Below are 72,089 nucleotides of genomic sequence, written 5' to 3'. Positions count from 1 at the left end.
TAGCCTTGACTAGATATACCTTTGTTGGCAAAGTAATGTCTCTGCTTTTTAATACACTGTCTAAGTTTGTCATAACTATTCTTCCAAGGAGTAAGGCTCTTTTAATTTCATGGCTGCAGTCACCATCTGCACTGATTTTGGAGCCCAAAAAAATTAACTCTGCCACTGTTTCCACTGTTTTCCCATCTATTTGCCATGAAGTGATGGGAACAGATGCCATGATCTTAGTTTCCTGAAGGTTGGGCTTTAAGCCAAATTTTGACTCTACTCTTTTACTTTCATCAAGAGGCTTTTTAGTTCTTCTTCTCTTTCTGCCATAAGGGTGGTGTCATCTGCATAGCTGAGGTTATTTTATTTCTCCCAGCGATCTTGATTCCAGCTTATACTTCTTCCATCCCAGCATTTCTCAGTATGTACTCTGCATATAAGTTCAATAAGTAGGGTGACAATATACAGCCCTGAGGTACTCCTTTCCCTATTTGGAACCAGTCTGTTGTTCCATGGCCAGTTCTAACTGTTGCTTCCTGACCTGCATACAGATTTCTCAAGAGGCAGATCAGGTAATCTGGTATTCCCATTTTTCTAAGAATTTTCCACAGTTTCTGGTGAAGGTTACTGTTGGTTGTGGGTTAACACTTCATTCATTACAACCAACTAAAACACTAAAAACCATTCACTTCTACTAATGGTCTTGTATGAATTTCATACATAGTTGAAATAAAACCTTAATAATCCATGGGATGATGCATGATTAAATACATTTCAAAAGTACAGAGTAAGATATCATTTTTCTGATTTTTATGGTGTGTAAAACAAAGCCTAGGAAACAATTAGTAAACATGATATATACTAATTGCCTGCCTTTCCCAGAAGGGTTTCCAATACATTTCTAGGTTATCACAGAAGCTGTCTCTTTCAGCACTGTCAAGTAACATTCATGACGTGCTGAAATTATAAAGGTACATCAGTATTGTAGTGAACTGTGATGGTGTTCCTCTTTCAAATCAACTCATATAACTTTTTTTTTTTTTTTTTTTTTTTTTTTTGATAGTGGAGTGCAGTTTATTACACCGGCGGGCCCAAGGCAGAGTCTCCTCTTAACCAAGGACCCCGACCAGCTCATATAACTATTGAAAATTTATAACCAACTCTGTCTTACTTTAATACATGAAAACATTCCATGATCACTTACATCATGGCAACCTCCCGATATTTCACATCAACACCAAACACCTGCATTTAGATGTTCATTGTCCATTTTACATTATGGTATCCTTCATCTTCTAATGGATAATAGATAGAAATGGTTGCAACACCATATGAAAAGGCTAATCTTTCAAGCATAAACCATCCAAAACCTATGTTTGCATACACACTATAGAAGTGAAGCATAGTATGGATTATTTGAGCATTGAATTACATTCACTTCTAATAATCTCAAATCACGTCATTATAAACAAACATACATTGCTAATAATTCTAACTTTCTAAACGTCAATCTTCATCGCATGATCCATGCTAATATATCCATTTTCTGTGAGTTTTAACTATGGAATACTCCCTATAGTAATTTTCCTTCAGAGGAACTTTGGAAAAGAGGATTGATGAAATACTTTTTAATATGCAGTCTCTTATGTTTCTTTATATCTGACTTTTGATTAAATACTTTTCTTCATATTTATTACATTATTTCTATAGGTTTTGTGTATAAACTCTCAAGTTTTCTGATGCATGTTTATGACAAACCTTTCATCACTTGTTCCATTACTACTGTTTTTCCCTGGTGTGTGTTCTCAGCTGTTTAGTGAGATGACCACGATGACTAAAACCTTTGCCACACTGTTCATGTTTTTAAGGTTTCTCTTCAGTATGAACTCGCAGATGTGTAGTAAGAATTGATTTCTGATTAAAGGCTTTGTCACATTCTGTACATTTATAAGGTTTCTGTCCAGAATGAACTCACAGATGTGTAGTGAGAATTGATTTCTGATTAAAGGCTTTGCCACATTCTGTACATTTATAAGGTTTCTCTCCAGTATGCACTCGCAGATGTGCAGTAAGATTGATCTTCTGATTAAAGCCTTTGCCACATTCTATACACTTGTACGGTCTCTCCCCAGTATGAATTCGCTGATGTTTAGTAAGTGCAGAACTGTTTATGAAGGTCTTCCCACATTCTGTACACTTATAACGCTTCTCCCCCATATGAATTCGGTGATGTTTACTAAGATTTGAACTCGCAATAAAGGCTTTGCCACATTCTGAACATTTATAACATTTCTCTCCAGTGTGAGTAAGCTGATGTTGAGTAAGAAGTGAGCGACGGACAAATGTTTTGCCACATTCTGTACATTTGAAAGATTTCCTTCCTGTATGAATTTTCCTACGTCTACTTAGATTGGGTGAGGTACTAAAGACTTTCCCATGTATCTTACATTGGTGTCCTTTCTGTGGATTTTGAATAGTTTGCTGTTGTACAAGTTCTGAAGACTGATTAGAAGCTTTACCATATTCACTACAATTATAAGTGTTCTCTCCAGTGGGAATACTCTTTACAGAACGAAATGACATCTTATAAAAGATATTTCTACATTTATTACTTTTAGAATCCCTGTATGATGATTCAGGTACCTGATGTTTCATAAGGTTTGAGTCTCCTTCAACCTTATACCCAGTTTCATTCCTTGAATACCTTCTCACTCCACCATAAATACTCTTGTAATTACTGGGGCTGGAACTCATAATGAAGGCCTGACTAATTTTATTACATGTGGAAAGCAGTTCCGTATTAGCAATATCATGATGTGTATTGAACAATGACAGTTGGACTATGTCTCTTCCATTATCATCAACATTATACATTGTGGAAAGGAGAGGAAATATCTTTTGCTGGAAGAATAATGACTTCCTGCTCACAGATCCCTGAAATTGAGTATAATGTGAGTTTTGCCCCTCATTTTTAAATTTCAGGTGTTCAGACATGCTTGAATGTATGCTTAAATGAAGGCTACATTCAGAATTGTTTGCATGAGTATTTGCAGTAGAGACTAAATCACCTTCCAAATATATCACATTTCCTTTCAGAGAACGTGTATGTTTCAAAAGGTGATGTAACTCTTTTTTTAGAAAACTTACACCTCTCAGCAGATGTTGAAGACTGAAATTCGTGTTTCTCCCAGTTTGGATCATGTTCCTCATTTCTTTTTGCAGTAAGGTTTGCCTTATGTGTAACTGTCTCAATTTCTTTATGTCCATATAAACATCTTCTCTGTCTTTCATATGCCCTCATATATTCTAAGTGTTTTCTTAAATTGAAATTTCTGAGGTGTAGTCTTTGATATATGCCTAGGTTTGCTTTTGGAAACAAATCTTTTATCCTTGGTTTTTGTGGCATCAAATCCCAGGTGTCTTGTGGAGACATAGCTGAAAGATAACAAATAATAAGTAATTTTGCCTGCTATTCTCAGTCAATATCCTTAAAGATTTAGAGAAAACTGATGAACCCTTTACTAGCTCAAAAATAAAATAGAGAAGGGAGGATCAAGGTGCCAGAGTATTAGGAGGACACAGACTTTTCTTTCCACAAAATCATCAAGAATACATCAGAAATGGAACTCTTCTCACAGAGCCAAGCTGGACACTAGCAGAGGCCCTTGGAAATCTAAAAGGACAGTTACATTCCTGCTGAGCCAGGTAGGACAAGAGAAAGAAGAAGGCAAAGGAAGAGGAGAGAAGTGGGATGGGGCCTGCAGCCCTGGGGGGACATGAAAGTGAGGAGCGGTCTGCACATCTGGGGAAGCCCCTCATGGGGAGCTCAGTTTGGACAGGAGGAGAGCCTCATTCTCTGTGGGAGAGAACATGGCAACCCGCGTGTGGCAGCAGGACAGAGTTAGACCTGCACACGGGGGCCTGACCCCGGCCCTGCCCACCCAGCCTGAGAGGCACGCCCACCACTGCAGACAAGGGCTGGGTGCAGAATTGTGGGGTTCAGACAGCAGACCCAGGCAGAGGCCTGCGGTTGGCAGTGAGGAGACATCCTGAGGGGACGGGAGTGAGGGAGGGCTCTGTAAACGGGATGCTTGTGGAGGAAGCCTGAACCATCACAGAGCAGAGCACAAATCTCTGGACCAATCTCTGCACCAAGCTGCAGGCACCAGAGGGATGACTAACGAGGTGCCCGTAGCCTTCAAAACAGAGACTACAAGCAGAAAACTGGACAAAATGAGATGGCAAAGGAATGTGTGACAGAGGGAGAAGCAGGCTAAGAACCTACAGGAACCACTAAATGAAGAGGAGACAGGCAATCTAAGGATTACTTCTCGCTTTTAGTCATCTGAAGTGGGGACACCAAACATTTTCACAAATCCTAGCTGCCTAATAATTCTTTAGTCCACTTCTTGTCCAACATGTTTCGAAGAATGTTCTACTAGATGCTTCAACCTAAAAATAACACATGATATTGACAGAGAACTAATCATAAAGTGAAGACACATAGGAAAATATCTGAGGAAGCTCATTACACATAAGATAAATTAATAATTTCTTTTTTAAAAAATAATTTCTTAAGAAATTAAATGAAAGAGAGACTTTGAAAATATCCTTGGAACACTGGAAATTCTGCTCATTACTCTGTGGAGACCTAAATGGGAAGGAAATAGAATGGGAAAGACTAGAGATCTTTTCAAGAAAATTAAAGATACCAGGGGAACATTTCATGCAAAGATGGGCACAATAAAGGACATAAATGTTATGGGCTTAACAGAAGCAGAAGTTCTTAACAAAAGGTATCAGGAATAGGTGGAAGAGCTATACAAAAATATCTTAATGACCGTGATAACCAGGATGGTGTGATCACTCACCTAGAGACAGACATCCTGGACTCTGAAATCAAGTGGGTCTAAAGAAGCATCACTACCAGCAGAGCTAGTGGAGGTGATGGAATTCCAGCTGAGCTATCTCAAATCTAAAAGATGATGCTATGAACATGCTGCACTCAATATGCCAGCAAATTTGGAAAACTCAGTAGTGGCCACAGGGCTGGGAAACGTCAGTTTTCATTCGAAACTCAAAGAAAGGCAATGCACAAAAATGTTAAAATGACCACACAGTTGCACTAATTTCACACACTAGCAAAGGCAGGCTCAAAATTCTCCAAGTAAGGCTTCAACAGAATGTGAACTGAGAAATGCCAGATGTTCAAGCTGTATTTAGGAAAGGTAGAGGAGCCGGTGATCAAATTGGCAACATCCCTTGGATCATGGAAAAAGCAATAGAGTTCCAGAAAAACATCTGCTTTGGTTTTATTGACTATATCAATGCCTTTTACTGTGTGGATCACAACAAACTGGAAAATTCTGAAAGAGATGGCGATATAAGACCACCTTACCTGCCTCCTGACAAATCGCTATGCAGGTCAAGAAAAGACGGTTGGAACCAGACATGGAAAAACGGACTGGTTCCAAATTGGGAAAGGAGTATGGCACGACTGTATACTGTCACTCTGCTTATTTAACTTATATGCAGAGTACATGATGCATGAGCCCTGGGTGATCCCTGGGTTGGGAAGATTCCCTGGAGAAGGGAAAAGCTACCCACTCCAGGATTCTGGCCTAGAGAATTCCATGGACGGCATAGTCTGTGGAGTCGCAAAGAGTCGGACATGACTGAGCACCGTTCACTTTCACTTTTCATCATGTTAAATGGTGGACTGGAAGAAGCACAAGCTGGAATCAAGATACAGGGAAAATATCAACAACGTCAGATATGCAGATGACACCATGCTCATGGCAGAAAGCAACGAGAAACTGAGGAGTCTCCTGATGAAACTGAAAGAGGAGAGTGAAAAGCTGCTTTCAAACTCAACATTCAGAAAACCAAGATCATGGCATCCAGTCCCATCACTTCATGGAAAATAGTTGGGGAAACAATGGAAACACTGACAGACTTTATTTTTCGGGGCTCCAAAAATACTGCAGATGTTGACTTCAGCCATGAAATTAAAAGATACTTACTCCTTGTGTGAGAGCCATTTCCTAGGTAGGTTGATAAGAAATCTAGGGGTCCCCAAGGAGAGAGAGGTCTGGAATACTCAAGGAGGAAGAAAGGACAAACTTTTTACTTTTTTTCCTCTACATTCCTTAGGATTATATAACAATAATGTATGCTGCCTGAGGACAGTCTCTTGATTAAACCTTCTGGCTAGTCCTGTTATTTTACAATGTAAATTATGGGAGTAGGTCTAGTCTTTACAAGGTTTATATAACAATGTATCCTGTCTGAGGACAGTCTCCACATTAAACCTTGTGGCTAATTCTGATATTTTAAAATGTAAATTATGGGAATAGGTTTGGTGAGGCCTTTACAAGCTCCAGACATTCTTTGAATTCATTGAAGAGTATATAACTCCATTGCTAACAATACCAAGCATGTACTCTTGCTGCCCTCTTCTGATGTCTATGTCAGAAGCTTTCTCTATCTCCTTTATACTTTAACAAAATTTTATTACACAGAAGCTCTGAGCGATCAAGCCTCTCTCTGACCCCAGATTGAACTTTTCTCCTCCAGACGCCAAGAACCCCGGCGTCTTTGCATGATTCAGCAATAGCCTTTCACTTGGGAGGAAAAGTATGAGCAACCTAGACAGCATATTAAAAAGCAGAGACGTTACTTTGCTGAAAAAATGTCTGTCTAGTCAAAGCTATGGTTTTTCCACTAGTCATATATGGATGTGAGAGTTGGACCATAAAGAGAGCTGAGTCCCGAAAACCTGATGCTTTTAAACTGAGGTGTTGGGGAAGACTCTGAGTCCCTTGGAGTGCAAGGAGATCACATCACTACATCCCAAGGGAAATCAGTCCTGAATATTCATTGGAAAGACTGATGCTGGAGCTGAGGCTCCAATAATTTGGCCACCTCAGGCAAAGAACTGACTCACAAGAAAAGACCCTGATGCTGGGGGAAATTGAGGGCAGGAGAAGAAGGGGATAACACAGGATGAGATTGTTGTATGCATCACTGACTTGATGGACGTGAGTTTGACCAGGTTCCAGGTGTGGGTGATGGAGAGAGAAGCCTGGTGTGCTGCATTCAATGGGTTTGCAAAGAATGGGACACAACTGAGAGACTGAATGAACTGACTGATAGGTATAATTGATTCTTTTCGGTGTACAGTAGTACAAAATTATAAAACAGCTGTATTCCAATTAGAACTTTTTTAAAAGATTTCTTTTTACAATCTAGAAATTGTTATAGTTTCAATCAACCATTAAGAATATGGGTGGAAAATGTGCTAGGCTTTTTGTGTGTGTGTGTGCTAGGCTTTTATGCCAATTTATTCTTAAATTCTATGAGGTAAATAAATATATTAAAGTGATTTAAAAAAATAAAAATAAAGTAGTTTAGCATTTTAGAATCAGGCCTGAGACACTTCAGATATTTAATATGAAATCATAAAGGGAAAAGAGAAACTTTGAAGTAAACCTGAGGTGTGCATTCTTTGATTTTCAGAAGGTTTTACTTTCTGCAGTGAAAAAATTACTTGAATTTGAAATTTATTTAGAAGGTCCTATCTCTAGCTCCCAGTGGACAGGAAGTTATAAATCAGACAACAAGAACCTGTCCCCAGTATTCCTAGAAGTTTAGCAGTTTCTCTACCACTTTACTCACACATTTTTCTCTAGAGGTAGAAAGAAACTTTCAAAGAACAGTCATACAGTTACTCATAAATGGCACAATTTTCCTAGGATCCCCAAGAAACGGAAGAGCAATCAATAAATGCAGTTTGTGACAAGCTAAGAGAAGACTTTTAGTTTACACTGTGATGGAGAAAAGTAATCACCGGAGATGAATTCATGCATGATTTAAGAGAGAGAATGGGGCAGGTGATCCATTTCTGTCACAGTAGTAAAAATAAAGCCAGGTTTTCCAAAATCATTTCCACTGAGGCACATCTTCCAAAACCACGTGACAAAGGCTGACTTCCTCTCTGCTCCTTGGACCTCTCATCTGAGTCCACTCACACCTACCTGTGTGTATGGCTGCTGTGTCCATTCTCCTTATACTCCTGGGGTCGTTTAATTCCTCCAGAAAGGTGACCAGGTTCGGCTTAGAGGCCACAAGACCTGTTCATCAGAGAAAGGAATATTTGTGTTCTTAGAGATTCATCCGTGTCCAATCCTGTATGTATTCAAGTGAGACGGGAATGCATTGGAGAATGTTGATAAAGCCTAGAAAATTATTTCCCCAAATACTATTTTCAAAGCACCTCTACAACACTAATAAATACATAACAATCAAATCCTGAGATTTTGGTCACATGCTGCTAAGGCAAAAGTAAGTGTGTAAGTGTGAAATTAACAGAGCGTGCAACTGTTTAATACCACAGAACGTATACAATTACCACTCAGCTAGAATGAAGCAGGCAGAGTACATCAGGGAATAAAAAGCTTACCAGCATAGCAAACCATCATGAAGCCATCCTGTCTAAATTCACAGACACTCACTTCGCCCTAGAGAACAGAGATCTGAAACCACTGTGGGAAGCAGACAATTTCGGGAGACATTCTAGAAATGAAGGAACCAAAACCTCGTGGGTAGGTAAGCGATTCTGGAAGGAAGTTCTCCTCACCCAAGGAGGCCAGGTTCCTGTAGTTCTCTAACATCACGTCCGTGTACAAGTCCCGCTGACCGAGGTCCAGGCATTCCCACTCCTCTTGAGTGAAGTCTATGGCCACATCCCGGAACGTCAGCCGTCCCTGGAATACAAAGTACAGATGCCATGTGGCCGTGGTAAGACTTCCTTATGTGACCCAAGTTGGAAACAGCAAGTACAGAGAATTGGTTTTCCTTTAGGAGAGTGCCTGCTATTACACAAGAATATAGCATTTACACAGTGATATTTTCACCGTATTTTTAACCCCAAGAAAAGAGGATGAGATATGATCCACAAACTACTAAAGAAAGTAGCATGACTAGGAAGAGGAATTATAAAATAAATATTGGCATACTTATTTTTGACTGTTATACTCATGTGACACAGGATAAACTGTCTATCAAAAAAAAAAAAAAAAACCTTGGAAATATTTTTTTAAAAACACATTCCATTCCAAACATTCTGGAGTGGGACCAATGTGCCACATTTTTAACAAGCTTACTTGAGCTAGTAATGTTTAAAATTCTGCTCCATGAATGACCAATTTGAAGAGCTATTAGGTAGAATAGTAAGGAAAGAATTCATCCTTAACTTTGAACTTTAAGTTTTCTGCAGATTTTACAGGTCTCTTAGTAGTAACCTTGGTGGCAAGAATCATTTTAACTATTTAGCACCTACTATATATGCAGGTCAGGAAGCAACCGTTAGAACTGGACATGGAACAACAGACTGGTTCCAAATAGAAAAAAGGAGTACGTCTAGGCTGTATATTGTCACCCTGCTTATTTAACTTATATGCAGAGTACATCATGAGAAAGGCTGGGCTGGAGGAAGGACAAGCTGGAATCCAGACTGCCAGGGGAAATATCAATAACCTCAGATATGCAGATGACACTAACCTTATGGCAGAAAGTGAAGAGGAACTTAAAAGCCTCTTGATGAAAATGAAAGAGAGTGAAAAAGTGGGCTTAAAGCTCAACATTCAGAAAATTAAGATAATGCCATCTGCTAACATCACTTCATGGGAAATAGATGGGGAAACAGTGGAAACAGTGTCAGACTTTAATTTTTTGGGCTCCAAAATCACTGAAGATGGTGATTGCAGCCATGAAATTAAAAGACGCTTACTCCTTGGAAGGAAAGTTATGAGCAACCTAGATACCATATTAAAAAACAGAGACAATACTTTATCAACAAAGGTCCATCTAATCAAGGCTATGGTTTTTCCAGTGGTCATATATGGATGTGAGAGTTGGACTGTGAAGAAAGCTGAGCGCCGAAGCATTGATGCTTTTGAACTGTGGTGTTGGAGAAGACTCCTGAGTCCCTTGGACTGCAAGGAGATCCAGTCAGTCCATCCTAAGGGAGATCGGTCCTGGGTGTTCATTGGAAGGACTGATGCTGTAGCTGACTCTCCAATACTTAGGCCACCTCATGCGAAGAGTTGACTCATTGGAAAAGACCCTGAGGCTGGGAGGGATTGGGGGCAGGAGGAGAAGGGGACGACAGATGATGAGATGGCTGGATGGCATCACCAACTCCCGATGGACTTGAGTTTGAATAAACTCTGGGAGTTGGTGATGGACAGGGAGGCCTGGCGTGCTGCGATTCAAGGGGTCGCAAAGAGTCAGACTCGACTGAGAGACTGAACTGAACTATATTTCTGACAGTTTTTCAGAATCTTCAATGTGCAACAGAAATAATTTAAAATCAATAATGTTGCTCTTGCATCCTTTAGAAGATATTTTAACAAACATTTTTTAAAATGGCAGAGCTGAAATTTTACATCAGTTTATGGACTCTAGACAGTAATAAAACACAGACAAATATAGAGAGACAACTCTGCTGAAAGTTTACAGAAAATTCTGTATTCCTAAATAATAGTAAAAGCAAGAAACATGTTAGTCACTCAGTCCTTTCCTATTCTTTGCAACCTCGGAGACTGTAGCCTGCCAGGCTCCTCCCTCCATGGGATTCTCCAAGCAAGAATACTGGAATGGGTAGCCATTCCCTTCTCCAGGGACCTTTTCTGAAGAAAGAAAAGAAAAAAGAACTTCATAGCATGGGAATCTCACAGAAGCACAGGAACCAATGAACACCTGAGGTCATGGTGTAAGAAGTACATGGGAAAATGTATTATCACTGCCAGGTATTTTGGCAACATTATGAAAACCATTATCTCAATCTACTATGAAAAATAATAATTATGCTATTCCACTGCATATATTCCTCCCATGACCTGTAACCTAATAATACGTATCCAGGTTACTCCTCGACTAAGAGAACACATACACTAATCACCCCTTCCTCCAGACAGGCCATACATTTTTCTGTAACTGTCGAGTGTAAACTCATGCTTATTGATTATTGGCTAATTGTTTCACTGTCTGAGCACATGGCACATGAGTGATGGGGTTATTGAGATAATATTTACCCTTCCTTAGTTTATGTAAGTCTCAAGGAATTTGGGGCAGTGGGTTTGGACACGTACACATGGGGTATAAAAGATTTTCACAAATGCTGGTCGGGGTCTGTGACTAAGAGGAGACTCTGCCTTGGACCCACCTGTGTAATAAAGTGCACTCCACTATCTGCATTGTCCTTCTGAGTGAGTTTGTTTCCTGGAACGCGTGGCTAAAACATTTCCATTGGGAATCTCAGATACCAGTGACCCCCCCGTGTTCATTTCTCACAAAGGGAAGTCACTAATTCTTCTTGAGAATTCATCATGGTCTACAGAAAGCAAGGATAGGATGAAGAAAAGGCTGTGGGACACAAGGGAGAAGCAGCCTAAGAGCCGGTCTTCACCGTTATAAGAAATAAAGGAAAAAGAGACGTTGGCAACAACAAACCCCCCAGGAGAAAAATTAGAATCAGACAGTAAAGGTGTGCAGCTTCTCACTCCGGCCGTTTCAGGAGGAAAAGCAGACACAGCCCCCGACCCGGGACAGGACGTTTACCTGAGAAGCTGCCATTCCCTCCTCTTCTGCCTCCTGCTCTGCGTCTTCTTTGGGGATATTATGCCCCAAACTCGTATACATGCTAAGAAAATATCTTTAAAGGCATCCACACAGCTCTTTCACCTTCAACTGCTGCCGTGAAAAAGAAGAGAATGACTTCTTCTGTCTATCTCCCTTTTCTGAGCTCTTTTCTGGCTTAGTCTGTCTCAGAGCTATAGTGGCTAATCAAGATTAAGCTGATATGCTAATCACATCCTGGGTTTGGTGCTCATTTCCCCCACTCTCTTTGCAGACCACCCCGAGAGTTCTCTTTCTTTTCGCATTAGAGAGACCAAGCCCCAGAACAATTCACAAGAGACAAGGGACCCAACTTCTGGGCTACCTGACGCTGCCTCTGAGGGTCTTTGAAACAAGGCAGCAGGAAGACCCGCTTCCAGGAGCCCTGAGCTTGAGCCCTCAGCTCTGCCTGCCCCAGAGCTCTGGAGAGAGTTGAGGGCGGGATCTTCTAGAAACAAAGAACCTCAACCTGATTCCCTGGGGAGGGGCTCTTTCTCGGATGGGTGTGGCCCTGCAAGGTCTGTGCCTGTGTCCTTGGGGGAGGGGTGAGTGTTTGGTGGGAATCACCTGGGGACCCTGGGTTCCTGCAAGGCTTTGCTCTCAGAATTCTAGGAAAGATGGCCTGAGTCCTTAATTTTGGTTTATTTGTTAGTCCCCTCTGTAACCTGGGACACAGGTTTGCGCAAAATGATTTGCACTGTGACCACATCTCTGCAGGTGGGGGGTCTGCTACATACAGCAAGACCAGGATCCGGGAGGTGTTTCCATCACAGCTTTCTTTGAGAATAAACCAGGGGCAGCAGTGGATGTTGGGTTAACAGTGTGTATGTGCAGGGACAGATGCATTTGAAAATGATGCCCTAAAATCTATCCTGTGACCAACCAAGGAAAGAAGTCATAAGTGAACTTACCCATAAATTAACACATGAAACAGATTCTCTGGTGGCTCAGACAGGAGAGTCTGCCTGCATGTGGGAGACCCCAGTTTGATCCCTGGGTCAGAAAGATCCCCTGGAGAAGAAAATGGCAACCCTTTGCAGTATTCTTGCCTGGAAAATCGCATGGACAGAGGAACCTGGCGGGCTACAGTCCATGGAGTCCCAAGGAATCAGACATGGTCTGAGCGACTTCACCTTCACTTTCAACACAGAAAAATGTTGCTGCTCTACTTCTTGTTTGTATTTCCAGGCTTTATGAATCATCTGCTACAGTTTGTTCTCTGCTCTTTCTGGAGAGTTCTATTTTTCATATCTTTAAAGGATAATTGACTAAGGAAAAATTAAAGATAGCATATCAGTTTTTCTAGTGGTATATATTCTAAAAAATAATCACTGTGCATGCACCAGTACCACTATCTTAGATGATTTAGTTTCACAGCAGAGTTGAGAGTAAGGTACAGAGCTTTCCCATATACCTTTTGTTCCCTCACGAGGACAATCTCCCTACTATGTCCCCAACAGTGTGTACATTTGCTACCACTGATGAATATACATAGACATTAAACAAAGTTTCTAGTTTCGCCTTATGTTTCTCTTCTAGGGGTGTTCACTCTAAGGATCTGGGCAAATGTTTAATGACTTGTGTGCATTAAAACAGTTTTACACAATGATTTCATGGTCCTGAACTCAGGATATTGATAGCCCCTTCTTGCAACCCCTGGCAACCACTGACCATTTTAATCTCTTCTACATTTCCTGGTAGATTCTCATGTGGCTCCGTGGTAAAGAATGCACCTGGCAATGCAGGTGATCCGAGTGATGTGGGTTCAATCCTTGAGTAAGGAAGATACTTTGAAAGAAGAAATGGCCACCCACTCCAGTGTTCTTTCCTGGGAAATCTCAGGGACACAGGTACCTGGCAGGTACAATCCATTTGGTCCCAAAAACTCAGACACAATAGAGCACATAAGAATATTTACCTACATCAAAATGTCATGTTGTAAAAATCTTCCTTTTTGTAGCATTTTCAGATGGGCTTCTTTCACTTAATAAAATGCATGGAACGATCATCCATGTATTTTATACCTTGAAAGCTTAATATCTATGTCTGCAGCTCTAGTCCTGCTCATTAAATAGTATCATCAATAACATTTTCTAGATTCCATAAGTACATATGTCAAAACGTTTTTTTCACAAATATAGAGAATAGACCTGTGGACACAGCGGGAGAATGAGAGGGGGCCCAATTGAGAGAATAGCCTTGATATATATTCACCACAATGTGTAAAACAGGTAGCAGGTGGAAAGCTGCTCCATAGCACAGAGAGCTCAGCACGGGGCTCTGTGATGGCTAGAGGGGTGAGACGGAGATCATGGGAGGGAGGTTCAAGAGAGAGTGGGTGTACATATACCTATGGTGATTGATGAAGTTGTCCAGTGGAATCTAACACAACATTGTAAAGCAATTATATTCCAAAAAATATATATTCATATCAAAAGAAAAAAGAAAAACCAGACAGAACACAGTGCTTAGGAACCCCCCTGACACTGCAGGGCCCTCGGGCCTCATCCCTGGTCCAGGAATACTCCACGCACTCTGGGGAGACAAAGCCTGTGCGCCTCAGCTGGTGAGGCTGGGTGGCGGGGCAACTTGGTCCTTTAGATGGGCACAAGGCAAAAGAGAGATGCTCAGCATCGCTAAATAATAAGAAATGCAGAGCAAACCGACAGTGATACATCACCTCCTGACAGTCAGAGTAACAACTAGCAGAAAGCCCACTAATAATGTCATAAACGCGGAAGAGGCTTGGAGATCAGGGAACCTCCTGAATGGCTGGAGGGAGTGTAAGCAGGTGCAGTCACTTGGGAGGACAGTGTGGAAGTTCCTTAAAAACATAACCTCCTGACATTTAAGGAAATGAATTCCCAGAACAGTAGACAAAATAGATTAATTGAAAAATTTATAAGATTTGCAGTTTTTAGTAAATCATCTGCAATTCTGAAATGACTAGTTGTGAACTAGAATTTTTAAATTCTTTAAGAAAATATGTATGAATACACACACACTCACATGTCTCACTGCCTGTATATCTTCAGATATATATTTATTGTATTCAATGTGTGTTACATAAGTTATGTAACACATATTCTTTCAGATATTTATATAATGCATTCAATGTATGTCAAAGTCACGAGAAACATGACTTTGGCCAAACATGGCAAACATGATAGTTTCATTGAGTTAGACAAGGCTGTGGTCCATGTGATCAGATTGGCTAGTTTTCTGTGATTGTGGTTTTTATTCTGTCTGCCCTCTGATGGAGAAGGGTTAGAGGCTTATGGAATCTTCCTGATGGGAGAGCATATCTGAGGTTATTGATATTTCTCCCAGTAATCTTGATTCCAGCTTGTGCTTCACCCAGCCTAGCATTTCACATGACCTTCCATGCATTTCAGTTAATAAGCAATGTGAGAACATGCAGACTTGATGTACTCTGTTCCCAATTTGGAACTGGTCTGTAGTGCCATGTCCAGCTCTAACTGTTGCTTCTTGACCTGCATACAGATTTCTCAGGAGGCAGGTCAGGTGGTCAGGTATTCCCATCTCTTTAAGAATTTTCCACAGTTTCTTGTGATCCACACAAAGGCTTTAGCATAATTAATGGAACAGAAATAGATGTTTTCCTGGAATGGTCTTTCTTTTTCTATGATCCAAGGGATGTTGGCAATTTGATCTCTGGTTCCTCTACCTTTTCTAAATCCAGCTTGAATATCTGGAAGTCCTTGGTTCACATACTATTGAAGCCTGGCTTGGAGAATTTTGAGCATGACTTTCCTAGCATGTGAGATGAGTGCAAAACTGTGCCTCAGTTTGAGCATTCTTTGGCATAGCCTTTCTTTGGTATTCAAATGAAAACTGACCTTTTCCAGTCCTGCGGCCAGGGCTGTTTTCCAAGTTTGCTGCCATATTGAGTGCAACACTTTAACAGCATCATATTTTAGGGTTTGAAATAGCTCAGCTGGACTTCCGTCACCTCCACTAGGTTTGTTTGTAAGTGATCCTTCCTAAGGATCACTTGACTTTGCACTTCAGAATGTCTGGCTCTAGGTGCACGACCCATCGTGGTTATCAGGGTCATTACGATATTTTTGTATAGTTCTTCTGTGTATTCCTGACACCTCTTCTTAAAATCTTCTGCTTCTATTAGGTCCATATCATTTCTGTCCTTTATTGTGAACGTTACTTGATTTATAAAATAATTGTATTTAATAACGATGATATTAATGTATTTTACAAAAGTAGTTATGTTTTAAAATAAAACATATCATGCCTTGTCATTTAATTTTATGTTTGGTAGCATTTCCTAATGTATTATTTGGGTAGCAAGTTTCTCTTTATCTTGAAACTCTTACTATTAAGTCAATAGGGAGTAAGGATAAATTTTAGGCATCTAATCAAATGTAGGTATACTGAAAAAAGTAGAAAGTATTAGCCATTCAGCCGTGTTCAGTCATGTCCAGCTGTTTGTGGCCCCGTGGACTGTAATCCCCTGGGTTCCTCTGTTGATGGAATTCTTTAGCGAAGAATACTCGAGTGGGTTGCCATTTCTACTCCAGGGGCTCTTCCCGACCCAGGGGTTGAACGTGGGTCTCCTGGACCACGGTTAGATTGTTTACTGTCTGAACCGCCAGGGAAGCCCTCATTGTAGTCTGCTTTAGAGGCCTGCTCTATGACAGGGCTTCCAGATAGCTCAGTTGATAAAGAATCCACCTGCAATGCAGGAGATCCCGGTTCGATTTCTGGCTTGTGAAGATCCCCTAGAGCTGGGAAAGGCTACCCACTCCAGTATTCTGGCCTGGAGAGTTCCATGGACTGTATCGTCCATGGGATTGAAAAGTGCCTGAAATGACTGATTCACTTTTACATTTCTATGACAAATTTTATTTTTTATTAAAAGTTATACAATTATATAGCCTTAAATATAAATTATATAGGTACATATAATTTATATGCAAATGAAAAATATTATAAATTATACAGAGTGAAGTATGTCAGAAAGAGAAATATAAATATCATATACCAATGCATATATACGGAATCTAGAACAATGGTACCAAGGAATTTATTAGCAGGGCAGCGTTGAAGAAACAGACATAGAGAACAGATTCATGGACATGGGAAGTGGAGAGGAGAGCATGAGATCTATGCAGAGAGTAACTTGGAAACTTACATTACCACAGGTAAAATAGGTAGCCAGTGGGAATTTGTTGTATGTCTCAGGAAACTCAAATAGGGGCTCCTTTCGTGGCTCTGACGGTAAAGGGTCAGCCCGCAATGTGGGAGACCCAGGTTCGATCCCTGGGTTGGGAAGATCCCCTGGAGAAGGAAATGGCAACCCATTCCAGTACTCTTGCCTGGAAAATCCCATGGAAGGAGGAGCCTGGTGGGCTGCAGTCCATGGGGTCGCAAAGAGTCGGACACGACTGAGCGACTTCACTTTCACTTTTCACTTTATCAACTTAGAGGGGTGGGATGGGGGAAGGAGATGGGACTGTAATTCAGGAGGGAGGGGATATATGTATACCCATGGCTAATTCATGTTGAGGTTTGACAGTAAACAATAAAATTCTGTAAACCTATTCTCTTTCAATTAAATATAAACAATTTTTAAAAATTAAAAAATATTTTGTTTGACAAATTTTGTTTTTCAAAGGCACTCTAAGCTCTTTACTTGCTTGGCAACAGAAATACTAATTGGTTTTTTGAAAGATATTGAATAAGCCTTTATCAGGAATCATGGAAGACTATAACCTAAACTATGATACTGGAAATAACAGTGTGATAAACTGGTATGACATTGAAAATAAAAGTGACTAACTGTAAATCATAAAGTGATCTGTTAATTAATGTGACATGAGAAGTATTAAGTCACACTTTAAGTATAAAGAAAGATTATATCACATTTATAGAAAATGCCATTTTTAAAAAGTGATGTCTTTTTATTTTGTAAAATGAAGTTATACAACTATAAATTTTGAGAATATTTTCAAATCAGAGAATAGGACACATTATGCTTTTATGTCTGATAGCTGCTATCTGAAACCCATTTTTGAAGTTACTTTTGGAAAATGGTCTGACCCAAATCAGTCAACTATGGATGTTTTCAGTATGAAACAATGTCTTTTTTAAGCACTTTATAAATTCCAGCACTAGAGAAGGTATTTCTACTGCTTCCTGGAAGCCCAGATGGTAAAGACTATTCCTACAATGCAGGAGACCAGGATTCGATCCATGGGTCAAGAAGGTCCCCTGGAGAAGGAAATGGCTACCACTTCAGTATTCTTGCCTGGAGCCTTCCTTGGACAGAGGAGCCTGGTGGGCTACAGTCCGTGGCATTGCAAAGAGTCAGACATGACTGATGGACTAAGAACACAATTGTCAACTCTATACACTGTTTCTATAAAAGATCATTTCTATAGATTTAATATATTTTTATTTATCATGGAGGTGCTGTTGGCACACATATAGTAACCCTAAAAATGTATGATTTCTGTAAGGTATTCCATGATTTCAGATAGATCTCTGCAATTCCAGGCATTAGTTACATTATAAACCAGGTTTCATATCACTTGGATTCAACAATACCAGTCACTGTCACAAAAACTATACTGCAACTTCCTTGGTTGTCCAGTGATTAAGACGCCTCATTCCCAATGTGTGTTGAGGGTGGAAGAGGTTGGAGGCCTAGGTTTGAGCCCACATCAGGGAACTAGATCCCATATGCAACAACTAAGATTCAGGTACAGCCAAATTAGTATATATTTTTTCAAAAAGAGTTACAGTAAGATACATTAGGAGGCATTGGGAACTGATATCTGGTGTAGCACCTAATCTCTGTATCAACAGATTCTGGCAGGAGTATATCATTTCTGTGGTTAGGTTATAGATGGCACTGGATTCCAGTCTGCCTCTTTCTTTCTGGAATCATTTCCCAAGGGAAAAGCCAGCTGTCCTCTTATAAGCCCGGTCTCTGGTTACAGTTACTGAGGCTTCCTCCCAACGGATCATCTGAGTGAATACATTCTACTTTTCATCACTTACAAGACACCCATCTTCAAACACTCGCACCAAGAGGAATTTTGCCTTTTTTCAGCTAGCTGAAAGCATCTTGGCTTCCCACAGAGGCGGCTCTCAAAATTCTCTTTTGCCTTAAGTTGTGTGAAATACTAACTTAGAACAGGCAGGAACTGCTCTGCTCCAGAGGAAATCAAAGAGATTTAAAAGCATCAAAAAGCAGAGAAACGAAGCACAGTTGAACAGAAGGATCAGTTCAGTTCAGTTCAGTTCAGTCGTTCAGACTTGTCCGACTCCTTGCGATCCCATGAACTGCAGCATGCCCGGCCACCCTGTCCATCACCGACTCCCGGAGTATACTCAAACTCATGCCCATCGAGTCGGTGATGCCATCCAGCCATCTCATCCTCTGTCGTCCCCTTCTCCTCCTGCCCCCAATCGCTCCCAGCATCAGGGTCTTTTCCAATGAGTCAACTCTTCACATGAGGTGGCCAAAGTATTGGAGTTTCAGCTTCAACATCAGTCCTTCCAATGAACACCCAGGACTGATTTCCTTTAGGATGGACTGGTCGGATGTCCTTGCAGTCCAAGGGACTCTCAGGAGTCTTCTCCAACACCATAGTTCAAAAGCATGAATTTTTCGGTGCTCAGCTTTCTTCACAGTCCAACTCTGACATTCATACATGACCACTGGAAAAACCATAGCCTTGACCAGACGGACCTTTGTTTGTCAAAGTGATATCTCTGCTTTTTACCATGCTATCTAGGTTGTTCATAACTTTCCTTCCAAGGAGTAAGCGTCTTTTCATTTCATAGCTGCAGTCACCATGTGCAGTGATTTTGGAGCCCAAAAAATTTAATTCTGACACTGTTTCCACTGTCTCCCCATCTATTTCCCATGAAGTGATGGCACCAGATGCCATGATCTTAGTTTTCTGAATGCTGAGCTTTAAGCCAACTTTTTCACTCTCCTCTTTCACTTTCATCAAGAGTTCATCAAGTTTAGTTCATCTTCACTTCCTGCCATAAGGGTGGTGTCATCTGCATATCTGAGGTCATTGATATTTCTCAGGCATATTTCTCCCAACAGAAGGATCAACAGATCCCAAAACAGACAGGGGCCGGGCGAGGGGAGATAAGGCTCTGCCCCCTCTGGTCCTGCCCCTAAACAATTGCGCTTCACGCCTCGTCGCACCCACTGCCCTTATGTCACGTCTCTGTTGGCCCTGGCGTAGCCCAATCACCTCCCTCTGTACCGCTTCCTCCGCCTGCGCGGGCGCAGTAGCCTGCAGACCCGGAAGTGAATGTAGACTAGCGACGGAGGAGTTCCAGTGAGTCTGCTATGTTTGTTTGTTTAAAACCCGGATTTCGTAGTCACTCAGCCTGTTGTCCTCCACACGTGAGTTTCCGGGGTGTCTTTGGACGTTAAAGAAGACTCTTGAGATTCCCTTGGACTACAAGGAGATACAGCCAGTCAATCCTAAAGGAAATCAGTCCTAAATATTCATTGGAAGGACTGAAGCTGAAGCAGAAACTTCAATGCTTTGGCCACCTGACTCAAAAAACTGACTCATTTGAAGAGACCCTGATGCTGGGGAAGATTAAAGGGAGGAGGAGGAGGGAACGACCGAGGAGTAGATGGTTGGATGGTATCACCGACTGGATGGACATGAGTTTGAGTTAGCTCCCGGAGTTGGTGATGGACAGGGAAGCCTTAAGTGCTGCGGTCCATGGGTCGCGAAGTCTGGGACACGACTGAGTGGCTGAACTGAACTGGTGGAGGTTAAAACTACTGCCCCACCTTCCCGCCCCCGGTGTGTCCCAGCATTGCTCTGAGAGAAGTTCTAAAGTCCTTTATCTTAACTGCCGGATCCCTGGGGCCCACATCACATTTCTGGTACTATCGTTCTAGGATCCATATCCTTCTCTGGCAGTTCTACCTTCTAACTTGTAGACGCCGCTGCTTAAAGTCCTGCGTTGCTCAACCCCTCTGTCTCTGATCCATGAAGACTTGAACGAGGCTCTATTCTGTATGCAGGTTGGTCAGGGCCTCGCCTATAGTGTGAAGGGGAGGGTCAGCGTAGATTATGTGGTTTTCACATAAGGGGCCGCGAGTTCTGAAGAAAAGAATGAAACTAAAAACACCTCGTTTGATTCTGTGTTCCAGAATCCCTGCTGTGTCAGTGGCCATAGAGGATTGTGATTTGTACCTGTTGAGATCCTCCCTCTGTGTGGGGCTGTGTTACAGGGAGCTCGCTGTGTTTTTCTAAGCATTGAACGGCCTGTTTTCTGGGGTCACTTCACAAGACTGATCTTACCTTAGAAGGAAGCCCAGAGGAAGAGGAAAGCAAGGAGTCAGAAATGACTCGTTCCCAGGTAAGAGGCCTATATTTGTTTCTTTTGTCTCTCTTTCCTGAAATGCTGTTTCTTTGGACTTGATAAGCTTCTTAACTTCTGAATGGGTTTGTTTGGACTTAACCATAGTCATCATCCCAAGGGACCCATTGCCCTCCTGGCACATCAGTGTGACAGAAAACACTACTGTCAGCCAAAGAAGCTCACTCAAGCTTTTAAGTCCCGAGTTTTTATTGGGGTTTAGCCACATAGCCATGGTTGATAACATCTCCAGCATTCTCCCCTCCTTAGAGGTTGGACTAATAAGCCCACCTGGCTCAAAACCCCAAACCTCTAGTCACTTCGTTGGTCTTTGTGAAATGCCCAGCCTCACAACCTGAGTCATCCCATTATTATACTAGGGGCCCACCGTAAGTCATCTTGTTAGCATAAATTATCAGGGCCTATGGAGAGTAATAAAGCCACTTCAGTCACTAAGGAATTTACAAGAGTGAGAAAACTTAAATTCCAAGAGTAGTTTAAAAACTTCCAGAACCTGTGAACCAAAATCTCCGAGATTTTTTTTTTTTTTTTTTTTAACTTTTAGTATTTATTTAGTTTTGGCTATACTGGGATTTTGCTGATGGTCTTGGGCTTTCTCTGTTATGATTAGGAGGGGCCACTATCTTGTTGTGGAGCTCTGGCTCTAAGGCCAGTGGTTGTATTAATCCCTGGCAGGCTCTGGAGGATGTGGGCTTCAGCAGTTGTGGCACACTAGCTTAGTTGCTCTGAGGCTTGTGGAATCTCCCCTGACCAGGGATGGAACCTGTGTCCCCTGCACTGACAGGCAGATTTCTACCCACTGGAGCATCAGGCAAGTCCTTAAATTCTTTATTACACAACCTTGAAACCTTAATGTTTCCTTTCTGCCCTTTGATTTTTTTTCCCCTCTTAATTTTGATGTTACCTTGGAATACCTCACCTGTTGCATGATTACAAAGTATTATGTTGTGTTTAAGACTTCTATTTTATTGTTCAAAATAATGTCTAAGTCTCTCTTTAGGTGGGCTTCTTTCGCTACCTTCGAAGCTATTTTGCTTCATTTCTTTTGAAATTTCAACTAGTCTATACAGTGATAGCTTCATCTGTAATTTGGCAGGTTCCCTTTATTTAGGTGTTTTTTGGTTTTTAAATTCAAAATTATGTTGGCTCCCCTAGATACAGCTGAGATTTACATTTGAAATATCCATGTTTGTTTTGAGTTTGATTGTTCTGAATTTGCAGTCACTGAAGTCTTTATGTCACTACACCTTCCAAGTAAAACTTGTGATTTTCAGGCTTTATGTGCTTCAGTAAAGACTTACAGTTTCTTCACATAGGTCTGGAAATGTGTTCTAAATAGGTGTCATGGTATATTTGCTAATAAAATGTAGACTGTTTCTCATATTGTGTTTTTAATTACTGTTACTAAAGAGGAACAATTGTTTTCAGTAAAACCAGGTGGCTCAGTGGTAAAGAATCCGCCTACCAATGCAGGAGACCTGGGTTTGATCCCTGGGTTGGGAAGGTCCTCTGGAGAATGAATGGCAACCCACTCCAGTATTCTTGCCTGGGAAATCCCATGGACAGAGAAGTCTGGATGGCTACAGCCCATGGGGTCAAAAAGAGTTGGACATGATTGATGTGACTTAGCATGCATTCATGCACAATTTATATTTTTTTTACCATAAATGCTAAAATACATGTGAGTTTTTTTTTAAAGGTAGATTATAAATGTTTCTTCCAGAAGATCTGTTACTTATGGAAGATTGCTTTTCCCTTAAGTGTCTTTATGTGTGCATCTGTGTGTTCAGACAGAAACCTAGGGTAATATAAAAGACATCATCATTTCATGAATATTTTTATTTATTCCAACCTTTGAAAATTGTTCTTACATATTTTCCAGGTCCTTAGATTTTAGTGAAATGAATAAATAGTTCCGTTTTAGTATATGTATAGATGAAAATGTTCAAATGATTTGATCGATTCTTTTTCTTGTTTTTTGTATTCTTCACAATTAGAAAAACTTCTGTGAACTTTCTTTGGAGTTGTCCCTGTGCATTTGTCTGTGTATTATGAGTTAAAGTTTAGAGTACATGAAGTGAAATAAATTTAAGGTGTTTAAGGAATGTTTGCTATATATTTGCAGAAAGGTGGAACAACAACATAGTTGATTGTAAATTGTTTCCGTTGCACATCCAAGACTCTATAAAAGGTTTCAGAAAGATACACAGTATATAGTAAATAGTTAAAATGATTGTTGCTACTGAGCATGCTATCTTAATAGAACTGTAAAATTTGTAAAACACTTGAAATTCAAAAGTCAGTATGAATGCTTACATTACTTATTATTACAAGTACTTATTATAAGTACTTATCGTACTTCATTACTGTTCAAAACGGTCATTCATGGAGCAGAATTTTCAACATTACTACTTAAAAGAAGTTTGTTAAAAATACTAAGAAAAAATAAGCTTGTTAAAATAAACTTGGGAGGGAGTGAAAAGAGCTAAAGACTTGAGGTATCTTTGCAGAATTCTGAGACCAGAGCCTTCACAAAAACAAGGTCACCAGGTAATTCCCACCAAGCACTCACCTCCCACCTCCCCTCCTCCTAGGGCACCAGACCCTGGAGGACTGCACCCATACAAGAAAGAGCCCCTCCCCAGGGAGTCAGGCTGGCCTTCTGTGTGTCTAGAAGTTCCCACTGGAAAGACTCTTTTCATGGCCCCACCTCAGACTTGCGTATTCATAATCTTTCAGAGTGGGACCCTGACCTGGAGGGCTTTGTATTCACGGAAATGGTTCAGAAAGAATCTTTAACCAAGTGGTTTCCATCTGGTTTCCCATCAAGTTCAAGTGACCAGTGTTAAGCAGTAACTTCACCAGTGCCCTCCCCACGGAGTTCTTTATGGGTCCTGTGGAGCATCAGTGTGGTTCGTAAGATGTGCTCCAGGGGATTCTAAGGGGAGGCCCGGCTTAAGGATGTGGCTCCTGATCCATTTGAGAGAGCTGAGGCCAGGCTTCAGTCTGAGGAGAGGTTGGTCTAGCTGGATTTGGACCAGGGAAGTCAGTCACGACACATCGTCTGTGTGAGCAGAGGGTTAGGAGCTCTCTCTGAGGAGAGAACAATCAAGAAATTAGTTCACAGGCTGGTCTCCAGGTCGGAAATGATTGTTCCTGAATCTCTCCTGAGACAGAGGTCAGGAGAGGTCGGTCTTTTCAGGTTTTCAACGTCCTCTGTCTGTAGGTGCATTAGTTGCATGTTAAAGAGCTGTGTCGATGACTTTGAAGGTATCTTCTCAATACGCAGGTGTGAGTTTGCTGCATAACATCCCCAGACAAGATGCAGAGCAGGAAGAAGAAGACGAAATGGCAGCTTCTCAGGTAAATATCCTGTCCCAGGCCTGGGGCTGTGTCTGCTTTTGCTCAGGAAATGCCTGAGGTGAGAATCTGCAAACCTTTACTTCTCTACTTCAATTTTTCTGCCTTGGGTCTTTGCTATCAACTTGCTTTTTCCTTTTCTTCTTATAGTAGTGAAGACCAGCTCTTTAGAGTACTTCTCCCTTGTGTCCCAGAGCCTTTTCTCCGTTTCCTACATCCCAGCTTTCTATGGAGCAGGATGAATTCTCAGCATGAATTAGTGACTTTCTGCTGGTGAAAATACTCCCTTTGTGAGAGATCAGCATGGGGAGTCACTGGTATCTGAGATTCCCACTGGGATGTAGTTTGATGTTGGGATCTTCAGAGAAGTCGGAGAAATGCCCAGAGGAATTTACGTCTGGATGCAATTCAGCTCTTTAAAACAGGACTGAGAATATGCTCTTATAAATAGAATCGACTCAGTGGTCCAGAATTTTTCAGAGAAGTTTCAGAAATAAAAAGATAACTAGGAGATCCTGTCCTCTGTAATGCTAACACTTCCTAGTTAAGTGATAGTAGGATACTAAACAGGGGAACAGTATGAAAAGGCAAAATGATAGGATACTGAAAATGGAACTCCCCAGGTCGGTAGGTGCCCAATATGCTACTGGAGATCAGAGGAGAAATAACTCCAGAAAGACTGAAGGGATGGAGCCAAAGCACAAACAACACCCAGTTGTGGATGGGACTGGTGATAGAAGCGAGGTTCGATGCTGTCAAGAGCAATATTGCATAGGAACCTGGAATGTTAGGTCCATGAATCAAGGCAAATTGGTAGAGGTCAAACAGGAGATGGCAAGAGTGAACGTCGACATTCTAGGAATCAGCCAACTAAAATGGACTGTCATGGGTGAATTTATATCAGATGACCATTATATCTACTAGTGTGGGCAAGAATCCCTTAGAAGAAATGGAATAGCCATCATGGTCAACAAGAGTCTGAAATGCAGTACTTGGATGCAATCTCAAAAATGACCGAATGATCTCTGTTCATTCCCAAGGCAAACCATTCAATATCACAGTAATCCAAGTCTGTGCCCCAAACAGTAATGCTGAAGAAGATGAAGTTGTACGGTTCTATGAAGACCTGCAAGACCTTTTAGAACTAACACCCAAGAAATATGTCCTTTTCAGTATAGGGCACTGGAATGCAAAAGTAGGAAGTCAAGAAACACCTGGAGTAACAGGCAAGTTTGGACTTGTGGTAGGGAATGAAACAGGGCAAAGGCTAATAGAGTTTTTCCCAGAGAATGCAGTGGTTATAGCAAACACCCTCTTCCAACAAAACAAGGGAAGATTCTACACGTGGACATCATCAGATGGTCAACACCGATATCAGATTGATTATATTCTTTGCAGCCAATGATGGAGAAACTCTATACAGTCAGCAAAAATAAGACCAGGAGCTGACTGTAGCTCAGACCATGAACACGTTTTTGCCAAATTCAGACTTAAATTGAAGAAAGTAGGGAAAACCACTAGACCATTAAGGTATGATCTAAATCAAATCCCTTATGATTATACAGTGGAAGTGAGAAAGAGATTTAAGGGACTAGATCTGATAGACAGAGTGCCTGATGAACTATGGATGGAGGTTCGTGACACTGTACAGGAGACAGGGAGCAAGACCATCCCCATGGAAAAGAAATGCAAAAAAGCAAAATGGCTGTCTGAGGAGGTCTTACAAATAGCTGTGAAAAGAAGAGAAGTGAAAAACAAAGGAGGAAAGAAAAGATATAAGCATTTGAATGCAGTGTTCCAAAGAAGAGCAAGGAGAGATAAGAAAGCCTTCCTCAGCAATCAATGCAAAGAAATAGAAAGAAATAGAAATAGGAAGACAACAGAATGGGAAAGACTAGAGATCTCTTCAAGAAAATGAGAGATACCAAGGGAACATTTCATGCAAAGATGGGCTCGATAAAGGACAGAAATGGTGTGGACCTAACAAAAGCAGAAGATATGAAGAAGAGGTGGCAAGAATACACAGGAGAACTGTACAAAAAAGATCTTCATGAGCCAGATAATCACGATGGTGTGATCACTCACCTAGAGCCAGATATCCTGGAATGTGAAGTCAAGTGGGCCTTAGAAAGCATCACTACAAACAAAGCTAGTGGAACTGATGGCAATCTAGTTGAGCTATTTCAAATCCTGAAATATGATGCCGTGAAAGTGCTGCACTCAATATGCCAGCAAATTTGGAACACTCAGCAGTGGCCACAGGACTGGAAAAGGTCAGTTTTCATTCCAATTCCAAAGAAAGGCAATGCCAAAGAAGGCTCAAACTACCGCACAACTGCACTCACCTCACACAGTAGCAAAGTAACGCTCATAATTCTCCAAGCCAGGCTTCAGCAATACATAAACAGTGAACTTCCAGATGTTCAATCTTCTTTTAGAAAAGGCAGAGGAACCAGAGATCAAATTGCCAACACCCGCTGGATCATCAAAAAAGCAAGAGAGTTCCAGAAAAACATCTATTTCTGCATTAATGACTATGCCAAATCCTTTGACTGTGTGGATCACAATAAACTGTGGATAAATTTGAAAGAGATGGGAATACCAGACCACCTGACCTGCCTCTGGAGAAACCTATATGCAGGTCAGGAAGCAACAGTTAGGGCTGGACATGGAAGAACAGACTACTTCCAAATAGGAAAAGGAGTACGTCAAGGCTGCACATTGTCACCTTGCTTATTTAACGTATATGCAGAGTACATCATGAGAAATGCTGGGCAGGAGGAAGCACAAGCTGGATTCAAGATTGCCAGAAGAAATATCAATAACCTCAGATATGCAAATGACACCACCCTCATGGCAGCAAGTGAAGAGAAACTATAAAGCCTCTTGATGAAATTGAAAAAGTTGGCTTAAAGCTCAACATACAGAAGACTAAGATCATGGCATCTGGTCCCTTCACTTCATGGGAAATAGATGGGGAAACAGTGGAAACAGTGTCAGACTTTATTTATTTATTTATTTTCCCATGGACTGCAGCACGCCAATGTCACTCATTAGCATATGAAATTACCCAGCTTATAAAAACTAACCACGCCATATTTCGGGGCACACTCACCCTCTTTGATGGCCCACACTCTGTCTGTGGAGTGTGCCTCTCTCTGAATCTGAATAAATCCACTTCCTACCTATCACTTTGTCTCTCGCTGAAATCTTTCTGTGATGAGACATCAGAAACCTGAGCTTCATTAGGTCCTGAACCCAGGTACTGTGGGTTTTGGCTGGGTTTGAGTCCCAGCCTTGTGGGTTCAAGTCCCAATCTGAGGTAAACAGTTTCAAGTTTGTGGGAAATTTTGACTCTAAGGTTCACCTGGAAGAGAGAAACTGAAATGAAGGTGTTCTAATGATCATATCCTTTTGATTATTTTCCAAGTAGTTCTCCTCATTCTCTTGGTCTTAAGGACAGTTTCAGTTTGTTTATTACTATTGTTTCTGTCAATGCTTCCTCTGGAGAAAAGAGTCCTCCAAGTGGAAGCCCGTAATACAATTGATCTCATTCTTGTTCCTGTTACTGCTCCACAGACAAAATTGCCTCCTACCATTGGTCAAGACAGCTTTATTTGACCCTACAATGGTTGGTGAAATAAGTCACTTTCATTTTTTATTTTTTAAATGTCTGCTTATTTATGCATTTATTTGATTGTGCCAGGTGTTATTTGCGGCATGTGAGAATTTTTAGCTGTGGCATGCAGGATCTAGTTCCCTGAGCAGAGATTGAACCTGGACCCCCTGCACTGGGAGCCCAGAGTTTTAGCCACTGGACCACTAGGAAAGTCCATAAATCACTTGAAAACAAAAAACAACAACAAAAAAAAAAAAACAGGAAAAAAGCCAGATGTGCCAGTTTATGTGTCAGGTTTATCAAAAGTGTTAATTTCATTATCACTGGGCCCTGGCCAGGTCAGCCCCTTCTCTCTAAGCTCCCCACTTCATCCCCTCCTCCAAAGAGACGCATCATTGTGCTTGCTTCTCCCCAGTGTCAGACTTTATTTTTGAGGGGCTACAAAATCACTCCAGATGGTGAGTGCAGCCATGAAATTAAAAGATGCTTACTCCTTGGAAGGAAAGTTATGACCAACCTAGATAGCATATTAAAAAGGAGAGATATTACTTTGCCACCAAAGGTCCGTCCGGTCAAGGCTATGGTTTTCCCAGTGGTCATGTATGGATGTGAGAGTTGGACTGTGAAGAAAGCTGAGCGCCCAAAAATTGATGCTTTTGAACTGTGGTGTTGGAGAAGACTCTTGAGAGTCCCTTGGACTGCATGGAGATCCAACCAGTCCATCCTGAAGGAGATAAGTCCTGGGTGTTCATTGGAAGGACTGATGCTGAAGCTGAAACTCCAATATTTTGGCCACCTCATGCGAAGAGTTGACTCATTGGGAAAGGCCCTGATGCTGGGAGAGGTTGGGGGCAGGAGGAGAAAGGGACGACAGAGGATGAGATGGCTGGATGGCATCACCGACTCAATGGGCATGAGTTTGAGTAAACTCCAGGAGTTTCTGATGGACAGGTAGGCCTGGCGTGCTGCGATTCATGGGGTCGCAAAGAGTAGAACATGACTGAGTGTCTGAACTGGACTGAGGAACATATTTTATTATCTCAATCCTTGCATCACATGACTAGAGAAGCACTGAATCCTTTCATGGTTATATCAGATCCTCAAGATTAGCAAGAAACCTTTTTGTAAAATGAGTGCTTAATGGCATTGAACTCCCCCTTCACCAAAACCTTATACATTGACCTTCCCCCACTGCCACTTTGGAGCAGTCCCTCAGAGCTATCTGAAGTTCTGCCTCCCAGGCAGCAGTCCTTATTTTGCCCCAGTTCAGTCCAGTCGCTCAGCCGTGTCCCACTCTTTGCGACCCATGGACTGCAGCACGCCAGGCTTCCCTGTCCATCACCAACTCCCAGAGCTTCCTCAAGCTCATATCCATCGACTTGGTGAAGCCATCCAACCATCTCATCCTGCCTTCAATCTTGCCCAGCATCAGGGTCTTTTCCAATGAATCATTTGTTTGCATCAGGTGGCAGAAGTATTGGAGTTTCAGCTTCAGCAAGAAGAAAGCGAAAAAGAACTATAGAGCCTTTTGATGAAACTGTAAGAGAAGAGTGAAAAAGTTGGCTTAAAACTCAACATTCAGAAACCTAAAGTCATGGCATCCAATCCCATCACTTCATGGCAAATCGATGGGGAAACAATGGAAACATTTAGCCCCAAATAAAACTTAACTTGCAAATCTCAAGTTGAGCATCTTTTTACTCAACACTAGCATCAGACTGTTTTCCAGTGAGTTGGCTCATTGTCAGATGGCCAAAGTGTTGGAGCTTCAGCCTCACCAATGAATATTCAGGGATGATTTCCTTTAGGATTGACTGGTTTGCTGTCCTTGCAGTCCAAGGGACTCTCAGAAGTCTTCTCCAGCACCACAATTAGAAAGCATCAATTCTTTGGTGCTCAGCCTTATTTATAGTCTAACTATTTCATGCATACATGACCAGGAGAAATACCATAGCTTCTGGCAAAGTGATGTCTCTGCTTTTTAATATGCTGTCTAGGTTTTTCATAGCTTCTCTTCCAAGGAGCAAGTGTCTTTCAATGTCATGGCTACAGTAACCATCCACAGTGATTTTGGAGCTGGACAAAAGTAATACTGTCTCTGTTTTCACTTTTCCCCCATCTATTTGCCATGATGTGATGGGACTGGAGGCCATGATCTTGGTTTTCTGAATGTTGAGTTTTAAGCCAACTTTTTCACTTTCTTCTTGCACCCCTATCAAGAGCTTCTTTAGTTCCTCTTTGCTTTCTGCCATAAGGGTGGTGTCATCTGCATACCTGAGGTTATTGATATTTCCCCCGGCATCTTGATTCCAGCTTGTGCTTCCTCCCACCCAGCGTTTCTCATGATGTACTCTGCATATAAGTTGAAAAAACCCGGTGACAATATACAGCCTTGACGTACTCCTTTTCCTATTTGGAACCAGTCTGTTCTTCCATGTCCAATTTTAACTGTTGCTTCCTGACCTACATACAGGTTTCTCAAGAGGCAGGTCAGGTGGTCTGGTATTCCCATCTCTTTCAGAATTTTCCACAGTTTATTGTGATCCACAGAGTCAAAGTCGTTGGTACAGTCAAGAAAGCAGAAACAGATGTTTTTCTGGAACTCTCTCGCTTTTTCAATGATTCAGCAGGTGTTGGCAATTTGATTGCTGATTCCTTTGCCTTTTCTAAAGCCATCTTGAACATTCAGAAGTTCATGGTTCACGTATTGCTGAAGCCTAGCTTGGAGAATTTTAAGCATCAGTTTACTAGCATGTGAGATGAGTGCAATTGTGCAGTAGTTTGATCATTCTTTGGCATTGCCTCTCTTTGGAATTGGAATGAAAACACCCCTGCTGAGTTTTCCAAATTTGGGGCCTTATTGAGTGCAGCACTTTCATAGCATCATCTTTTAGGATTTGAAATAGCTCAAGTGGAATTCCATCTCCCCCACTAGCTTTGTTTGTAGTGATGCTTGCTAAGGGCCACTTCACATTGCAGAATGTCTGCCTCTAGGTGAGTGATCACACCACCGTGATTATCTGGGTCATGAGGATCTTTTTTGTTCAGTTCTCCTGTGTATTCTTGCCACCTCTTCTTCATATCTTCTGCTTCTGTTAGGTCCATACCATTTCTGTCCTTTATTGAGCCCGTCTTTGCTTGAAATGTTCCCCTGGTATTGCTAATTTTCTTCAAGAGGTCTCTAGTCTTTTCCATTCTATTGTTTTCCTTTATTTCTTTGCATTGATTGCTGAGGAAGGCTTTCTTATCTCTCCTTGCTATTCTTTCAAACTCTGCATTCAAATAGGTCTATCTTTCCTTTTCTCCTTTGCTTTTCGCTTGTTTTCTTTTCACGGCTATTTGTAAGGCCTCCTCAGACAGCCATTGTGCTTTTTTGCATTTCGTTTTTTTAGGCATGGTCTTGATTCCTGTCTCATGTACAATGTCACAAACCTCTGTCCATAGTTCATCAGGCACTCTGTCTATCAGATCTAGTCCCTTAAATCTATTTCTCACTTCCACTATATAGTCATAAGGGATTTGATTTAGGTAATACCTGAATGGTCCTGATGAAAATGAAAGAGGAGAGTGAAAAAGTTGGCTTAAAGCTCTACAGTCAGAAAACTCAGATCATTGCATCCAGTCCCATCACATCATGCCACATAGATGGGGAAATGGTGGAAACAGTGGCTGACTTTATTATTCTGGGCTCCAAAATCACTGCAGATGGTGATTGCAGCCATGAAATTAAAAGATGCTTACTCCTTGGAAGGAAAGTTATGACCAACTAGACAGCATATTAAAAAGCAGAGACATTACTTTGCCAACAAAGGTCCATCTGGTCAATGCCGGGCCTGCCGGCTAGATGAACAGGTCGAGGACGCAATCACCAGAGCACCTGAGAAATAAAAGACTAGGAAAGATGGGGTTGAGAGGGACGGAGTCAGCTTGTGACTGATTCCGACGACTTTATTGAGGGGTAACATACATATATATACTAACAGGATTCACCAAATTTTAGATCAAAGACTTGCATACGTGCAGAACTGCAGATACTAGTTTTAGTCAGGAGTTTTATCTTAACTCCAACAGAGCATGGCACCAGCGTCTTACAATCAGGTAAAGACTACCTAGACATAAGCCATTCACAGGAGCCCGATAATCTTATCAGAGTCAGGAAAATGGGCAAATGGTGGCTGCAGCGATTTCTTTGAGGGAGGTGAGAAAGGCCAATTTGCACTTTAACAAATCAGGGGTGGCGGGACAGAGAGGGACCTCTTGATCTCTCTCAGGGCCGAGAAGGGGCCTGAGCAGTCAGGCCGGCTCCCCGCATCAAGGCTATGGTTTTTCCAGTGGTCATGTATGGATGTGAGAGTTGGACTATAAAGAAAGCTGAGTACTGAAGAATTTGTTATAGCCATGCTTTCCGGGAAACAAACTCACTCAGAAGGACAATACAGATAGTGGATTGCAGTTTATTAGACAGGCGGGCCCAAGGCAGAGTCTCCTCTTAGCCAAGGACCCCGACCAGCATTTGTGAAAATCTTTTATATCCCATGTGTACGTCTCCAAACCCACCACCCCAATCCCTTGATGCTTACAAAGGAAGGGTAAATACAATCACAATAGCCCCATCATTCACGTGTTATGTGTTCAAACAGTTAATAATCAATAAGCCTGAGGTTACATTCCAACCAGTTAATAACCAGTTTAAGCCTGTGCCTACATTCTGGTAGATACTGTCTGGAGGCAGGGGTGATTAGTGTCTGTTTTCTCTTAGGTAATCAGTAACCTGGATATGATCTTCAAGGTTCCCCTGTCCGGAGCGGGTCTATTCCTTCCTTTGTCGTTCCCACAGGCACTAAGCAGAGAGTTCAGAGTCCACTGGAGAGGTGGCCGAGCACGATCAGCACAGACAGGCCCGAGATGGAGTCCAGGCCCTACGAATTCCTTCTTCTAAATGATGCTTTTGAACTCTGGTGTTGGAGAAGACTCTTGAGAGTTCCTTGGACTTCAAGAATATCCAGCCAGTCTATCCTAAAGGACATCAGTCCTGGGTGTTCATTAGAAGTGTTAGGGGAAGCACACTGATTGAAACCGCCCACCCTGGCCAGGCACCATAGTAACCATTTGCATGGGTTGTTTTATGACAGGAGATCCTGATAAGGAATACGGAACTAGTAAGCCACCACCAGCCGGAAGAGTTCGGGAAAAGTCGAGAGGAGACACCGCGTATCCGTCCACTTCCCAGAATCCCTCTTGCTAGCATCCATCTTGGCTGAGCGATGCTTACGCCACCAGGAAAGACTCTGAATTAGAATGATTGGCCAAAGACCACCCAGAAACTAATCCCATCACCAAGACTGCCAGCCACACGACAGAGCAGTTCTGCTGGGTTCCCTTACCTACTGCTCTCCACCCAGGTGCCCTTTCCCAATAAAGTCTCTTGCTTTGTCAGCATGTGTCTCCTCAGACAATTCATTTCCGAGTGTTAGACAAGAGCCCAATTTGGGGCCCTGGAAGGGGTCCCCCTTCCTGCAACAGAAGGACTGATGTTGAAGCTGAAACTCCAATACTCTGGCCACCTGATGTGAAGAGCTGACTCATTGGAAAAAACCCTTATGCTGGGAAAGATTGAGGGCAGGAGGAGAAGGGGACGGCAGAGGATCAGATGGTTGGATGGCATCATCGACTCAATGGACGTGGATTTTGGTGGACTCCGCGAGTCGTTGATGGACTGGGAGGCCTGGCGTGTTGCGGTTTATGGGGTGGCAAAGAGTCGGACATGACTGAGTGACTGAACTGAACTGAATGGATTAGTGGTTTCCTCTTCTTTCTTGCATTTCAGTGTGAATTTGGCAATAAATAGTTCGTTGGTACAGATACCAGGTCTTGGAGGGCCACACCCATCCTAGAAGGAGCCCCTCCCCAATCAATCAGGCTGACATTCTTTGTTTCTAGAAGTTCCCGCCCTAAATGCTCCCTTCCTGAGGTCACAGGGGTGCTGAGTGTGAGGCTGCAGCTCTTGGCTCTTGGACCTGGGTCTCCCTCTTACATTGTTTCAAAAACCCTCACAGGCTGGGTCAGGGAACCTGGTAGTTCTGTCTGTTATGTCTTGGAAATTGTACTGTGGTCTGCACTCTGTAAGGCAGAAAGAATGGAGAAGAACTAGCAGGGGTGGTTTGCATAGAGAATGCAGGAAAGGTAAGCACCAAACAAAGGATGTGATTAGCATATCAGGTTAGTCTGGATTATCCGCTGCAGACCAGGAAGGAGAAAGTAAAAAAGGAGCTCTGAAAAGGCAAAGGGAAACAAGAAAACTATTTCTTCTCGATCATTGCAGCAGTTGCAGATTCAAGAATTGTGTGGATGCCTTGTAAGTTATCTACTTAACACCCAGATGTGAGTTTGTGATAAAAATCCCCAGAGGAGACGCAGAGCTGGAGGAAGAAGAGGAGGAAATGGCAGCTTCTCAGGTAAATGTCCTGTCCCAGGTCTGGGGCTGTGTCTGCTTTTCCTCCTGAAATGCCTGGTCTCAACATCTGCAAACTTTCAATTCTCTGCTTCTAAGTTTTCTACCTAGGGTGTTTGTTGCCAACTGCTTACTTTTTCCAGTTTTTCTTGTATTAGAGAAGACTGGCTCTTTAGACTGTTTCTTCCTTATGTCCCAGAGCCTGTTATCCAATGTATGTATCCTGGCTTTCTATAGAGCATGATGAATCCTCAACATTGTTCCGTCAGTTTCAATGTTGAACATATTCCCTTTGTGAAAGACCAACACGGGGAGGCACTGGTATAAGGGATTCCCAGTGGAATGCTGTTCTGTGTTGGGATCCTCGGGAAGTAGGGGAAATGCCATGATGAGTTTATATCTGGATGCAACTTCAGGTCTTTGGAACAGGAGCAAAAGGCAATGCCCTTGGAAATAGAATGGACTCAGTGGTCCAGATTTTATTCAAAAATAAAAAATGTAGTTGAGACTATCCTCTTCCTCTGTGTCGATAAGAAAGACTTACTAATTAAATGTGGTATTAGGCTACATGACACGGGAGGTATATATGAAGTGAAATTTGCTTAAAACTAACATTTTTTAATGATAGATTCAGATCACAGTTTCCATAGTATTGCTAAAATACCCATGCAGTGGTAATGCATTCTTCCATTTACTTCTAACCCCAAGATTCTGATGGTCACTGGTTTAAGTACTTCTGTGAGATTCCCATGCGACGCAGCTCATGTATTTCCCATTTGTCTTTAACAACTGTCTTGGGGAAAAAAAAGTGAGGGATGTGCTTAAACTATCACAGTTAATGGGGGAATCCCATATGCTCTTAAGGTTCTCTTTGCTTTGGAAAATGACTGTGTTTAGTAGAGACGTTGGGTTTGGGGGATTTTTCTCACTCAAGCCCGGGTCTGGTCATTTCCAGGTACACTCCACAGTCACATCACAGAGTATCATCACATTTTTGTATTTTCCAAAATGTGTATAAGAATCTTATTAGTGCTAATCTATGTTCAACTGTGTTAAAATTTGAACTATAGCTCTTTGGAAATGATATAGATTTTCAGGAAATTAAAAAATTCAGAACCAGAGCTTTACTTTATGTTACATCATCCTGTATGTCTGTATTCTAGTTTATTTAAAGAAATAAAAATAATATCACCCCATTATATTTATGTACATTTTTAATACGTTAAAAAAACTTTATTTTATTGAAATGACAACTTTTCCCTATTCACTATTAATAAGTATATAGTCCCATTTTAGTATATGTCTGTGTCCACAAACTGTTAACATGATTTGATCGCTGTTTTTTTTATCTGTTTTTTAAAGATTTTGAGAAGAAGGGAATAGGTACCTACTCTAGTATTCTTTCCTGGAGAATCCTATGGACAGAGGAGCTATTATTTCTGTTGCACATTCAAGATTCTGTAAAAACTGTCAGAAAGATATACAGTATATACTAAATAGTTAAAATGATTCTTGCTGCAAGGTTACTATCCTATAAGACCTGTAAAATTTGTAAAAGACTTCAAGTTCAGACTTAAGTGTGAATTCTTCCCTACAATTCTCCTTCATTCCTGTTCAGAATGGTCATTTGTGGAGCAGAATTTGCAACATTACTAGTTCGAATAAGCTTGGTAAAAATGTGGCACATTTTCTCCAGTCCAGAACTCTTGGATCAGAATCTGCTTTTTAAAAATGTTTCCTGGTTTTTGGTAGACAATTTATCCTGGGTCACACGAGTACAACACTCAAAAATAAATATGCCAGTGTTGATCTGATTACATTATAATTTCTCTTCCACATCAGAATAGTTTCTTGTGAATCATATCCTCTTTTCTTGGGGTTAAAAATGTGGTAGAAAATGTTACTGTGTGATACCAGAAACTACACTAAATCAAAATCAGTTCTCTGAAATTACTGCTTTCGTTTAGGGTCAGGTTAGGAAGTCTTCTCTTGGCCATATGACAGTCAGTCAGTCAGTCAGTTCAGTCATTCAGTCATCAGTCCTGCCTGACTCTTTGCGATCTCAGTTGTGTCTGACTCTTTGTGACCCCAAAGTACATGGCATGTGTACTTTGTATTTCAGGGACGGCTGACATTCCAGGATGTGGCCATAGACTTCACTCAAGAGGAGTGGGAATGCCTGGACCTCGGTCAGCGGGACTTGTACAGGGATGTGATGTTAGAGACCTATGGGAACCTGGCCTCCTTGGGTGAGGAGAACTGCCTTCCAGAATCCCTTTTCCAGCACTGGCTTTGGTTCCTGCATTTCTAGAACGTCTCCTGGAATTTTCTGCTTCCACCAACACCTTCAGATCCCTGCTTTCTAGCAGGAAATGAGTATTTGTGAGTTTAGAAAGAAAGCCTTCATGGTGATTCAGTATGAGTCTAACCTTTTTCTTCCTTGATGTAATCTGCCTCCTTCACTCTAGCATGGTGCTGATTGAATCAGTTCCATGGTATTAAATAGTGACACCTTCCTCTTAAAATCACATTTACACTACTTACTTTAGCCTTGTAGGACTTGACCAGAATGTCAGGATCTGATTTTTATGTATTTGTTAGCACTGTAAGGGTGCTTTCAATAAAGTATTTGGAGAAATCATCCTCTAGGCTATATTAACATTCACCCGTGTGTTCTCTTCTCACCCAAATACATATTGGGTTGGAAACTTATGAATCTCTAGCAAAACAAATATTCCTTTCTCTGATGAACAGGTCTTGTGGTCTCAAAGCCGGACCTGGTCACCTTTCTGGAGCAAATGAAGACTCCCTGGGATGTAAGGAGAACGGACACAACAGCCACATACCCAGGTAGGTGTGAATGGATGGAGCTGATGACTCAGGTGAGAGGTCCAAGGAGCAGTGAGGAAGTCAGCCTTTGTCCTGTGGCTTGGGAAGACGTGCTCCAGTGGAAATGATTTTGGAGAACTCTGGGTTCATTTCTGTTGCTGTCATAGACGGACATTGCCTGGCTCCTTCTGCCTCTCAATCGTTCATGAATTCAGCTCCATGATTACTTTTCCCATTCACAGTGAGAGTTCAAATTCTCTTCTTGGCTTGTGACAACTTGCATGAGTTGGCTGCTCTTTCATTTCTTGGGGGTCCTAGGAAAACTGCCCATTGATGAATAAATATAAGATGCTCTTTTTAAAGTTTGTTTCTACCTCCAGAAAAAATGTGTGAGTGGAATTGTAAACAAACTGCCAATACTCTAGGAATATTGGAGACAGAATTTATTTTCTGATTTATATTTTCTAAAAGACTGGAAGCTACAAATATGACCTTATAAATTTTAAACTCATTTCAGTGTATAAAGCAAAACTTCCATAAAATGAGAGAATGCAAATCTCTGAGTTACACCAATGTTTCACTTTTCGTTATGTGAACTCATTTTAAATATCTGAAGTGCATTTGCCACAATTCCTCAATGGTAAAATACTTTAATGTATTCAGTTAACTCAAAGATTTTTTAAATAAATTGGCAAAATAGTTTAGAACATTTTCCACCGTATTTCTAATGGTTGTTTGAAACTATTAACATTTTAGATCATGTAAAGAAGTACTTTTAAGTCCTTTCCATCCTTATTGGATTTAAATCCTTATTGTTTTACAATGTTGTGCTCTTGTACAGTAAAGAGAATAAAGTACACGTATAAATAGCCACTCTTTGTTAGATTTCCTTCCATTTGGGTCTCCGCAGGGAACTCAGTAGAGTTCTCTGTAATCCCAACACATTTTTTAAAATCTCACTTCTTATTTAATTGCTTAAGGCTTTATTATCTTGTTTCTTATCAGCTGCCCCAGACTTCATTAATTTATCTCATTTGTTATCAGTTTCCTATGGCCCTCAGTTTCTAATTAGTTGTATGTCAATATCATTTATGATTTTTAGATACAAACATCTAATAGAATGTGTTCCAGTAGAACACAAGTGGTAAGAAGTGGATTAAAGAAATTGAAGGCACCTAGTATTTCTGAAAATGTTTGGTGTCTCCATTTAAGACGACTTAGGGCAAAAGGTAATCATTAGACTGCGTGTCTCCGCTTCATTTAGTGGTTCTTGTAGCGTATTATTTTGCCCCTTCCTCTGCTCCATACTCCTTGTCCCCTGGTTTTATTACGTTTTCTGTGTGTGGTCTCTGCCCTGAAGGCTGCAGGATCCTAGTTCCTCTTGTTTCTTGTGCCTGCCCTTTAGGGGCTCAGTTTGGTCCTGAGGTTTGTGCCCTGATCCCCTTGATGGGCACTTGATTGCTGTAACCAAGCCTGCCCTGGATATTGAGGGGCGCTTCCCCATCGCTCTGTGGCTGTCACCGCCCTGTCTGTGGTGGGTGTGCGCCCTGGTTGGCGGAACAGAGCCCCCAGATCTGTTTCTTCGCTGTGATTCTGATCTGTGTGGAGGCAGGTGGGATTGGAGCACACCCCCAGGAGAGAAGCCCCTGAGGATTGCTGCTCTGGGGATGTTCCCCTTGGGACGTGCTCTGTGCGTCACTGTCACCCATTGGGTGAGTCTCGTGTGACCCTGGTTGGCACTGATCTTGGCCCCACCTCACGCATGGGTATGCTGGCACACGGCCCTGGGGTCTCTCGGATGTTGTTCTCCCCGGGTCACCAGCATAGATCCCCTGAACTCAGGGCCTAGGTCCCAGGTGCTGTGGTGCTGTGGGGGCAGCTCAGACTCCGGCCTGGCCGCGTCCCCTCGTGTCCGAGCCCACAAAGTCTACAGTTGCTAAAGCCACACCTGCTGTGACCGGGGCGTCCCCCTTGTCCTTCAGATGCTCTGCAGGGGCTGAGCTGACAAAGCCGGTTGCCTATGTAAAAGCATGGTTAGTGCAGCTGCGAGCAGAGACCTCAGCTTTTCTTCCTTAACCCTGGGGCTCAGCTGTGCTTTCAGCTCCATCTGAGCATGTGGCCCACCCACAGGTGTCTGCTCCAGAGGCTGCCCCAGGGCACGGGGGTCTGCTGACGGTGGAACAGGGGCATGGGGGAGGCCGTGGCTGGGCCTCAGTAGAGCCCACCCGGGTGGTGGTCCTCCCTACTGCCAGGGATGAGGGGCCAGCACGGGGGAGATAGGCTGCGGTGGGGTTCTTCCCTTTGGGCCTCACTCAACAATGGCGCTCTGCACTTTGGTGGTGCAGGCTTCCTCCACAAGCGTCCCATTTGCAGAGCTCCTCCCTCCCTCCCATCCCCTCAGGATGTCTCCTCATGGCCAACCGCAGTCCTCTGCCTGGGTCTGCTCTCCAAAGCCCACGTTCCAGCACCCAGCCCTCGTCTGCAGTGGTGGACACCCTTGAGGTGGACACCCTCTCAGGCTGGGTGGGCAGGGCAGGGTCACCACCCCATCTGCAGCTCTCACTCCCCTCTGCCACACGCGGGTTGCCATGTTCTCTTCCACAGAGAATGAGGCTCTCCTTCTGTCCACACTGGGCTCCCCTAGTGAGGGGCTCCCCCGGATGGGAACACCTCTTCTCTCTTCAGATCCCCCCAAGATTACAGGTCCCATCCCAGTTCCTCTCCTCTTCCTTCTCCTTCTTCTTTTTTGGTCCTACCTGGCTCAGCAGGAATCCTTCTTGTCCTTTTAGGTGGTGTAGGTTCTTTGCTAGTGTTCAGAGGGGGCTCTGTGAGAATTCTTCCAACTCTGATGTATTCTTGATGCATTTGTGGAGTGAGATGAACTCCAATCTGCCTAATCCTCTGGCATCTTCATCCTTTGGTCCCCATTTTCTCTAAATCTTCAGGGATATTCACTGAGAATAGTAGATAAGAAAGCTTCTATTTGGTATCTTTTAGGTCTGTTTTCTCACATCACCCGTGGTTTGATGTCAAAGAATCCAAGGTTTGAAAATTTAATCCAAAAAGCAAACCTATATGAAAGAGCTCCCCTCAGAAATGAACATTTAACCAAAGACTGGGGACATACAAGGGTATGTGAAAGACTGAGAGGATGTTTACATGGACATAAAGAAATTGAGACCATTTCACATACTGTGGACATGACTGCCAGAAGAAATGAGCACTGGGAGTCAAATTGGGGAAAGCACCCGTTTCACTCATCACCGTCTGCCGCGCAGTGTATCTTTGTAAGCAATGACTCACATCAGTTTTTGAAACACACACGTTCTCTGAGGGGAAATGTGGAAAATCTGGAAGGTCATCCAGTCTCTACTCCAAATGCTCGTTCAGACCACTGTGAATATAGACTTCGATTACACATACATTCAACCACGTCTGAAAAGGAGAAGTTTACAAATGATGGGGAAAACTCACAATATAATCAACTTGAGGGATCTGTGAGCAGCGGGTCATTATTCTTCCACCAACAGACAGGTTCTCTCCAATCCAAAATTTGTAATGTTGATAATAATGGAAGAGACTTAATTCAGCCATCACTATTTGATACATATCATCATAGGGTTAATATAAAACAACTTTTCATGTGTAATAACACGAGTCAGGCCTTAAGTAGGAGCTCCAACCCCAATAGTTTCCAGAGTATTTATGATGGAGCAAGAAACTGTTCATGCACTGACAGTGGATATAACATTGAACAAGACTCTGATCTTAGGAAGCACCAGACACCTCAATCTTCAGATAAGGATTCTAAAAGTCATACATGTAGGAATATCTTTTATCGAGCATCAGGTCTTTCACTAAATAAGACTACACATACTGGAGAGAAGACTTACAATTGTAGTGAATATGATGTGTCTAATCAGCCTTCAGTACTTATTCAACAGCAGAGTATTCAGAATCCACAGAAAAACTACAAGTGTAAGAAATGTGAGAAAGTCTTTGCTAACATACTCAACCTATGTAAACATAGGGAAATTCATACAGGATGGAACACTTTCAAAGGTACAGAATGTGACAAAGCGTTTAATCAGAGTTCAAAACTTAGTCAACATCAGCGAATCCATATTGGCCAGGAGCCTTATAAATGTAAGGATTGTGGCAAAGGCTTTATTCAACGCAGAGATCTTACTTGCCATCAGAGAATTCACACTGGAGAGAAACCTTATAAATGTCAAGAATGTGGAAAAGCTTTCAGTCAATATGCAACTCTTAGTAAACACCAGCGAATTCATACTGGAGAGAAGCCTTATAAATGTAAGGATTGTGGCAAAGACTTTAACCAGGGCTCAGGCCTTATGTACCATCAGAAAGCTCATACTGGAGAGAAGCCTTATAAATGTAAGGATTGTGGCAAAGGCTTTAGCCAGCTCTCAGGTCTTACTTGCCATCAGAGAATTCACACTGGAGAGAAACCATATACATGTCAAGAATGTGGAAAAACTTTCAGTCAACAGGCAAATCGTAATAAACACCAGCAAATTCATACTGGAGAAAAGGGTTATAAATGTAAGGATTGTGGCAAAGGCTTTAGCTGGCACTCAGACCTTATATCCCACCAGAGAGTTCATACTGGAGAGAAGCCTTATAAATGTAAGGATTGTGGCAAAGGCTTTAGCCGGAACTCAGGTCTTACTTGCCATCAGAGAGTTCATACTGGAGAGAAGCCTTATAAATGTAAGGATTGTGGCAAAGGCTTTAGCCAGCTCTCAGGTCTTATTTGCCATCAGAGGGTTCATAGTGGAGAGAAGCCTTATAAATGTAAGGATTGTGGCAAAGGCTTTAGCCAGCTCTCAGGTCTTATTTGCCATCAGAGGGTTCATACTGGAGAGAAGCCTTATAAATGTAAGGATTGTGGCAAAGGCTTTAGCCAGAACTCAGGTCTTATTTGCCATCAGAGAGCTCATACTGGAGAGAAGCCTTATAAATGTAAGGATTGTGGCAAAGGCTTTAGCTGGCACTCGGGTCTTACTTGCCATCAGAAAATTCACACTGGAGAGAAACCTTATAAATGGCACGAATGTGGAAGAGCTTTCAGTCAATACGCAATTCTTATTAAACACCAGCAAATTCATAGTGACGAGAAGCCTTATAAATGTAAGGATTGTGGCAAAGGCTTTATTCAACGAGGAGGTCTTACTTGCCATCAGAGAATTCACACTGGAGAGAAACCTTATAAATGTCAAGAATGTGCAAAAGCTTTCAGTCAATACGCAACTCTTACTCAACACCAGCGAATTCATACTGGAGAGAAGCCTTTTAAATGTAAGGATTGTGGCAAAGACTTTAGCCGGCACTCAGGCCTTATGTACCATCAGAGAGTTCATACTGGAGAGAAGCCTTATAAATGTAAGGATTGTGGCAAAGGCTTTAGCCGGCACTCAGGCCTTATGTACCATCAGAGAGTTCATACTGGAGAGAAGCCTTATAAATGTAAGGATTGTGGCAAAGACTTTAGCCGGCACTCAGGCCTTATGTACCATCAGAGAGTTCATACTGGAGAGAAGCCTTATAAATGTCAGGATTGTGGCAAAGGCTTTAGCCGGCACTCAGGCCTTATATCCCATCAGAGAGCTCATACTGGAGAGAAGCCTTATAAATGTAAGGATTGTGGCAAAGGCTTTAGTTGGCACTCAGGTCTTACTTGCCATCAGAGAATGCACACTGGAGAGAAACCTTATAAATGTCAAAAATGTGGAAAAGACTTTAGTCAACACCCTACTCTTACTCAACACCAGCGAATTCATACTGGAGAGAAGCCTTATAAATGTCAGGATTGTGGCAAAGGCTTTAGGGACCGCAAAGTTCTTACTCACCATCAGAGAATTCATACTGGAGAGAAACCTTAATAATATAAAGAATGTGGAAAAGCTTTCAGTCACTATGCAACTCTTACTAAACACGAGCGAATTCATACTGAAGAGAATTCTTATAAATGTAAGGATTGTGACAAAGACTTTAACCCAGCACATTGGTCTTACTTACCATCAGATAATTCATATTGAAGGAAATCTCATAAATATAAGGAAACCTGTAAAGGCTTTAATCAGCTCTCTCACCTCACTGGACATCAGAGAGCATGTCCTGGAGGGAAACCCTAGTAATGAAGTAAGACATGGAAGAGGTTTTTCCTGAACATACAATTCAGGAGACAAAAGACTTATTTATATAAGAAAGATATGGAATGATGTAAAGAAAATGTAGAAAAGTATTTATAAAAAAATCAAATCTAAATAAATATCAGGAAACGCATACTAGAAAGTATCTCATAAATTCTGTTTTCTGACGTTTCTCTTAGGGAGAAATATTGTAGATAGTGATTCATAGTTAAAATAGATAGAAAATTGATATGTTAGTATGGATCACAAGATGAAGAGGTCACGTTTAGTCATGTACAGTTACTAGCTATGTATGTTTGTTGATATTGACATGATTTGTGATTATTTGAAAACCAAAATGAATGTAACTGAATTCTCAAATTACTCCATGCTACACTTCATTTCTAGTGTGCATGCAAAGTTATGTTTTTGATGGTTGCTACCTCAAAGATGAGAGAAGCCCTTCTATCTAGGAAGAAAACATTTACAGTTTTCTCCATTATAAGATTAAGGACACAGGAATGTAACATGTACAGTGAACATTTAAATGGTGGTGTTTGTCATTCATGTCATACATCCCTGTAAGTCACCGTGGTGTAAGTGTTCATGGAATAATTCCACAGATTAAAGTAAGATGTCCATTTTCAATAGCTACATCACTTGCTTTTAAAGTAAAATATAATGACAGTTCACTAAAATCTTGATGTATTTTATAATATGAACAGAAGTCATGAATATCAGCTGACGTATTTCAATTAAAGACATCTCTGCTACCCTAGAAATGTACGGAAAACCCTTCCCAGAGAAGTCATGTAATTAGTGTACGTTTTCTTAAATGAATAGCCTCCCTTTTGTAAACATAGAAATCATAGTTCTCAGATCATTGTATCAGGGGAAAGATTATCATTGTTTATGCTTATAATCTATATTTTAACCAAAGTTTCATAGCGGAGTGTAAAAGGTTTTATTCTGTGTGTGATAAGCATACATATTAATCAATAAAACTGAATGGTTTCTTGTGTAAATGTTGGTATGTAATGAATGAAGTGTTAGCCTAGCAATTGAAGGTTGCAGGAAAGAATACCTAACGAGAAACTCTTCGGTAGCATAGATGGGTGAAGTCTGTAACAATTAGTTTCCTTCCTGCCCTTAAGTTTCAAATCATTAGATCATGTATTTCCCATCATTTCTCCATTGTACTTTTCCCCTCTTTAACCGCAGGGACATATTGACGGTTCTAATAAGAAGGATCATACAGAGTACTGTTGAGAGCTCCCCTGAACTACTCCATGCTGTTGCTGCCTCAGCATCTGTCTGGGGAGCAGGCAGCCTGCAGGTCCTTGAACTCACACCAGCCAGTGCTGTGAGCACTTGCACCGGAAGACCACTTTCCTTAGATCAGCAGGCTTGCTGAACCCCAGGGCCTATTCACAGGCTCCCCTTCAATGCCACCCTCACAGAGCCACCAAAATCCTAGTCCTTTTGGTCTGAATGGGCCCATCCACACTCAGCCTGGGGAGCCCACAGCACTTCACCCAGGGCCTCTTATAAAAACCTGAACCCCAATTACTGCCTCTTTCTCTGCTCACTTCTATCCTTGACCTCACTCAGAGCTTGCTGTGAATTCTCTCAGGACCTAAAGTCATGACCTCACCTGCTTCAGTTGTCCTTTGTTCTTCTGTTGAGCGAAGTAAGACTTTTCATGGGCTCACTTAAGCAAATGTAAATTTAACATTTGTCAAAAGAATACTGAAAAGCCATGATGAGAAGAAAAAAAAAAAGCCATGATGGTAAAATTCTGAACTAAGATTTATAATATTTTACCCTGTTTACTTCTTACCACATGTTTCTTGCCTTGGCTTAAAGGAACAGTTTTCTCATGGCTGTGACATACATTGAAGTCAATATATAAATATCTGAAAGTATATATGTTATATAATTTATATAACATACATTGAATAGAATAAATCAATATCTGAAGGTATAAATGCTAGCCGTGAGAAACACAAGGAACATGCGAGTGTGTGTGTATTCATACACATTTACTCATAGGATTTAAAAATGCTAGGCCACAACCGCTCATTTCAGAAGTGCAGATAGTTTACTAAAACTGCAAATCTTATAAATTTCTCAATTAATCTATTTTGTCTACTATTCTGGGATTTCATTTACTTAAATGTTAGGAGGTTATGTTTTTAAGGAACTTCCACACTGTCCTCCCAAGTGAGTGCACCCGCTTACACTCCCTCCAGCCATTCAGGAGGTTCCCTGATCTCCAAGCCTCTTCCGCGTTTATGACATTATTAGTGGGCTTTCTGCTAGTTGTTATTCTGACTGTCAGGAGGTGATGTATCACTGTCGGTTTGCTCTGCATTTCTTATTGTTTAGCGATGCTGAGCATCTCTCTTTTGCCTCGTGCCCATCTAAAGGACCAAGTCACCCCCCACCCCACCACCCAGCCTCAAGAGCTGAGGCGCACAGGCTTCCTCTTCCCAGGGCGCGTGGAGTATTCCTGGAAGAGGGATGAGGCCCGAGGGCCCTGCAGTGTCAGGGGGGTTCCTAAGCACTGTGTTCTGTCTGGTTTTTCTTTTTTCTTTTGAGATGGATATATATTTTTTGGAATATAATTGCTTTACAATGTTGTGTTAGATTCTGCTGGACAACCTCATCAATCAGCCATAGTTATATGCACACCCTCTCTCTCTCGGACCTCCCTCCCACGATCTCCGTCTCCCCCCTCTAGCCATCACAGAGCCCCGCGCTGAGCTCTCTGTGCTATGGAGCAGCTTCCCACCTGCTACCTGTTTTACACATTGTGGTGAATATATGTCAAGGCTATTCTCTCAATTGGGCCCCCTCTCATTCTACCGCTGTGTCCACACGTCTAATCTCTACATTCGTGAAAATATGGTATCAACCTATATGGTATTAATCCTATATATGTATATGAATCTAGAAAATGTTATTGGTGAACCTATTTAATAAGCAGGCTAGAAGGGCAGATATTAAGCTTTTTTGTATTAAACTTTCAAGGTGTAAAATACATGGACGATCATTCCATGCATTTTACTATGTGAAGGAAGCCCATCGGAAAATGCTACAAAAAGTATGATTTTTACAATATGTTATTTTGGCGTAGGTAAATGTTCTTATGTGCTCCATTGTGTCTGAGTCTTTGGGGCCCAATGGGCTGTAGCCTGCCAGGTACCTCTGTCTATGAGATTTCCCAGGAAAGAACACTGGAGTCGGTGGTAATTTCTTTTTCCAGGGAATTCCTTACCCAAGAATTGAACTTACATCACTTGGGTCACCTGCAATGACAGGTGGATTTTTTACCACAGAGCCACTTGAGAATCTAGTCAGGAATGTAGAAGAGATTAAAATGGTCAGGGGTTGCCATGGGTTTTAAAGGAGGGGCTATGAATACCCTGAGTTCAGGACCATGAAATCATTGTGTTAAACTGTTGTAATGGACACAAGTTATAAATTTGCCCAGACCCATAGAGTCAGTCAGTTCAGTTGTTCAGTCATGTCTGACTCTTTGAGACCCCGTGGACCACAGCACGCCAGGCCTCCTTGTCCATCACCAACTCCCAGAGTTAACTCAAACTCATATCCATTGAGTTGGTGATGCAACCCAACCATCTCATCCTCTGTTGTCCCCTTCTCCCACCTTCAATCTTTCCCAGCATCAGCGTCTTTTCCAATGAGTCAGTTCTTCGCATCAGGTGGACAACGTATTGGAGTTTCAGCTTCAACATCAGTCCTTCCAATGAAAACCCAGGACTGATCTCCTTGAGGATGGACTGGTTGGATCTCCTTGCAGTCCAAGGGACTCTCAAGAGTCTTTTCGAACACCACAGCTCAAAAGCATCAATTCCTGGGTGCTCAGCTTTCTTTATAGTCCAACTGTCACATCCATATATGACCACTGGAAAAACCATAGCCTTAACTAGTCAGACCTTTGTTGGCAACGTAATGTCTCTCCTTTTTAGTATGATGTCTAGGTTGGTCATAACTTTCTTTCCAAAGGGTAAGCATCTTTTAATTTCATGACTGCAGTCACCATCTGCAGCGATTTTGAAGTCCCCAAAAATAAAGTCTGTCACTGTTTCTACTGTTTCCCCATCTATTTGCCATGAAGTGATGGGACCAATTTCCGTGATCTTAGTTTGTTAAATGTTGAGGTTTAAGCCATCGTTTTCACTCTCCTCTTTCACTTTCATCAAGAGGATTTTTAGTTCTTCACTTTCTGCCATAAGGGTGGTGTCATCTGCATATCTGAGGTTATTGATATTTCTCCCAGCAGTCTTGATTCCAGCTTGTGCTTCTTCCAGCCCAGCGTTTCTCATGATGTCCTCTGCATAGAAGTTAAATAATGACAGTGACAATAGACAGCCTTGACGTTCTCCTTTTCCTATATGGAACCAGTCTGTTGTTCCATGTCCAGTTCTAATTGTTGCTTCCTGACCTGCACACAGATTTCTCAAGAGGCAGGTCAGGTGGTCTGTTATTCCCATCTCTTTCAGAATTTTCCAGTTGATTGTGATCCACATAGTCAAAGGCTTTGGCATAGTCAAAAAAGCAGAAATAGATGTTTCTTCAGAAATCTCTTGCTTTTTCGATGATCCAGCAGATGTTGTCAATTTGAAAGCTGATTCCTCTGCCTTTTCTAAAACGAGCTTGAACATCTGAAAGCTCGTGGTTCACGTATTGTTGAAGCCTGGCTTGGAGAATTCTGAACACTACTTTGCTAGCCTGTGAGATGAGTTCAATTGTGTGGTAGTTTGAGCATGCTTTGGCATTACCTCTGTTTGGAATTGGAAGGAAAACTGACCTCTTCCAGTCCTGTGGCGACTGCTGAGTTTTCCAAATTTGCTGGCATATCGAATGCAGCACTTTCACAGCATCGTCTTTTAAAATTTGAAATAGTTCCGCTTGAATTCCATCACGTCCACTAGCTTTGTTTGTAGTGATGCTTCCTCAGGCCCACTTGACTTCACATTCCAGGATGTCTGTACACATTCCTAAAAGACAAACATGAGGTGAAACTAGAAACTTTACTTAATGTCTGTGTAGATTCATCAGTGCCACAAAGGTATCTTCAGGTGGGGAAAGATAAGTAGGGACATTGTCTATGTGTGGGAACAGGATGTATATGGGAAATCTCTGTACCTTACTCTCATTTCTGCTGTGAAACTGAATCATCTAAGATATTGGTACTGGTACATGCACACTGAATACATTTTAGAATAGACACTATTAGAAAAATGGATATGCTCCTCTATTTAATTTTTCCTTACTCAGTTACCCCTTAAAGATGTGAGAGAATAGAGCTATTTAAAAAGAGCAGAGAACAAACTGTAGTATATGATTCATAAAACCTAGAAATACAAACATGAGGTAGAGCAGCAACATTTTTCTGTGTTGAAAGTGAAAGTGAAGTCGTTCTGTCGTGTCTGACTCTTTGTAACCCTATGGACTGTAGCCCTCCAGGCTCCTCCATCCATCGATTCTCCAGGCCAGAATACTGGAGAAGGTTGCCATTTTCTTCGCCAGGGGATCTTCCTGACCTAGGGATCAAACTTGGGTCTCCCACTTTGCAGGCAGACTCTTTATCATCTGAACCACCAGAGAATCCCTTTCATGTATTAATTTATGGATAAGTTTACTAATGAAATAACACTGATCATTATTTCTTTGATTGGTCATCAGATAGCTTTTAGGGCATCATTTTGAAAGGCATCTGTCCCTGCCCATAGACTGTTAACCCAAGGTCCACTGCTGCCTCTGGTTTATTTTTAAAGAAAGCTGTGATGGAAACACCTCCAGGCCCCTTGTCTCTGAAGTAGGAGGCCCCCCACCTGCACAGAGGTGTTCACAGTGCAAATCATTTTGTGAAAACCAGTGTCCCCAGGTTACAGAAGGGAGTAAAAACAACAACAACAAACCTAAGGACTCAGGCCATCTTTCCTAGAATCCTGAGAGCAAAGCCTTGCAGGAACCCAGGGCCCCCAGGTGATTCCCACCAAACACTCACCCCTCCCCTCCCCTCCCCCAGGGGCACAGGCCTGGCAGGGCCACACCCATCCGAGAAAGAGCCCCTCCCCAGGGAATCAGGCTGAGGTTCCTTGTTTCTAGAAGATCCCGCCCTAAATCCTCCCTCCAGAGCTCTGGGGCTGGCAAAGCTGAGGGCTCAAGCTCAGGGCTCCTGGAAGGTCTGCCTCCTGCATAGTTTTAAAAGTCCTCAGAGTCAGAGTCAGGTTGCTCGGAAGTTGGGTCCATGTTCTCTTGTGAATTGTTCTGTGGTCTGCTCTCTCTAATGTGAAAAATAAGAGAACAAATAGCAGGGGTAGTCTGCAAAGAGATCGGGGAAAAATGAGCACCAAACCCAGGAAATGATTAGCATAGCAGCTTCATCTTGATTACCCACTACAGCTCAGGAACAGAGAAAGTGACCAAAGAGCTGGGGAAAGGGAGAGAGAAACAAGGAAACTCTTTCTTCTTTTTCACTGCAGCAGTTGCAGGTGAAAGAGCTGTGTGGATGCTGTTTTCTCAATACGTAGACGTGTTTTTGCTGCATAATATCCCCAGAAGAGACACAGCAGGAGGAAGAAGAGTAGGGAATGGCAGCTTTTCAGGTAAACGTCCTGTCCCGGGTCTGGGGCTGTGTCTGCTTTTCCTCCTGAAATGCCTGGACTGAGAATCCGCAAACCTTTACTTCTCTGATTCCAGGTTTTCTCCCTGGGGATTTGTTGTCAACTTCCTCTTTTGTCTTTTTTTCTCATAATCGTGAAGACCGGCTCTTTAGCCTGCTTCTCGCTTGTGTCCCACAGCCTTTTCTTCTTTCTGTCCTGATGAATCCTCGACATGAATTAGTGACTTTCAACTGGTGAATATATTCCCTTTGTGAGAGATGAACACAGGTGTCTGAGACTCCCGTTGGAATGTGGTTCGGTGTTGGGATCCTAGGGAAGTAAGGGAAATGCCATGATGAGTTTACATGTGGATGCAATTCAGTTCTTTAGAACAGGAGTAAAAAATGCCCTTATAAGTAGAGTGAACTCAGCAGTTGAGAATTTTTCAGAAAATTTTCAGAAATGAAAAAAGTACAATGACTAGCCTCTATATAGATAAGAAAAACTTACTATTAAATGTACCATTCGTTTCCAGATCATGCGAGGTATATATATGCAGTGGAAATTGCATAAAACGGATATTTTTCATAGTAGATTGAGATTATGGTTTTCATAATATTGCTAAAATACCTGGCAGTGATAACGCATTTTTCCATGTACTTCTTACCGCCATGACCTCAGATGTTCACTGGTTCAGGTGCTTCTGTGAGATTCCAGTGCATTTCTTTTTCTTTCTTTTTCTGTCTTCAAAAAGGGTCTTGGAAAGAAAAACTGAGGGATATGCGGAACTATCACAGTTAGTGGGAAACTCTTTATCACCTTGGTTTCTCTTCGCTTTGAACAATGAACACTGTTGGCTAAAACAGACACACAACTTGAAAATTGTGAGTTAAGTTTTATTTAGAGCAAAATAAGGACAGCAACCCAGAAGACAGCACCTCAGATAACTCTGAGAGACTGCATTAAAGAGGCAGCGGGGAAGGTCACTAGATAAGATTTTAGTGAAGGGGGAGTTCAGTGCAGTCAAGCATTTACTTTAGAAAAGCTTTTCTGCCAGTCGTGAGGAGCTGATGTCGCCGTTCAGTGATTTGGTGCTTTTCTAGATGTGAAGGGGCTTCCCTGGTGGCTCAGATGCTAAAGAATCTGCCTGCAGTGCGGGAGACCTTGGTTTGATCCATGGGTTGGGAAGATCCCCTTGAGGAGGGCGTGGCAACCCACTCTGGTATCCTTGCCTGGAGAATGCCCACAGACAGAGTACAACTAAGTGACTAAGCCCAGCCCACACAGATATGAAGAGATGCAAGGATTGGGATCATGGAATCAGCTCCTGAAAATACCTAACTCTCTAAAGCCCTGTTCCCCCAGATTCCCTGGAGCAGAGTGCCTCAGTGCAGCCTGAACTCCCTCGGGGGCGGTTGCAGTCAGCACTTGAAGCACCATAGGGTTCATTTTCCACAGAGGCAGATGACAAATGCCCTTGTTGTCGTTCGGTTGCTGGCAATACTCTTGGCAAGTGCCAGCTTGTAGTTGACAACACTCGCATGTGCTTAGGAGAGATGCTGGGTTTGGGGAGTGGGGGTTTTCATCACTCAAGCCTCGGTCTTATCATTTCCAGTCCACTCCACGCTCACATCACAGACATAGTTTCATCCTTTTTCTGTATTTTCCAAAATGTTTACAAGAATCATATTAGTGCTAATCTAAGTTCAACAGTGTTAAGTGGTTGGTTGTTTTTTTGTTTTTTGTTTTTCTTCCCCTGTGTCAAGTTCTAAAATATAGTTCAGTGCAAATGATACAGGCTTCCAGGAAATTTAAAAATTCAGAACCAGAGCTCCACTTTATTTTATATTGTTGTATATGTCTGTACCCTAGTCTATTTTTAAAAATTAAAATAATATCATCCTCAAATATTTATGTATATTTTTAATCAGTTAGAAATTATCCTGATATTGTTGACATGACAGTTTTTCTCTATTACTGTTACTGAGTATGTAGTCTCATTGTAGTATATGTCTGTGTGTATAAACATGTTAGCATGATTACATCGAATTTTTTTTTCCCCCCTAAATTCGCCTGGAGAAGGGAATGGCTACCCATTCCAGTATTCTAGCCCGGAGACTCCCATGGACAGAGAAGCCTGGAAGGCTATAGTCCCTGGGATCCCAAATAGTAGGACACAACTGAGTAACTAACATTTTTCTCGTTTTGAGTATGATTTACAAATACAGAAGTTTCTATTAACTTTCATTAGACTTGTCTCTGTATATTTGTCTGTGTTTTATTAAAGTCTAGAGTCCATCAAGAGAAATAAAATTTCAGCTCTGCCCTTTAAAGAATGTCTGTTAAAACATTTGTCAAATGACACAACAGCAACATTATTCATTTTCAGTTATTTCTGTTGCACAGTGAAGACTCTGAAAACCTGTCAGAAAGATATATTCAGTTCAGTTCAGTTCAGTCGCTCAGTCATGTCCGACTCTTTGTGAACCCATGAATCACAGCACACCAGGCCTCCCTGTCCATCACCAACTCCCGGAGTCTAACCAATCCCATGTCCATCGAGTCGGTGATGCAATCCAGCCATCTCATCCTCTGTCTTTCCCTTCTCCTCCTGCCCCCAATCCTTCCCAGCATTGGGGTCTTTTCCAATGAGCCAACTTTGCATGAGGTAGCCAAAGTATTGGAGTTTCAGCTTCAACATCAATCCTTCCAATGAAAACCCAGGACTCATCTCCTTTGGGATGGAGTGGTTGGATCTCCTTGCAGTCCAAGGGACTCTCAAGAGTCTTCTCCAACACCACAGTTCAAAAGCAACAGTTCTTCGGCGCTCAGTTTTCTTCACCTTCCAACTCTCACATCCATACAAGAGTATTGGAAAAACCATAGCCTTGACTAGCGGGACTTTTGTTAGCAAAGTAATGTCTCTGCTTTTAAATGTGCTATCCAGCTTGACCTTAACTTTCCTTCCAAGGAGTGTCTTTTAATTTCATGGCTGCAATCACCATCTGCAGTGATTTGGGAGCGCAAAAAATAAAGTCTGACACTGTTTCCACTGTTTCCCCATCTATTTCCATTGAAGTGATGTGACCAGATGCCATGATCTTAGTTTTCTGAATGTTGAGCTTTAAGTCAACTTTTTCACTCTCCTCCTTCACATTCATCAAGAGGCTTTTTAGATCCTCTTCACTTTTTGCCACAAGGGTAGTGTCATCTGCATATCTGAGGTTATTGATATTTCTCCCAGCAATCTTGATTCCGGCTTGTGCTTCTTCCAGCCCAGCGTTTCTCATGATATACTCTGCATATACGTTAAATAAGCAGAGTGACAATATACAGCCTTGACATACTCCTTTTCCCATTTGTAGCCAGTCTCTTCTTCCATGTCCAGTTTTAACTGTTGCATACAGGTTTCCCAAGAGACAAGTCAGATGGTCTGGTATTCCCATCTCTTTCAGAATTTTCCACAGTTTATTGTGATCCACACAGTCAAAGGCTTTGGCATAGTCAATAAAGCAGAAATAGATGTTTTTCTGGAACTCTCTTGCTTTTTCAATGATCCAGTAGATGTTGGCAATTTGATCTCTGGTTACTCTGCCTTTTCTAAAACCAGCTTGAACATCTGGAAGTTCATGGTTCACGCTGTTGAAACTTGGCTTGTAGAATTTGGGGCATTGCTTTGCTAGCATGTGAGATGAGTGCCGTTGTGCAGTGCTTTGATCATTATTTGCTTTTCTTAGGGATTGGAATGAAAACTGACCTTTTCCAGTCCTGTGGCCACTGCTGAGTTTTCCAAATGTGCTGGCATATTGAGTGCAGCACTTCCACAGCATCATCTTTTAGGATTTGAAATAGCTCAAGTGGAATTCCATCACCTCCACTAGCTTTGTTCAAAGTGATGCTTTCTAAGGCCCGATTGACTTCACATTCCAGGATGTCTGGCTCTAGGTGAGTGATTACACCATCATGATTATCTGTCTCATGAAGATCTTTTTTGTACAGTTCTCCTGTGTATTCTTGCCACCTCTTCTTCATATCTTCTGCTTCTGTTAGGTCCATACCATTTCTGTCCTTTATCGAGCCCATCTTCACATGAAATGTTCCCTTGGTATCTCTCATTTTCTTGAACAGATCTCTAGTCTTTCCCATTCTGTCGTTTTCCTCTATTTCTTTGCATTGATTGCTGAGGAAGGCTTTCTTATCTCTCCTTGCTATTCTTTGGAACTCTGCATTCAAATGAGTATATCTTTCCTTTTCTCCTTTGATTTTGGTTTCTCTTCTTTTTACAACTATTTGTAAGGCCTCCTCAGACAGCCATTTTGCTTTTTTCCATTTCTTTCTTGGGGATGGTCTTGATCATCCTGTACAATGTCATGAACCTCCGTCCATAGTTCATCAGGCACTCTGTCTATCAGATCTAGTCCCTTAAATCTACTTCCCATTCCACTGTATAATCGTTATGTCATACTTGAATGGTCCAGTGGTTTTGCCTGCTTCCTTCAATTTAAGTCTGAATTTGGCAATAAGGAGTTCATGATCAGAACCACAGTCAGCTCCCAGTCTTGTTTTTGCTGATTGTATAGAGCTTCTCCATCTTTGGCTGCAAAGAATATAATCAATCTGATTTTAGTTTTGGCCATCTGGTGATGTCCATGTGTAGAGTCTTCTCTTGTGTAGTTGGAAGAGGGTGTTTGCTATGACCAGTGCATTCTCTTGGCAGACCTCTATTAGCCTTTGCCCTGCTTCATTCTGCATTCAAGGCCAAATTTGCCTGTTACTCCAGGTGTTTCTTGACTTCTTACTTTTGCATTCCAGTCCCCTATAATGAAAAGTACATTTTGGGGGGGTTGTTAATTCTAGAAGGGTTGGTGGTGGCCTGCTGCAGGATTGGGGGCACAGACTAGCAGTGCATGCATGGGATCTTTTGAGGAAGGTCACCATTATCTTCATTCCCTCAACCATAGTTTAGTGAGTGAAGTCACTCAGTCATGTCCTACTCTTTGTGACCCCATGGACTATAGCCTACCAGGCTCCTCTGTCCATGGAGTTTTCCAGGCAAGAGTACTGGAGTAGGTTGCCGTTTCCTTCTCCAGGGGATCTGCCCAACCCAGGGATCAAACCCAGGTCTCCCACATTGCAGGCAGACGTTTCACCATCTGAGCCACCAGGGAAACCAACCATAGTTTGACCCCAGGTAAATAGCAGGGAGGGAACACAGCTCCACCCATCAAGAGAAAATTGGATTCAAGAATAACTGAGCATGGCCCTGCCCACCAGAACAAGACCCAGTTTCCCCCTCAGTCTGTCTATCCCATCAGGAAGCTCCCATAGGCCTCTTATCCTTTTCCATCAGAAGGTAGACAGGTTGAAAACCACAATCATGGAAAACTAACCAATCTAATCACATGGATCACAGCCTTGTCTAACTTAATGAAACTATGAGCCATGCTGTGCAGGGCCACCCAAATCTGGTGGAGAGTTCTGACAAAATGTAGTCCACTGGAGAAGGGAATGGCCAAACACTTCAGTATTCCTGCCTTGATAACCCCATGAACAGTATGAAATGGCAGAAAGATGAACTCCCCAGGTTGGTAGGTGCCCTATATGCTACTGGAGGTCAGTGGAGAAATAACTCCAGAAAGAATGAAGAGCCGGAGACAAAGCAAAAACAACATCCAGTTGTGGATGTGACTGGTGATGGAAGCAAGGTCCGATGCTGTCAAGAGCAATATTGCATAGGAACCTGGAATGTTAGGTCCATGAATCAAGGTAAATTGGAAGCAATCAAACAGGAGATGGCAAGAGTGAACATCGACATTTTAGAAATCAACAAACTAAAATGGACTGGAATGGGTGAATTTAACTCAGATGACCATTATATCTACTACTGTGGGCAGGAATCCCTTAGAAGAAATGGAGTAGCCATCATAGTCCACAAGAGAGTCTGAAATGCAGTACTCCGATGCAATCTCAAAAACGACAGGATGATCACTGTTCATTTCCAAGGCAAACCATTCTATATCACGGTAATCCAAGTCTATGCCCCGACCAGTAATGCTGAAGAAACTGAAGTTATTTAGTTCTATGAAGACCGACAAGATTTTCTAGAATTAACACCCAAAAAAGGAAAATACTACTGTGTAAAAGTTATATTCTTGTGTACTAGCAGCCACTCGCCTAAAGGAAAACCAGGTCTCTGAACTTGCTGTTTCCATCATGGGTCACATTAGGAAGTCTTCCCATGGCCCCAGGGCATCTGTACTTTGTATTTCAGGGACGGCTGACCTTCCGGGATGTGGCCATAGACTTCACTCAAGAGGAGTGGGAATGCCTGGACCTCGGTCAGCGGGACTTGTACACGGACGTGATGGTAGAGAATTATAGGAACCTGGCCTCCTTGGGTGAGGACGACTGCCTTCCAGAGTCGCTTATCTAAACCTCAGGGTTTTGGTTCCTTCATTTCTAGAATGTGTTCTGAAATTTTCTGCTCCGCACATTTGTTTGAGATCTCTGCTTTGTAGGTGGAAATGAGTATCTGTGAGTTTAGAAAGAAAGGCTTCGTTATGAGGATTCATTATGACTGTAACCTTTGTCTTCCTTTATGTAATCTGCCTCCTTCTCGGGCAGTGGGAGTTGTGTAAGTTCTGTGGTATCAAATAGTTGTACCTTCTCTTAATTTCACATTTCCACTACTTACTTTTGCCTTAGTGGCACTTGACCAGAATCTCAGGACCTAACTTTTTGTATTAGTTAGCATTATATAGGTACTTTCAATAAAGTATTTGGGGGGGGGGGGGGCGGGAGTATCTGGGGAATCATTCTCTGGGCTGTTTTAACATTCACCCATGCATTCTCTTCTCGCCTGAATACATATTGGATTGGTAACTGATGAATCTCTAGCACAACAAATATTCCTTTCTCTGAAGAACAGGTCTTGTGGTCTCTAAGCCAGACTTGGTCACCTTTCTGGAGCAAATGAAGGATCTCAGGAATATAAGGAGAATGCAGACAACAGGCATATACCCAGGTAGGTGTGAATGGATGGAGCCGATGACTCAGGTGAGAGGTACAGTGAGAGACCTGCCTGGGAAGGAAATCTAAAACAGAGTGGCTGTATATACGTATGGTTGATTCTGTGAGGGTCAGTGAGGAAGTCATCCTGTATCATGTGGTTTGGGAAGATCTGCTTCAGTGGAAATGATTTTGGAGAAGTCTGGGTTTATTTCTGTTGCTGTCATAGATGGCTATCACCTGCCCCATTCTGTCTCTTGAATCATTCATGAATTCATCTCCAGTGATTGCTTTTCTCACTCACAGTGAGAACTAAAATTCTCCTCTTGGCCTGTGACAACCTGCATGAGTTGGCTGCTCTTTCATTTCTTGGGGATCCTAGGAAATCTGTGCACACTTCTGAGTGACTATATGATACTCCTTTTAAAGTTTGTTTCTACCTTTAAACAGAACTGTGTAAGTGGAGTCATAGACATACTGCCAAAGTCCTAGGAATAGTTGGGATAGGTTTGTTTGTTTTTGTTTGTTTGTTTGTTTGTTTTTCTCATTTATAGTTTCCAACCCACTGGAAACTGCAGATATGCCCTTATTCATTTCAAACTTAAGTAATGTCTTCACTGCATAAAGCAAAACCTCCCTAAAATGGGAAAATGAAAGTCTCATGGTTGCTTTAAAGTTTCTCTTCTCTTTATACGAACTCATGTTAAATACCTAAGTGTATTTGTCCCAATTCCTGAATGGTAAAACACTTTAATATATTCAATTACCTCAAAGAATTTTAAAATAAATTGGCATAAGAACTTAGAACATTTTCCATATTTGTAATGGTTGTTTCAAAATGGTAAGATTTTTCAATAAAATATAGAAATCTTTTTATTAAATTCTTAGTGGAGTGTAGCTGTTTTACAAAGTTCTGCTGTTGTACAGAAAACATTATCAATTATACATACATACAGCCACTCTGTTTTAGATTTCCTCCCCAGTTAGGTCTCCAAAGAGTACTGAGTAGAGTCCCATGTGTTTCCATCATATTTATTTTTATTTTTAGATCCATCATATTTTTAAAGTCTCACTTCTTATTTAATTTCTTAAGAACTACTACTTTGTTAATTTATCTTGTTCATCATGCGCTTCCCTGGACTCTGTCTTATATGTCCTCATATAAGGATGTTGCTAGCACAGTAGTTCTATGTCGTATCATTTATGATTTTTAGATTCAAACATCTAATAGAACATTCTCAAATAAAAACGCAGGTGATAAGAAGTAAATGAAAGGATTAGTAGGCACCTAGCACTTGTGAAAATGTTTGGTGTCTCAGTTTAAGAGGAGTTTAAGCAAAAAGTAATCATTTGATTGCCTCTCTCATCGTCACTTAGTTTTATCTAAGCAGGTTTTGATCTTGCTCCATCCTCTACAACACACATCTTTGTCCTCTCATTTTGTCACATCTTCTGTGTGTGTGGTCTCCGTTCTGCAGGCTGCAGGACCCTAGTTCCTGTTGCTCCTGGTGTCTGTCCCCTGGTGGGTGAGGTTGGTCCAGAGGTTTGTGCCCTAACCCCCTTGATGAACTTTTGACTGCTGTTTCTGTGACCCGAGCCTGCCCTGGATATTGAGGGGAACTTCCCCTTTGCTCTGTGGCTGTCACCGCCCTGTCTGTGGTGGGTTTGTGCCCTGGTTTGTGGAACAGAGCCCCCAGATCTGTTTCTTCACTGTGATCCTGATCTGTGTGGAGGCAGGTGGGATTGGAGCACACCCCCGGGAGAGAAGCCCCTGAGGATTGCTGCTGTAGGGATGTTCCCCTTGGGATGTGCTCTGTGTGTCACTTTCACCCATTGGGTGAGTCTCGTGTGACCCTGCTTGGCACAGCCTTTGGCCCCACCTCAACCATGGGTATCCTGGCACATGGCCCTGGTGCCTCTCAGATGTTGTTTTCACCAGGTCACCAGCATAGATCCTTGAAGTCAGGGCCCAGGATTGCATTCACCATGGAGCTGGACCTGCTGTGGTGCTGTGGGGGCAGCTCAGACTCTGGCCTGGCCCTGCCCCCTAGTGTGGGAGCCCAGGAAGTCTACAGCTGCTACAGCTACACCTGCTGTGACTGGGGGAGCCGTCCTTGTCCACTCAGACGTTCTAAAGGTGCTGAGTTTACAAAGACAGCTGTGATGGCATAGAAACGAGTTTGTGCAACTTCCAGTGGAGATATCAGCTTTACTTCCTTCAATTGCCAGACCCTGGGGCTCAGCAGTGCTTCAGCCCGCTCTGGGCATGTGGATAAACTACAGGCCGCTGCTCCCGAGGTTTCCCAGAGTCCACCATCTACCCTGGTAGTGAGGGGCGCAGAGGAAGAGGCAACAGCTGGGTTCATGAGAGCACCCACCCTAATGGAGCCCTTCCTCATGCCTGGTGCGGAGGGGCCAGCACAGGGGGAGAGAGGCTACAAACAATGGTGGGTCTTCGCTTGGGGCATGACTCAGCAATGGCGCTCTGCTCTCTGGTGGTTCAGGCTTCCTCCCCAAGCATTCCTGTTTGCAGAGCTCCTCCCTCCCTGCCATTCCCACAGGACGTCTCCTCACAGCCCACAGCAGTCCTCTGCCTGGGTCTGCTCTCCAGACCCCACATTTCAGCACCCAGCCCTTGTCTGCAGTGGTGGACACCCTCTCAGGCTGGGTGGGCAGGGCTGGGGCAGTACCCTGTGTGCAGGTCTCCTCTGTCCTGCTGCCTCTGACTGCTGCCGTGTTCTCCTCCCACAGAGGATGAGGCTCCCCTTCTGTCCCAACTGGGCTCCCCGAGTGAGGCCCTTCCCCGGAGGTGGAGACCTCTCCTCTCTTCAGATCCCCCCAGGGTTGCAGGCCCCATCCCATTTCCTTTCCTGTTCTTTTTCTTTCTTCTTTCTTTTGCCCTACCTAGCTCAGCAGGAATCTTTCTTGTCCTTTTAGATTTCCAAGGTCCTCTGCTAGTGTTCAGCTGGTCTCTGTGAGAAGTGTTCCATTTCTGATGTATGCTTGATGCATTTGTGGAGAGAGATGAAGTCCATGTCTGCCTAATCCTCTGGCATCTTGATCCTCCCATCTCTATTTTATTTTTACGCTAGCGAAGGGTTCATCAATTTTCTCTAAATCTCTAAGGGGATTCACTGACAATAGTAGGTAAAAAAACTTCTTCTTTGGTATCTTTCAGCTATACCTCCTCAAGACACCCAGGATTTGATGCCAAAGAAACCAAGGGTATAAGATTTGTTCCCAAAAGCAAACCTAGGAATATATGAAAGATTTCACCTCAGAAACTTGCAATTAATGAAAGACTCAGAACATACAAGGGCGTGTGAAAGACAGAGAGGATGTTTACATAGACATAAAGAAATTGAGACAGTTACACATAATGCAGACATTACTGTAGAAAGAAATGAGCTACTTGAGTCAAATTGGGGGAAACACTCATTTCAGTCTTCAACATCTGCTGAGAAGTGTACGTTTTTCAGAAAAAGTTTACATTGTTTTTTGAAACATACTTGTTCTCTGAAAGGAAATGTGGAAAATCTGGAAGGTCCTCCAGTCTCTACTGTACATACTCCTTCCAACCACTCTGAGCATAGGCTTCGATTCAACATATATTTAAACATGTCTGAAAACCAGAAATCTGAAAATGATGGGGAAAACTCACAATATAATCAATTTGAGGGATCTGTGATTAGGAAGTCATTATTCTTCCATCAACAGATATTTTCTCTCCATTCCAAGATGTATAATGTTGATGATAATGGAAGAGATGTAATCCAACCGGCATTGTTCAATACATCCCATGATATGGTTAATAGGGAAGAACTTTCCATGTGTAAGAAAATGAGTCAGACCTTAAGTAAGACCTCCAGCTCCAATAATTACACAATTATTTATGATGGAGTGAAGGTCTATTCATGCAATGAACCTGAGCATAACTTTGAACCAGACTCAAACTTTATAGAACATCAGGGAGCTCCATCTTCACACAAGGATTCTAAAAGTAGTAAATGTAAGAATATCTTTTATCAAGCATCAGATCTTTCTCTAAATAAGAGTATTCATAGTGGAGAGAAAACTTACAATTGTAGTGAATATGGTAAAGTTTCTAATCAGTCTTCAAATCTGATTAAGCGGCAGAGAATTCAGAATCCACAGAAACATTACAAGTGTAATAAATGTGGGAAAGTCTTCAGTAACTCATCTAATATAAGTAAACACAGGAAGACACGTTCAGGAAGGAAACCTTTCAAGTGTACACGATGTGCCAAAGCCTTTCATCAGAGTTCAAGTCTTAGTCAACATCGGCAAATCCATACTGGCAGGAAACCTTATAAATGTAGCAAATGTGGCAAAGTGTTTATCTATTTCTCAAATCTTAGTCACCATCAGCAAATTCACACTGGGGAGAAACCTTATCAATGTGCAAAGTGTGGCAAAGCCTTTAGTCAGAACTCAAATCTTACTCGACACCAGCGAATTCATACTGAAGAGAAACCTTATAAATGTAAGGATTGTGGCAAAGCCTTTAGCCGGCGCTATGGTCTTACTCAACACCAGCGAATTCATACTGGAGAGAGACCTTATAAATGTAAAGAATGTGGGAAAGCCTTCAATATAAACTCAAATCTTACTCAACACCAGCGAATTCATACTGGACTGAAACCTTATAAATGTAAGGATTGTGGCAAAGCCTTTAGCCAGCACTATGGCTTTACTCAACATCAGTTAATTCATACTGGAGAGAAACCTTTTAAATGTAAAGAATGTGGAAAAGCCTTTAGTCAATCCTCAACTCTTACTAAACACCAGCGAATTCATACTGGAGAGAAACCTTATAAATGTAAAGAATGTGGAAAAGCATTTAATAGAAACACAACTCTTAACAAACACCAGCGAATTCATACTGGAGTGAAACCTTATAAATGCAATGATTGTGGCAAAGCCTTTAGCCAGAGCTATGGTTTTACTCAACATCAGTTAATTCATACTGGAGAGAAACCTTTTAAATGTAAAGAATGTGAAAAAGCCTTTAGTCTATCCTCAACTCTTACTAAACACCAGCGAATTCATACTGGAGAGAAACCTTATAAATGTAAGGATTGTGGCAAACCCTTTAGCCAGCGCTATGGTTTTACTCAACATCAGTTAATTCATACTGGAGATAAACTTTATAAATGTAAAGAATGTGGAACAGCCTTTAGTCTATCCTCAATTCTTACTAAACACCAGCAAATTCATACTGGAGTGAAACCTTATAAATGTAAGGATTGTGGCAAAGCCTTTAGCCAGCGCTATGGCTTTACTCAACATCAGTTAATTCATACAGGAGAGAAACCTTATAAATGTAAAGAATGTGGAAAAGCCTTTAGTCAATCCTCAACTCTTACTAAACACCAGCGAATTCATACTGGAGAGAAACCTTATAAATGTAAAGAATGTGGGAAAGCCTTTAGGCATAGCAGTCATCTCACTAGGCATCTCAGTGCACATACTGAAGAAAAACCCTCATGATGAAATAAGTGATGGAAGAAGTTTGTCCTAAACATACATGTCGGAAAACACGAGACCATTTATATAAGAAAGATATGGAGTGATGTATAAATGTAAAAGAAAAAAAAGTGTAGAAAATGATTTAATGAAAATCGAAATCTAAATTAATACCAGAAAATCCATACTAGAAAACTTTACATCAATCCTGTTTTCCGAAGTTCCTCTTAAAGAGAAGTACTATAGATAGTAATCAACAGTTAAAACAGATAGAAAATTGATATGTTAGTGTGGATCCCAAGATGAAGGGTTGATGTTTATAAAGGTACAATTATTAGCAATGTATCCTTGTTTATACTGACATGATTTGTGATTATTTGAAAATGAATGTAATTCAACTCTCTACTTACTCCAAGGTATGATTCATTTCTAGTGTGCATGCAAACTTATGTTGTTGATAGTTGGTACCTCAAAGATGAGAGAAGCCCTTCTATCTAGGGAGAAATCATTTATATGTATTCTCCATTAGAAGATTAAGGACACAGTAATGTAACATGTATAAACATCTAAATGGTGGTGTTTGTCATTCATGTCACACATCCCTGTAGGTCACCATGATGTAAGTGTTCAGGGAATAATTCCACATACTAAAGATGTAAATTATTAAGTTATGCTTTTAAAGGTTAATGACAGTTCACTGAAATCTTGATGTGTTTTATAATATCAGCAGAAATTATGAATGTTTACCATATTTCAAATAACCTCTGATACCCTAAAATGTATGGGAAACCCTTCCCAGAAAATTCCTGTAATTATTGTAAATCTTCTTTCTTAAATGATTAGACTCCATTTTGTAACCATAGAAATCACAGTTGTCAGATCATTATATCAGAGGAATGAATATTGTTTATGCTTGCAATCTGACTTTTAATAAAAGTTACACAATGGAGTATAAAAGGCTTTATTCTGACTGTGTGTGATGTTCATACATGTTAATCAATAAAACTGAATGGCTTCTTGTGGTAAAGTTGGTGTCAATGAATGAAATGTTAACCTACCTCCACCATTAACCTCTCCCATCTTATTTAAGGTTGCAGGGAAGAGCACATGATAGTGAAATCTTTGGCAGCACAGTGGGATGGCATCTGTAACAGTTAGTTTCCTTACTGCCCTTAAGCCTCAAATCATTTGATCATGTATTTCCCATCATTTCTCCATTGTACTTTTCCCCCTCTCTGTAACTGCAGGGACATTGTGATGGTTCTAATAAGAAGGATCATACAGAGTACTGTTGAGAGCTCCCCTGAACTGCTCCATGCTGTTGCTGCCTCAGCATCTGTCTGGGGAGCAGGCAGCCTGCAGGTCCTTGAACTCACACCAGCCAGTCCTGTGAGCACTTGCACCAGAAGACCCCCTTCCTTAAGACCAGCAGGCTTGCTGAACCCCAGGGCTACTTCACAAGCTCCCCTTCAATGCCACCCTCACAGAGCCACCAAAATCCTAGTCCTTTTGGTCTGAATGGACCCATCCACACTCAGCCTGGGGAGCCCACAGCACTTCACCCAGGGCCTCTTATAAAAACCCGAGCCCCAATTACTGCCTCTTTCTCTGCTCACTTCTATCCTTGATCTCACTCAGAGCTTGCTGTGAATTCTCTCAAGACCTAGAGTCATGAACTCACCTGCTTCAGTTGTTCTTTTGTTCTCAGCATCTTTGTTCTCATCCTTTGTTCTCAGCATCTGTCTGGGGAGCAGGCAGCCTGCAGGTCCTTGAACTCACACCAGCCAGTCCTGGGAGCACCTGCCCTAGATGATCCCCTTCCTTGAGACCAGCAGTCTTGCTGAACCCCAGGGTGTACTTCACAGGCCCCCCTTCAGTGACACCCTCAGAGCTCACCAGAATCCTGCTCCTCTGGTTTGAATGGACCCATCCACACTCAGCCTGAGGAGCCCACAGCGCTTCATCCAGGGTCACTTAGAAAGGCCTGAACCCTAAGTACTGGAACTTTCTCTGCCTGATTCTAGCCTTGACCTCCCTCAGAAGTTCCCATTCTAAATCCTCCCCTACAGAGAGGTCTCAGGTGTGCTGAGTGTGAGGGCTTGAGCTCTGGGTGTCTGAATGTGGGCTTGGGGAAGACACATCAGAACACATGGGAAGCCTGGTAAAGACTCATTTCTGTGCCTCAGACCTGCAGATTCGTAGCTTCTTAGAGTGGGGCCCTGGCCTTGAGTGATTTGTATTCACTGAAATGATTCGGAAAGAATCCTTAGCCAAGTGGTTTCCGTCTGTTTCCCATCAGGGTCACGTGACCAGTGTCAGGAAGCGACCTCCCCACAGAGTTCTCTTGGTCCTGTGGGGGCATCAGTGTGGTGTGTAGGAAGTGCTCCAGGGGATTCTGAGGGGGAAGCCCGGCCTAAGAACGTGGCTCCTGGTCCATTTGTGAGAGCTGAGGCCCGGCTTCAGTCCGAGGAGAGGCAGCAGCATTGGTCTAGCTGGATTTGGACCGGGGAAGTCAGTCAGCTCACATGGTCTGTGTGAGCAGAGGGTTAGGAGCTCTCTGTGGGGAGTGAACAATCAACAAGTAAATTCACAGGCTGGTCTCCAGGTAGGAAGTGATTGTTCCTGAATATTTCCTGAGACAAAACAGGAGAGGTGGGTCTTTTCAGCTTTTCAAGGTCCTTCTGTCTAGGTGAGGTGGTTGCAGGTTAAAGAGCTGTCCGGATGCCTTTGAACGTATCTCAAGACACAGGTGTGAATTTGCAACATAACATCCCCAGAGAAGACAGAGCAGGAGGAAGAAGAGGAAATGGCAGCTTCTCGGGTACATGTCCTGTCCCAGGTCTGGGGCTGTGTCTGCTTTTCCTCCTGAAATTCCTGGACTGAGAATCTGCAAACCTTTACTTCTCTGCTTCTAATATTTCTGCCCGGGGCATTTGTTATCAACTTATTTTTTCCTTTTTTTCTTATAGTAGTGAAGACCGGCTCTTTAGACTACATCTCCCTTAGTCCTAGAGTCTTTTCTGCATTGTCTGTATCCTGGCTTTCTATGGAGTATGACAGATTCTCAACATGAATTAATGACTCTCATCTGGTGAAAACATTTCCTTTGTGTGAGATCAACCCAGGGAGGCATAGGTTCTGAGAATCCTATTGGGATGTGCTTCAGTCTTGGGATCTTAGAGAAGTAGGGGGAAATTAGTGATGAATTTACATGCAGGTGCAACTTCAGACACTTAGAAAAGGATTAAGAAAATGTCCTTATAAATAGAATTACCTCAGTGGTTCAGAATTCTACAGAAAGTTTGGGGAAAAAATGGAGAAGAAAAATGTGAGACACTCTTCTCTATATTGGCAGGAAGGACTCATGCCTAACTGTACTTTTAATATACAGAACATTGGAAATTATATATGAAGTGGAATTTGCATAAAGCTGATATTTTTTCAGGAGAGATTCAGATCACTGCTAACATTTATCCCATTACACCTCATGTTCCATTGGTTCAGGTGGTTCTCTGAGATTCCAGCACTAACTGTTCATACTTTTTCTCTTTATCTTTAATAAAAATCTTTGAACGATTTAGTGAGGCATGTGAATAAGCTGCCACAGTTAATGAGAAATCCGTGTTTTCCTCTGTTTGCTTTGGAAAAATGAACACTCACCTGTGTTTAGTAGGGTTCTTGAGTTTTGTGAGTTTTCATTACTTAAGCTCAGGTCTGATTATTTCCGTTTTTAATATACTCAGCACTCATATTCAAACTACTGCACAATTGCACTCATTTCACAAGCTAGCAAAGTAATGCTCAAAATCCTTCAAGTTAGGCTTCAACAGTATGTGAACTTCCAGGTGCACAACCTGGGTTTAGAAAAGGCAGAAAAGGAACCACGGATCAAACTGCCAACACCAACTGGATCATAGGAAAAGCTAGAGAATTTCAGAAAAACATCTACTTCTACTTCACTGACTACACTGAAGTCTTTGACTGTGTAGGTCACAATAAAGTGTGGAATATTCTTAAAGAGACGGAAGTATCAGATCACCTTACCTGCCCCCTTCTAAACCTGTATGGAGGTCAAGAAGCAACAATTAGAACCAGACATGGAACAATGGACTGGTTCAAAATTGGGAAGGGAGTATATCAAGACTGTATATTGTCACCTTGTTTATTTAACTTATATGCAGAGTACATCACGCGAAATGCCAGGCTGGATGAAGTACAAGCTGGAATCGCAATTGCAGGGAGAAATATCAGTAAACTCAGATATGCAGGTATCACCACCCTTATGATAGAAAGCAAAGAGGAATTAAAGAGACTCTTGATGAAGGTGAAAGAGGAGAGTGAAAAAGCTGACTTAAAACTCAACATTCAAAAAATGAAGATCATGGCATCCGGTTCCATCACTTCATGGCAAATAGATGGGGAAACAATGGAAACAGTGACAGACTGAATCCTGGCGTGCTGCAGTCCATGGAGTCGCAAAGAGTCGGACCGACTGAGCAACTGAACAACATATTCCCAAAATAGAATTCTTTTCACATCTTTGTATTTTCTATAATATTTACAAGAATCTTATTACTAGTATATGTTCAACTCTGTTAAATCTAAAATAGCACTCAACACTAGTGATAGAGATTTTCTAAAGAATAAAACGTTCAGAAGCAAGAGCTCTAATTTATATCATACCGTCATGTGTTTTTGCCCTAGCATGTTTAAAAAAGACAGAGAATCAACCAGAAATAAATTATAAGATTTAAACAGGGAAATCTATTCTTGATTTTATTGACATGAATAGGTTTTCTCTATCACTTTTAATATGTATATAGTTCCTAAGTAGTGTATGTATGTGTGCATGAAAATGTTAACATTAAATGATTCATTTTTTCTGTTTCTGATATTTTTGCCAGTTACCTCATTTGGGTAAAACATCCATTAGAATTATCTGTGTGCTGCCTTTGTTCTTTTTAGAGAAACTCAAGCTCAGATCCACTGAAGCAAATCCCAAGCTCTACCATTTCCTGAATATTTGACCAAATATTCAAAACAATTTTGGATAGCATTATTATTGATCTAAAATTATTTATATGGCTCATTCAAGATTGAAAAGTAAAAAACTGTTAGATATATAGTATATAAATAGTCTAAAGGACTGTTTTTTCTAGGTTTACAAATCTATTAAGCCTGTAAAATCTGTAATCTATTAAACCTGTAAAATCTGTATAATGCTTTAAGTTCAATCTTAACTAAGATTTCTTACATGGCTGTTTCACCTCTGTGCCATTCACAATGGCCATTTATGAACCAGATATGTAGTTAGAATTCAGCTTGTTTTGGCTCCTTCAACTCCATAGGAGGCAAAATCCTTGGTCTCCTATATTTTTACATTCTGATCAGTTTTATATCAAAATCATCTATGACTTTATCTAAAAGATATACTATAACATGCTTGAATGAACATATATTTGGTAAGAAGGAGATAATTAGCAGGTATCCCAGATCTATGAAAATGCTTTGTTCATATATTTCAGATTACTTCTAGCAAAAAGTAATTGCTAGGTTTTTTGCCTACTTCCTTCAAGGGGTGTTTGAACCATGGTATAATTTAATCACAAAGGTTTAGTTGATATGTCAGTGAGTCTTTGCATATTTTACAACTTTTAATTTTTTTCTTTATTTATAAAGTAAGATTACTTTTGTTTTAAAGAAAGGGTTACAGCCTTGATATCTTGTCTATATATATAAGCAATTTGTTAATACATGCTAAATTTCTCAACTGGGATAAAAATGTTTATTCGTTTTAATTTTTCATTAGAGCTTTTTAGGAATGATTTTTTCCATTTTCTGTGTTTATCTCCTGGCTTGGAACCCATGCCAGAGTCTAAAATAGTTGCTTTCTACGTGTGCACAGACACAATTAAAAAATATAATTTAGAAGGATTCTTTTTTAAAAGAACATATAAGTTGTATTCAGACTTTTGGGCAAAAAAATTTCTCTTGTTTAGCTGTTCCATATGAGTTTGAGCTGCATGAGCAGTTTGCATGTTTTGGAGATGAAGTCCATGTAGGTCTTTGTTTGTTACATTTTTTTCCCATTCTGAGGGTTGACTTTTTCTTTCCTTTAGGGTTTCCTAAAGGTCAATGAGATCCATTTTGTTGAGTTTTGTTTTATTTTTCATTTCTCTAAGTGGTAGATCCAAAAAGAACTTGCTGTGATTTATATCAAAGCATTTATTTTCCTCAGGAGATTTAGAGTAATCATCCCATCATTTAGATATTTAATTGATTTCAAGTTCCTTTTTTTGTATGGGGTTAGGGAGTTGTCATAATTTCATTCTCTCTTCCTTTGTTTAAGGAACGTGCCCCTCATACTCCATGGTGGCTGTTCCCAGTTTACATTACCAGCATCAGTGTAGGAGGGTTCCCTTTTCTCCACAGCCTCCCCAAACTTTACTGTTTGTAGACTTTTTAACAAAGGCCATTCTGATCAGTGAGAAGTGATACCTCATTGTAATTTTGATTTGCATTTTTCTAAGATTTCAGGAGGTTGAAACTTATATATATATATATATATATATATATATATATATATATATATATATATATATATATTTAAGAAATGTAAAACTGACCTCTCAAGAGTAGCCTCTTGGTGGCCTGCTCTGTTTTGATTCTTTTTCCAGGGCCTACCTGAGGATATTTGTTGAGGACAGATTTTTTTCCTTCTTTACCCCTAGCCTGGAGTATTCAGTATTGACTGTGTTTTTCAGTAACCAAAAGTGGCCACAGGTTAGTAGCATTTTTTCACGCTTCCTGTTTTGTCTGTTTGTTTTGGCTAACTCAATTTTTATTTTCTATTGAAGTAGGGTTGATTTCCATTGTTGTGTTTGTTTTAGGTTTACAGGAACTTGATTCAGTTATACATAGACCTATATCTATTCCTTTTCAGGGTTTTTCCCATGTAGGATCTTTCACTTGGTTCAGTAGACTTCCCTGTGCTATTTAGTAGGTCCTTTTGGATTATCTATCTGATAATAAGTCATCAGTTCAGTCGCTTAGTCATGTCCGACTCATTGCAATCCGATGAATCGCACCACACCAGGCCTCCCTGTCCATCACTAACTCCCAGAGTCCACCCAAACTCGTGTCCATCGAGTCAGTGATGACATCCAGCCATCTCATCCTCTCTCGTCCCCTTCGCCTCCTGCCCCAATCCCTCCCAGCATCAGGGTCTTTTCCAATTAGTCAGCTCTTCATATGAGGTGGCCAAAGTTTTGGAGTTCCAACTTCAGCGTCAGTCCTTCCAGTGAACACCCAGGACTGATCTCCTTTAGGATGGACTGGTTGGATCTCCTTGCAGTCCAAGGGACTCTCAAGCATCTTTTCCAACACACAGTTCAAAAGCATTAATTCTTTGGTGCTTAGCTTTCTTCACAGTCCAACTGTCACATCCATACATGACCACTGGAAAAACCATAGCCTTGACTAGATGAACCTTTGTTGGCAAAGTAATGTGTCTGCTTTTTAATATGCTATCTAGGTTGGTCATAACTTTCCTTCCAAGAAGTAACCGTCTTTTAATTTCATGGCTGCAATCACCATCTTCAGTGATTTGGGAGCCCCCAAAAATAAAGTCTGACACTGTTTCCACTGTTTCCCCATCTATTTCCCATGAGGTGATGTGACCAGATGCCATGATCTTAGTTTTCTGAAAGTTGAGTTTTAAGCCAAACTTTTCACTGTCCTCTTTCACTTTCATCAAGAGGCTTTTTAGTTCCTCTTCACTTTCTGCCATAAGGATGGTGTCATCTGCATATCTGAGGTTATTGATATTTTTCCCGGTGTCAGGGAATGTTTGACGGGAGGATTCCTACGTGCTGTCTCTCATGAGTCCTTTGTCCCTCTTCAAGCGGAACAGCACGCTGCTCCCAGGAACTGAGGTCATTGTGTGAGGCAGGCTTGCATCTCCTTTAGTAAACATTCTCTTTAGGACAAAACTGCTTAGTCTTGCTCCCCTTTCTTGAGATATGGATTGTCTCCTGACCTTGTGACTAACATTACCCCTTGTTCCCTTGGTAACGGTTGCTGTACGTTTGGTTTTCTGATCTCTATCATTCCCGAAAGAAGTTTCTTGTACCACAGCCTATATATACTCATAGAAAAATCATTAAAGCACCTTTGCTCCATCAGAGCTTAGGTTCCCGGGTCTTTTTTTTTTTTTTTTTTGTCTCTCTCTCTCTCTCTCTTTTTCTGGCTGACTCTCTGGAGCATGGAGACCCGTTGTGCTCACTTTTCTGCCCGGGCTTCTAAGACCCCCTCGAGAGGGCACCTCGTACCTTCATGAGCGATGCAAGTCCTGTGTCAAGGGCTTTATTGGTCCTCTGCGTAAACCAGGGAATATCATCCTCTTTCTCTCTTTTACTTTCTTATCATCGACTCCATACCACCAGTTTCTGGTCCATTAAAGGACCACAACAAATGGTGCCAAGAAACAGGGACACTGGTATACGTGGCATATTGAGCAGAGTGACCCAGGGACTTACTGAGGTCGGTAAGTACTAATACATGGGTCAAACAGCTGGAAAGCCCCATCATTTTTCTACTTTACTTCACCATTTGTTTAAAGTTCAGGGACTTCTGGTTTCACGCCAATGAATAGAGGCTTGCCTTCAAACAGTAGTTGAACATAATCCTTAGTTCCCTGATAAATGCAGTTTTGCTTTAGAAATTTGGCTCCGGGTCAAAGAAAATGTTAAATGAGCCGCCAAACAAGGAAAAAATATTCCAATTGATCTCTAGCCCCTATGGGCTCTCATTAAAGCTGTAATTCTGCCATTTCAAGGCACATTCTAGCCCTTCCAATATTCAGCAACAGACAGAACACTTATTACATAAGTATAAATTAAATGATAAAACTCTACAAAAGGCCCAATTAAAACAATACAAAATATCTCAAAGTTTTCTTACTAGCCCTTCCTTGGCTGCTCCAAATGCCCCTCCTCTGCCAACGGTTGCAACTCCAAAAGTCTCTCCTTTGTTGGAATCTAATGAAAGTTATGCTAATTTTTTAGCTAGATTAGAAGCTGCTATTTCCTGTACTATAATCGGAGAAGAAACCAAGAAACAGCTAGAGAAATTACTTGTTTAAGAGAATGCAAATAAAAAAAAAAAAAATAGAGAATGCAAATCAGAAATGTCAAAGAGCTATAGCTGCAATTTGTGAGACTAGGACTATTACTGATTATTTGAAGGCTTGTCACAATCTAGGATCAAAAACTCAAAAGATGTAACTACTAGCTGAAACAATGGCTACTACCTTTTAAAAAGGGAAATGAAGGATGCTTTACATGTGGGGATAAAAACCATTTAAAAAGGGACTGCCCTAAGAAGGCTAATAAAAACCTCCAAGAATTCACCCTTGCTACCATAGAGGAATGCATTGGGCCAAAGATTGTAAATTTAAATTTGAT

At 41.7% G+C, this 72,089-nt stretch overlaps 2 protein-coding genes and 1 long non-coding RNA gene across 4 annotated transcripts; all 3 read left to right on the top strand.

The window, feature by feature from the left end:
* Positions 1-34,342: 34,342 nt before the first annotated feature.
* On the top strand, positions 34,343-43,343 carry LOC122689730 (zinc finger protein 420-like). Of its 2 annotated transcripts, XM_043896415.1 has the most exons (4): positions 34,343-34,512; positions 36,631-36,757; positions 37,263-37,358; positions 41,382-43,343. In XM_043896415.1, exons 1-4 carry the CDS (start codon positions 34,498-34,500, stop codon positions 43,241-43,243), a joined length of 2,100 nt encoding a protein of 699 aa, XP_043752350.1. In that variant the 5' UTR covers positions 34,343-34,497; the 3' UTR covers positions 43,244-43,343. The 2 variants fall into 2 exon arrangements, with proteins under 2 accessions (XP_043752350.1, XP_043752360.1); XM_043896425.1 differs by lacking the exon at positions 41,382-43,343 and having other exon boundaries at positions 37,263-37,563.
* LOC122692850 (zinc finger protein 420-like) lies at positions 37,263-62,649 on the top strand. The gene is made up of 6 exons (XM_043900663.1): positions 37,263-37,358; positions 50,011-50,133; positions 56,402-56,528; positions 57,059-57,154; positions 57,268-57,272; positions 61,294-62,649. The coding sequence occupies exons 2-6, from the start codon at positions 50,119-50,121 to the stop codon at positions 62,647-62,649; spliced, it is 1,599 nt and encodes a 532-aa protein (XP_043756598.1). The 5' UTR covers positions 37,263-37,358; positions 50,011-50,118.
* Positions 59,015-60,745, top strand: LOC122690354. Its single transcript, XR_006340038.1, has 3 exons — positions 59,015-59,275; positions 59,368-59,542; positions 60,317-60,745. It is a non-coding gene; the product is annotated as an uncharacterized LOC122690354 (long non-coding RNA).
* Positions 62,650-72,089: the final 9,440 nt, after the last annotated feature.

This window comes from Cervus elaphus, chromosome 4, assembly GCF_910594005.1.
Source record: "Cervus elaphus chromosome 4, mCerEla1.1, whole genome shotgun sequence".
Classification (NCBI taxonomy): domain Eukaryota; kingdom Metazoa; phylum Chordata; class Mammalia; order Artiodactyla; family Cervidae; genus Cervus; species Cervus elaphus.
Note: the sequence above shows the minus strand (reverse complement) of the source record. Positions and strands in the feature narration are given on the sequence as shown.

Excerpts from the sequence above, each read along its gene's own strand:
- LOC122689730 (XM_043896415.1), top strand. Across the intron at positions 36,758-37,262 it reads TGGGAACCTGGCCTCCTTGG|GTCTTGTGGTCTCAAAGCCG; the intron begins GTGAGGAGAACT and ends TCTGATGAACAG. Across the intron at positions 37,359-41,381 it reads CACAACAGCCACATACCCAG|GATGGAACACTTTCAAAGGT; the intron begins GTAGGTGTGAAT and ends AAATTCATACAG.
- LOC122692850 (XM_043900663.1), top strand. Across the intron at positions 56,529-57,058 it reads TAGGAACCTGGCCTCCTTGG|GTCTTGTGGTCTCTAAGCCA; the intron begins GTGAGGACGACT and ends TCTGAAGAACAG.